At 50.5% G+C, this 70,660-nt stretch overlaps 1 protein-coding gene and 1 long non-coding RNA gene across 4 annotated transcripts; both read right to left on the bottom strand.

Moving 5' to 3' along the window:
* Positions 1–3,948: 3,948 nt before the first annotated feature.
* Positions 3,949–34,358, bottom strand: JAM3 (junctional adhesion molecule 3). The gene is made up of 9 exons (XM_069566496.1): positions 34,229–34,358; positions 8,837–8,902; positions 8,269–8,382; positions 7,235–7,387; positions 6,703–6,905; positions 6,203–6,302; positions 5,031–5,160; positions 4,893–4,947; positions 3,949–4,638 (listed from the first exon to the last, which is right to left on the bottom strand). Exons 1-9 carry the CDS (start codon positions 34,278–34,280, stop codon positions 4,603–4,605), a joined length of 909 nt encoding a protein of 302 aa, XP_069422597.1. The 5' UTR covers positions 34,281–34,358; the 3' UTR covers positions 3,949–4,602.
* A 7,959-nt stretch (positions 34,359–42,317) lies between these two features.
* Positions 42,318–49,317, bottom strand: LOC138426352 (uncharacterized). Of its 3 annotated transcripts, none has more exons than XR_011251561.1 (6): positions 49,044–49,317; positions 47,294–47,436; positions 47,069–47,194; positions 46,711–46,833; positions 45,903–46,223; positions 42,318–43,331 (listed from the first exon to the last, which is right to left on the bottom strand). It is a non-coding gene; the product is annotated as an uncharacterized lncRNA (long non-coding RNA). The 3 variants fall into 3 exon arrangements; XR_011251559.1 differs by having other exon boundaries at positions 42,318–42,928; positions 49,044–49,248; XR_011251560.1 differs by lacking the exon at positions 49,044–49,317 and having other exon boundaries at positions 42,318–43,042.
* Positions 49,318–70,660: the final 21,343 nt, after the last annotated feature.

Consider the following 70,660-nt stretch of genomic DNA (forward strand, 5'->3'; position numbering starts at 1 on the left):
AATAACTAAACTTACTTAACGATTTTTACTTAAGGCCTCCTGAATTCTTTCAGTGAATATGTCAGGTAAAACATCAACTGGTATAACTGCATTCGTGACCACAGGGTATGAAGGCAATGCTTGTGTGGTCACGGATAAACTGCAGTGCATGTCACTCAGCAATCCTGTCTGAGGTCTGGCTTTCGGACTCTCGAACCATGAGCATCAGGGAGTCTGCTCTGCTATCTGACTGAAGGTTAGTGAAGACAGAAAGTCAGTCAGGGTGACGTCAAGATTTCCCCTTTACCAAATGTAGCATTTTTATCTCGGGAGATTCCTACAACTGAATATGACACGAGGGCCCTGCATTTGTATTCCCACTGTTTTTCACTTTTCCCACATCCTCACCATCATCACTATTTAAAAATATTGCTTATCCTTATGCTTATATGTACAACATATACAGCATAAAATTTGCCATTTTAATCGCCTTCACATGTATAACCCCAGTGGCAATCCATTCACGTGTGCAGTCAACACCACCATCCATGTCCACAACTTGTTCATTGTCTCAGACAAATTTGTCCCCAGCAAACGGCAGCTTCTACTTCTCCAGAACCCGGCCCCAGGCAACCTCCAGGCCACTGTCTCTGGATTTGCCTACTCGAGGGACCTAAGTGGGACCCTACAGTGTTCGTTCTTCTATGTCTGACATTTCTTGCGGGGGTGGGGGAGGGCAGGTGCGGTTTTCAAGGTACATCCATGTAACAAGAAGCATCATTCCACTTTTAAGGCTGAAAGATATTCCACTGAACATGTACAATCATCCCTTGGTGATGAACCAATGCCTTGGTGAACCAGGGCATTGGTTCCAGGATACCCCTCAAGAGCAAAATCCATGGGTGCTTAAGTCCCTCATATAAAGTGGCCTAGTGTTTGCATATAACCCACACCACCTCTCAGGTACTTTAACTCGTCTCTAGGTTACTTATAGTGCCTAATATAATGTCAGTGCTATGTAAAAAGTTGCTGAGGCTGTGAGTGCTGGTGCTCAGAAGGTGGTCAGGGGAGCCTTCCAGTCTTGCAGGGGAGCTGGAGGAGGGAGGCCAGGCTCTGGCACTGCTGTGGGATCCGCAGCTGGACACACACCTGCTCATGCTCCACCCGCCCCAGCTTCTCTCCCTGAAGGCCTTTGCCAACCTTCTGCCAACCATTCCCCTCACCAAGGACCATCACATTCAGCTCGGAAATCAGCTACATGGTCTCACCTGGGCCGATGCTCCCCTCACAGGCCAGTCCCTTCTGACCCAGTCCAGAGATCATGCCGCCAGGCTTGTTAGAAGCCCAACTGACTGCCTCTCCTCGGGAGCTGCCACTGTGAGCAGTTCCTTATAGTCAGTACATAGCTTCCTATCTCTGATGTCAAAATCCTGACTATAATATTTTCTGTTATTTGTAAATTTCAAACTTTATAATAAAGATTCTTCAAATGCATAAAGGTTAAGCATGAGTACAGCCTCCCAGTACTTTTAGCACAGGGCTTTTATCAGTAGTCATTTAACAGACAGAATGTCTGAGAAGAATACAACAAAATATTTTCCCTTAGGGAAAAGGGACCCAAGCTTTGTTTCAGGTCTTCATCTCCCCCACAGCAGATGTCTTAGCATAGACTACGGTCCCTGCTTAGAGAAAACCCGTGTGTTTTTACCAGAGCAACGGGAGCACTGCTTTACGTCTAACCTACTGAGGCTGTCCCTGCGGTGGAGGGGGCCTTAGGTCCCTCTGCACCACCAGTCTCCTTAAAACACTGGTGGGTGTGTGCTCTGTCCAAGAATGAGTAGAAAGAAACTAGGCTGGCTCAGGTTTCATGCCAGTTCTGCGGGAGCAAAAGCACAGGGTTTCTGTGTGTGTGTGCCGCACGTGGAGTGGCGGTAGCATGCGAGAGTGGATGCTGTCCTGAGCCCCGGCTTCCCGTGTGTGAGTGGACATGTGTGCACGTCTGCCCAGCACACTCCGCATGTATGCACAGCGGGCTCAGAGGGTGGCCCCTAGGGAACGCCCTCACCTCCGCCCAGCACTTCAAACCCAGGGCATGCCTGACCCAACGCAGGGAGAAGAGAAATGAAGAAGCCGAGCTGCTGCCTTTTTTTTTTTTTTAGAAGCTTTTATAAATGAGGTTTAACAAACACCAACGTACAGGTGTGTTAGTAGCACAAGTCTGTGGCACCGGGCGCAGCTGCAGCCACGCCAAGGCCACAGCGGCAGGTGTGGCCTCCAGGCTCCATGTTTACACCTTAAAATCTCCCGAGGCTCCTTTTCTGTCTGCGTGTCTGCAGTGATGGGCAGCAACCTTCCAGACCCACTCATACCCCTCTCCTCTGTCAGAGCCAGGGCATGGGGCAGCGGGGTAGAGGTTTTAGGGTCCAAGAAGGCCACCCAGTCACCAGAGCTGCCCTCAGGACAGAGGGTGCCTCCCTCTCCAATGAGAGGAGTTGAGAAGGAAGGATCCTCTCGGGTCTGTGCTTTCAAGTCACAAACTCAGAGGAGATGCTACCCCCGCAAGATGAGGGGCTGCCTTCTGCTGCTGCCAGTTCTCACGGCAGAGTGTCCACACCACTTAGAAAAGAAAGGTCAACACAGTCTTGAGTGTTCAATTTAAAAACCCAAAGTATAAAAAATTATGACACTAAACATTTAACCCCACGATGACTATGTTCTTCTACGTGAAAACCATCCGGTGACAGATGAGCAGGCGCAACCTTCTGTGAAGCTCCTGCTCCAAAGGGCTTCACGTCGGGAGTGAATGCAGTGCATGTCTGAGGCTAGGAACGCCTGTTCACAAGGAACAAAGGCCTCTGGATGGTGTTCCTGACGCCCCTTGAAGCAGGCAGCGGGTCGGGTGGACAAAGACTTCATCACCATCAGGAAACTGTCTTGGATCCAGGCTCATGCTTTGCCCACTGTCAGTTGGGCCGTCGCCTGGCTACCCTTCCTGCCATCATCAGAGGCTGGCTTCACGACCCTGAACAACAGCCTGCTGGGAGGTGAGATGGAACCTGCGCTGTCTTCATGGCAGAGGGACAGTGGGGGTCGCTGTCTTGAAACAAATGTAAATGTGGTTGACAGGTTTGATTTCAAAACTGCCTTTGGCCCTGGACCGTCCCATGAACTGCATGAGTAAGTTGTGTGTGTGTGTGAAAGTCGCTCAGTCGTGTCCAGCTTTTTGCGACACCATGGACTATACAGTCCGTGGGATTTACCAGGCCAGAATACTGGAGTGGGTAGCATTTCCCTTCTCCAGGGGATCTTCCCAACCCAGGGATTGAACCCAGGTCTCCCACACTGCAAGCAGATTCTTACCAGCTGAGGCACAAGGGACGCCCGTATGAGTAAGTAGAAGGAATTTAAAGGCCTGACAGCAGGGCTGCTGGGTTTACTGAGCCACGCACAGCCACAGAACTTGGGCCCAGGGAAGCCAGGCTGGGGGGCCACATGGAGGACCCCACTCTTCCAGCCCCCTTGGCGCTATCCTGGGTGGACCTACATGGCAGGTGAACGGCACTGTCAGAGCTGTTCCACCCACGGCCTGTGTCGTGGCATCAGGTGGATGAGGGCAGGAGGGCTGGCCTGGAGACTCAGGAGCCAATACTGCTCTGAACAGGCGTGTGGCTGGCGCACCTGTGTCTTAGGGCCTGGGGTAGGGGTGGGGGTAGGCCCAGGGAAGGTCACCCAGGAGCCCTGCGTCTCTTCTGCACAGACACAAATAGACCATGAGGTTACTCAGCTGGAGTTTTCTCAAAGGTTTCCTAAGCCACCAGTGGTGTTTCCAATTGAACAGGAGCAGTTTGGGCTCCTAGTTTAAGTTGAACTTAAAAAAAACAAAAAAGATACAGTATTTAACAGCATATGACAACTTATTTACAATTTAAATAGAAATTTTCAATAATCAAAATACATCTTTAGCAAAAATTTAGACTGTAAAATTTTATAAAATAAACACCCATAGAAAAGCAGAACATCATGTCAGTACCATTTCAGATTCAGCACAAGATGAAGGCTCTCCAATGCTGCGACCCTCTATAGATGAGCAGGGTTCCCACAGCTAAGAAGATCCCTCCTTCTAACAAGCTGTTTACTGTCCTGATTTGGGCTGCTGTTATAAAATGCTTACCCAAAAAGAATCCTCCGGGTAGACACCAGGACTATCTTGGCAAAGCCTGGGGATGAAGTGGCCCCGGGGCCACCGTGAAGCCCCGTCACTGCAGCCAAGGCTCAGGTCATGACCCTGGCTGCCAGCCTTGGATGCTCATGCTGGCGTGGCCCCACCATGGGACAGGTCACCATGCCTCCTGAGCCCAGGTGGCCCACCTCAAGGCCGGCAGACCCCACGGGGTTGGCTTCGTGAACCCGGCCACTTCCTCGCCTTCTGGTGACTTGCTCATCTCCAGGAAAACTCTTTTATTCATGTAGCTTGTTAAAAAGTAAGAAAGGAGTAGCGGTCAACTTTGGCCAAAACAAAAGCTTTTGTGCGCGTGTCTAGCCCCATCCGGCGCCCCTTGCAGGGCTGCTCCTGGCAGTGTTCCCCATGGAGGTGTCTGCGTGTACACACAGCTGTGCCACCATCTAGATCACAAACGAGGACTTGTGTCTGAAGTCGCCCTGAAAGGCCAACACAGCAGGTTAGAGGGTGGCCAGCAGGTGGGAAAGGAGCCTGACACCACTTCCCTCAATGCTCTCTTGGATGGGAATGGCCACAAGGCCTGCAGACCAAATGCCCCACGAGCACACCACCTGGGGGCATGCTGAGGGGCTCATGTACTGGACATAACTCAAATCTCTCTCCCAGGGACCCGCCCGGTTTTTGGGGGGATGCCATCTTCCCTGCTGGAGTCACCGTCTCCAGGCTTCCTTACCTCCTCATCTGTCCTGATGTAGTTAACTCCATCTGGCTTCCCTGGGTTCTTGTAGCTGAAACAGAGCAGAGGAGCTGGGTGACGCCTGACAGGCCATAGCAATGCTCAGGGCACGCTGTTCACGCAGGACAGGCTCACCTTTCCCCGTTCCGGCTGTGGCTGATGAAGTAGCCACGTCTATAGGCACAGCAGATGCCCCCTGTGATGAGGGCCAGGACGGTCAGCACGACTAGGACCCCCCCGATGATGCCGCCGATGTTGAGGTCATCTGGAGAAGGCGAGGGGTGAGAAGATGCTGCCCCCACCTCCCAACACCGCCCCCGGTCTGGAGCAGCTCTGCCCACAGGCTGTGACACCCACCTGCTGCACCATAGCTGCTGCAGCCACAGAGCATGGCCTGCGCTATGGGGAGTAACAAGCCTCTGGGCACATCCTAGAGCTTTCTTACTGAGAAATGGCTCCCCTACAGAGGGGAACTAGGAGCCAGAGTCCTGAGGAAGAAAAACCCCTAAATTTCTAGGGCTTCTCTTTGTTGAAGATTATTTAGTTTCAAGTGGCCATTAAAAGGGCAACTAGGAGGTAAGAACGTGGCCTTGCAGCCGCCAGCCGTCCCTCAAGGAGACCCTCAGCTGCACTCTCGAGCTGCAGTGTGGGGCCTGAGGCTGCACGCTTTGTGCAGGTAACAGCACAGTGGAAGCCACGCAGGGGTTTATCGACCAGTGCTGTCCAGGCTGGGGCTGCTGCAATTCTCCCTTGTCTGGCACAGGGTTCTTGGACGTGAGCACATGGTTACTTAAAGATGCACTTGAATTCTGACTTCATAACGTCAGTTTCCAAGCTCCCTCTCTCAGGTCAGGAACTCTGGGGCACAGCCCAGGAATCTTCTTCCTGCCCAAGATCAGCTCCCCAAATCTGGCAGCAGCCGGGGAGTCCCCTGGGGACCGGTTCCACAGGTGGGGTGGGCCCTGGACCCTGCCCCCCTCCACTGAGCCCTGACAGCCCAGAGGAAGAATCACCCCAACAGCATAAATTACTGTGGTGAGCCCTAGTTTCCACTTACTGCAAAAAGGTCAGACTGAGTAAATACCTAGAGACCTTACACAACCTTATGTTTCCATGATTCTATCAGTTACCAAAGAAATGGAGTTCAGGATACTTCAGTGAAAGCTGTGGGTTGAGCAGAGAACCCGTGGGTCAGTCCTTCAGAGGGTCCTCCCACCAGACCCGGCAGACTCCAGGGAGCCCGTGCGCCCCGCAAGTGAGCATGACCAGCCCGCCAGCCCCCGGGTCGAGGCTCAGCAGACACTCACACACTTCCATGTCCTGCTCCTCACAGCGGGCCGAGCCCGCGTCGTTGGATGCAATGCAGTAGTACTGGCCCGAGTCTTCCTTGTGGACGGCGCTGAACACCTGCCGGGGGTCGGGAGTGAAGGGAGACCCAGTGCCATCCCACCTGCCCACCAGGGGCTGTCCCCAAACACGACAATGTGGCTCAGTCTTGCCCACGACACGAGCAGCCTGCACACACCAGCAGTGTCGCAACGTCATTGTGTGGCCAGTGAGCGAGGCCCACTGCCTCCCGACTCTGCTCCGGATGGCACTGGGCAGGCTGCCCTGCACTCCCCTTGGCTACTGTCCCCTCAGCTCTGCCTGCCCTCCTGCACCCGCTTACAGGCTTTCCTGTCTATAAAGGGCGGGGGGTGGGGGTGGCTCCTGATATTAGGGTCTGTAGCTCTGGTCTCCTGTCTGCTCACAGGAGCTCTGCCCACAGCACAGACGCCCATACCGCACCTCTTCCCAGAGCTCTTACCAGAGTGCCCGTCTCAGGGTTTAAGATGAAAGAGGAGTTTCGGAAGCGCTGGTTGGCCCTGGAGTCTGTGGGCAGTGGCACGTCGTTGCGGTACCAGCTGTAGTGCGGCCGTGGGAAGCCCTCACCCTCCTGGCAGGACAGGGTGGCTGCCTTGCCCACAGGCACGGCCCTTGGCACCCTGCACACCGGGGCCACCGGCTTCACTGTGAGAGGAAAGTGGGCAGGGATGAGAACCAGCAGCAAGGCCTGCTTTTACCTAAGCCCACTGAGAAAGCTCCTCCACAGCAGGAATCCCAGCCCCCACGAAGACCCCCCCAGCCTTTCCAATGCCTCTGGCTTGTGAGGGGCGAGGCAGAAGCTCCACTTCCCTCCCCGCAATCGATGTGGAGCTCTCAAAAGCCCTCCCTGCCCAGCCCCTATGGGTCCTGCCACACCCACAGGGACGTGGCTCTGGAAGAAAAGGAAGCTGGTCTTTTCCACCAGCAAATGCCGAGTGGACGGCAAGGGGCCTTCGCCCCGTGTGCACCCCCACCTTGCACGGTCAACTCGATGACGATCTCGTCGATCTCCTTGCGGTCGTTCCGGGCAACCACCTCGCAGCGGTAAAGGGCTGAGTCTGTCCTCGTCACGTTCCAGATCTTCAGAGACGTCTTCCCCAGCAGCTCTGCACGGTCGGTCAGGTCTCCTGTGGAGAGGAGAGGCACTGAGGGACTCCCTACAGATGCCTGGCTCCCTCCAAGGCTTCCCCGTTAAAGGAGAAAACTAGTCACCCAGCACTAAAAGACAAGGAGCGTTCCACAGACAGTGCTGCGACCACAGGGTACCCCCGTGCAAGAGCGACCTAGACCCCGACCTCGCAGCCCACACCATACACAACACACACCTTACTGCATGAGCTACAGCTCAAACTCTTAGGAAGAAAGAGATGTGAACAACATGACCTTGGACCAGACAGTGATCTCTCAGATATGACACCAAAAGCACAAGCCCTGCACAATCCCTAACACACACAGTTATATTGTTCCAAATTGGGAAAGGACTACGTCAAGGCTGTATATTGTCACCCTGCTTATTTAACTTATATGCAGAGTGTGTTATGAAGCTCCCTATGCTTCCATGTCATTGTGCCCCACGTGCTCCTGGCCCAGCACCCCCTGCAGAGAGTCAGACACAACTCTGCACCCCTGCCTTGCTCTCCTGCGAGGTGTTATCGGCATCCGGGTATATGCAGTGGTCACTGCTGTCCCCCTGCTGCTGACGTCACTGAACTTGTAAGTCACGGCTCATGAGAGGGTGGTGGCCTCAGACAACATTCACTAGATACCTCGAAGATATGCCTGCACGGGAACTAAGGTCCTCCTGAGGAGGTGATATTTACTGAAGCAGAGAGGCAGCTATAGGGAGGCTCCACCCCTATCCTCACCACTTCTGCATGCTTGAATTCTCCGCAGGAAAACAGACAGAAAACCAATGCCGGCTACAGATGTAGGTCCACGCAGAGCCAAGCCTTGGCCGCAAGTGCACGCCTGGGCCTTCTGTACAAGGAGGAGGACCACAGGACCATACCCTGAATCTTGTTGTCGAAAAACACATAGGTGGTTTGTTCATCCTGGATCTTCTTCCATTCAATCCTGGGGTCATTCGTCTGTGAATCCGTAATGATACAGGATAGTTCCACACCTAATGAGAAAGGGGTTAAAAAAGAGAGAGAGAGAACTCTCTGTGAACGTGGAACAATTTCAGGTTCACCTGTATACCCAGACCCTATGAGCTATGTCTATTTAGGTCTGTCGTATAGATTAAAAATCCAGCTAGTGCCAGACTCTGAGAGAATTTAATTTTAGCCAGAAAAATAATGAAGATGATTAGCAAAGAGAGCGCACATCCCCCTCATCCTGTGCTTCTATGTCAGAATGCTCTTGGCCATGTAAATGCAGACACGCCAGGGACCAGGTGGTGGCCAGCAGGGAGCCCGCCGAGTTGCCGAGAGCCACTGAAGCTGTGCTGCGCTGACACGCATGCACACCGGGGGTGCCGACGGGCCTCTCGGGCACGCACGTCTGTGTGCCTGTCCTGCGTCGGCAGCCAGACCGCCGAGTAAAGCCCCTTTGCCTCAAGCCTCCCTTGTACTTACTTTCAAATTCCTGAACCACTGGGGTTCGGTTGCTGGATTTGAGATTCACAGCCCTGATCATGCAGCCTGAGAGGAGAAAGAAAAGTCAAGTCAGAGACGATGCGGCTCTGAAACGGCAGAGAGCTGGCACCTGAGGCCAGATTTTTCCTTCATGGAGGCTGCAGTCACTAGCCACAGGGGACGGAAGATGTCCTATTCCAAAACCAAGTCTCTTAAGATACGGCAGGGTGACGGCTTTCTCTCAGCCTGACCTTCGCCAGAAGGAACCCAGAGAAAAGAGGAGAATTTCCAGGGTGCGCTCTCTTTCTTTGCCCCAGAATAAAGACGCCAGGGCTTTCAGGACTTTCCTTCTAAGTATGTATTTGTAAGGGACTGCAAGAGAATATCAGGAAGAGCTACACACTGACAAACTGGACAACCTCGAGGAAATGGACAAATTCTTAAATTCGTACAACTTTCTAAGACTGAATCATGAAGAAAGTATCACTAATAAGGAGATTGAAATGGTAACCAAAGCCTCCTCTAACACAAAAGTCCAGGACCAGACAGCTTCCCTGGTAAATACTAACAAACATTCAATGATTTGATACCTGTCCTTCTCAAACTACGCCAAAACGGAAGAGGAGGGAAGATTTCCCAACTGATTTTTCAAGGCCAGTATCACCCCCATACCAAAACCAGACAAAGGTGACACACAAAAAGAATATTACAGGCCACTATCTCTGAGGAACATAGAAGCAAAAAACCTCAGTAAAATATTAGCAAACTGAATATAACAATACACTGAAGAGATCATACACCATGAACAAGTGGGATTTATCCAGGGATGCAAAAATGGTTCTACTCAATATTAGATATGACTGAGCAATTCCTCCACTCCTGGATATTTATCATAAGAAAACAAAACATTAACTATAAAAGATATATGCACACCAAAGTTCACTGCAGCATTATCTACAGTAGCCAAGATATGGAAGCAAACTAAGTGGCCATCAGTGGAAAAACAGATAAAAGGTGTGTGTGGTGGGGTGGGGGTGGGGGTAATGTGTATGTATAAATCCAAGTGGGATGGAATATTACACAGCTATACAAAGGATGAAATCTTGTCATTTGCAACAACATGGATGAAACTTGAGTTGTTATTCCAAGTGAAACGTCAGATGGAGAAAGACAAGTACCGTGTGAGTTCAGTCACTGGTGAGACAGGAAAGCAAGCAAAGGAAATGAGAAAATAAATGAACAAACCAAAGGATAACAGATCAAGGAGAGAGAGGAATGGTTGCAGAGGGGGTGGGGACGGGTGTAGGGGTGAACGGTACAGTGACAGATGGAAACTAAACTTTTGGTGGTGAGCAGCTGTAGTGGAAACAGAAGTATAATGTTTTACACGTGAAGCTTATATAATGTTATAAATCAATGTTACCACAATAAAAATTTTTTTAAAAAATTTTATCTTGCTTGAATTCACTGTTAATCTTTCTATCGTCTCCCAGATCCACATGGGCCTTCCTGTCATTCCTCCCTCTGGCCTGGTACCTTCCCAGTAGGATGGCATAGACATTCTGGGTACAGTTACCAGCCAGGCAAGGGTTCACTTTGCTGGATCTGCTGTTTATCTAACCTGTGGTTCCCAACATTAAAGGCTTTCTCCAGTCCTGAGTGAAATAAAAAAAACAACAACATGGTGATTTTCATGAAGTTTAGTTTTCATGAAGTTTAGCTAATGGATAAAATCAAAATATGCTATTTGCATGGTGATGCCTTTCAAAACTAGCTCCTGACTCTCCATGAGTTTAAACAATGTTGTAATCAGTTATCATGGTCTCAAAATGTTTTAGCCGATTTTCTTGGGTGAAAAGATTAAGTAGGTACACTGACCACCTATGAAGAATCCTTTGGCTACTTGGCCTCTAGGAAAACCTGCCATCCCCAGAGAAGGCCTTCCTATTAACCCTGGGCCTCAGCTGACAACACAGGTCAGAATACATGAAGACCTGTACTCTGAGCTCCAGGTCACAACCATCCATTCAATAAGCCAGAGTGATGGTGGGGCAGGCACGGAGGCGTTTCACTGCACGAGTCACTGCTTGGACACCAGTCTTTGCTCCTTGGCTGGGGCGCCAGCTCAGCAGATGCAGAGTAGGAGCCAGAGGCCCAGGTCAGAGTCTAAGTCCCAGTGTCATCTGGTTAGGAGACTGAGCTCTGGAAGGACAAGGACCCTACCCCTCCAGACAGTGGTCTGAGCTCTGGAAGGACAAGGACCCTACCCCTCCAGACAGTGGTCTGCAAGGGAAACGGGTGCTCTTCCTAAGAGACCAGGGTGGGCGGCAGCGAGGCTGCCAGATGGAGAATGCATGTCAGGGTCAGCAGGGGGAGGAGCAAGGCCTGGACATGCACCAGCAGCAAGTGGGGTCAGGGCTGCTTGTGGCTTGACCATTCTCCTGCTGAGAAGGAGAACTGAACCGCTGGGGTTTTTCTCAGAACAGGACTGACGCCCAGCCTGCTGAGGAAAGAGCCAAGCAGAGGGGTGGGAAGGCCCGGGTGCTGCTGGGGTTTTACCCTGTGGGTTGGCTCCAGCACCTTCTGAACGCACTGCCCCCTCCCAAGTTCCGTCGGGGGCGGGGTGACCATGCGCCCAGCTGGTTCACATCTATGAGCACAAAACCAGAAGCCAGGAGTTTCAATGCACAGTCCCTACTTCACTCCACAAACAGTCTCTTATTTACAGAGAGAGCAGCAACAGCAGGTAAGAGGATCTGGGGCTGAAGGAAGCCTGAGTCAGGCCCTGAAGTCCTGCTCACATTCCTCTGTTCCGCAGGACCTTTCTTAGCCAAGAGGCCAGGGAAACAGCCTTGAGGAAGCCTCTGGAAGGCATGGCAATGGTGTCCCATCTCCAGCGCTCCCTCTTCATTCTGGGAAGCCGGGACACCAAATCTGGGGAGCAGAGGAGTGGGCAGGCAGGGAGGAGGCCTTGCTGGGTCCTGCAGCCTCCTGTCCCCGTCCCCCACCACCCAGATGCCTGCATCGCTCTCCTGGTCTGGAACAATGCCACAACTCTGAGCAGCAAGTACATATTTCTACTTTGTTTTGTGAGACCCCCAGGCCTGGGGGTCTGACGCCAGGCAGGCTGCGCGGGGATTACTTCAGGGCCCCATTTAAAAGCCCACTTCCCACTCCACCTCCTTGGCCCAAGAGCACATACCCCGAATTCTAACTCAGCAGGCTGGGAGGGTCTGGGTCTATGTCTCTCCAAACCCCTCATGTCAAGTCAGGGCCACCCCAAGTGCAGAGCCCGGTCCCCAGAAGCACAGGAATGTTGCTGGGTGTGAGGACTCGGCTTGCTCCCCCTTTGCTTTCTCAAGAATCACTGGCTACCAAGGGCTTCTGGATCCCCAGGCCCAAAGAACTGATAACAATAAAAAACAGTCGTAGAAAAGCAGACTGTGAGCTGGAAGCAGCTGCTGAGGCAAGGCCATCTCGGCCGCAGGCAGCCAACTCCACAGAGCGTGCCCTGCTCTGGACACTTGCCCTGGAGCCCACACCGATGCCTGTGTCCTGATGCAGTCTGAAACAGAGGGAAAATGAAACCCCAAAGGCACCACCCAACCCACATCCATACACATCAGGTGTCGAAGTGCAAACTGGCTGTCTTCTCCTCCTGTGGAAACAAAACCGATCTGAAGAGCAAGACAAGCCTGCTGGCTCCTGGGCCAGGCCAGGCAGGGGCCTTCCTTTTGCCTTCTGAGTGCCTGCAACCATCTTAACTGCAGACAGCTCTCAATGAAAAATCACACTGATCTGAGTTTACATTCATTACTGTAAACCGAGAGGGGAAAGCGACTCTGTTAGAAAATGTTTCCACTAAAGCCGGATGCTTGGCTCACTCGGGACTCGCCTGCCTGCGTGTGTCTGTAAAGAGTTATATTTAGCTGCTGACATTCCGTCCAGTCCAGCGAGCGGGCCTGGGGCCGCGCGGGCGCACAGCGGCTCCACTGCGAGCCGCCTTGCAGGTCCCAGGACTCCGGGCTAAATATAAACAGCAGTGCAGGCCCTCCAGTGAGAAGGCTGCACATCCGCCCTTCGAGACCACGCCTGTGTGCCTGCTGAGCAGGGCCTGTCCCGGGAAGAAGGCCTCGCATCACAGCACGTTTTCAACATTGCTTCAGTTCCTTAAGCAAGTTTTACAGGAATTTAGGAGCAGGAGAAGGTCCATGTCAGTGATATTTTTCAGACACAGTGCAGAGGGTTCTGATGAGAACACAGGCAGCTGAAGCTCTGGTTAAAGCTGGTCTGTTGTTACTCTGGCTCAACTAAATGGTTATCCAAAGAGACCCTTACAAATCAAGTATGAAGAGAACCAACCAAGCATCATGGAGTTCCAAATAAATCCGACTGTGATGGTCCAAGTGTCAACTTGAGAGTGTTTGTGTTTGTGTGTGTGTGTGCTAAGTTGCTCCAGTTGTGTCTGACTCTTTGCGGCCCTATGGACTACAGCCCCCGAGGTTCCTCTGTCCATGGGATTCTCCAAACAAGAATACTGGATGGAGTGGGTTGCCATTCCCTTCTCCAGGGGATCTTCCCGACCCAGGGATAGAACCTGTATTCCTTAAGTCTCCTGCTTTGGGAGGCGGGTTCTTTACCAATAGTGCCACCTGTGATTAGTATTAAATTGTGGACTTTAACTGCACTGTCCTCTGTAATGTGGGTGTGGGGTGGGCAGCGCTCATCCAGTCAGTCAGGAGGCACCAACAAATCAAAAATGCTAGTCTCCCAGGCAGGAGGGCACCCTCAACCCTCCTGGTCTCCAGCCTGCAGGCCTTCCCTGCAGAGTTTCAACTCACCAGCCTCCATAACCACACGAGCCAGTTCTTAGCAGTAAACCTCTGTATGTGTATAGAACATAGATACGTAAAGGAAATGCATTCTGTTCTAGCCACTCACACACACCCTGCTTGCTGCATTTCTCTGGGGGGCCCTGACTCACACCCTGGCCACAGAGCATCTTGTCTTGAATCCCAGATTTGTTAGGAACAGCATGTATACCTCCGTGACTCTGGACAGAGCCTCAGCACTATCACGTCCTGCTCCTGGGCTCCGCTAAGCAGCAAGACGTCAGCAAGGCACTGCTGACGCCAATTCAGATTGCTGTTTCCTTTAACTTATCTCCAGGCCAAAGCCATAGAGGATTCCTGACCACAGCTCCCACTAACCAGGCCAGGTCACAGCAGATGAAAAGTCCATCAAGCAGTAACCTGGACAGTGTCTGAAGAGCTAATGCCCTGGAGGGAGCCCTCCCCTCACCCTCCCTTCTCAGGCAGAGGGGTTCACACAGTCCAGGGAGCTCTTCCAGGGTCACAGTGGGAGGAGTCCCATCATGAAAGGAAGCTGAGGGGGGCAACCTGGTGAAGGGGAGGAGGAATGGCTGGGTCCTGTATGTTCCTCAGCATCAAACCACCCAGTAAACCAGAGCCTGGGGGGTTGGCCTAGAAGGGTAGAGGAAGGGGGGCACAGCCAGGGTGGGGGTGGAGGTGCTGGGGTGGGGAGGGGGAGGGGTCTGTGCACACTGGTTTTAATGCTGCTGGACCTCAGGTGGAAGAACACATTCTAATCTGTAACACGAGTGTATGAAAACCATTTTCTACTGATGACGTCTGAGTCATACACATAATAAACAAATTATTGTGAAGCAATTTAGTTTGCTTTTTCTTATCTTAACAAAGAGTGAAACATTCAATCTACTTATATTTTAAGTTCAGACCAGATTATACATTCAATAAATACAGCCAATGCAAAAAAAAAATAAATATTTTAAATTTTACATTAAAGCTAGTTGTAAGGAGACAGAAACAGGGAAGTATGAGAGAAAAATCTAGAGTTTAGAGACAGAGGCACAGTCAGGACAAAATACATAAACTTTACTATATAAATGTGCATAAAAATAAACATAGAAAAAGGGAAAAAGTGCAAAATTGAAAAAAAAAAAAAGTAGATAGAAGGGGAAATGGAATACAGACCAACAGTCAGCAAGAGAGATTGCTGAAACATCTTCAGGGGTGGCCTCGGTCTGATTTTTTTAACTGGGCTTCACCTGCTCCACTAGGGACAGGAAAATCAGACATGCCTGTCTAGAGAGGAAATTCTTCCCTGGGAAGCCACATCAAAGACACTATCATTCTGGGACAAAAATCAAGTAAACCCATGGTCGTCTTCACTTGTTTTGCTGACAATTTCAACCTAACAAAACAAGGACTCCAGCCCTGGCTGACCTGCAGAGTATTTCATGTCAAAAGCCACTCTGAAGAAACGACTTTAGCATTACGTGTTTTATTTTAGTAGAAAAAAAGAAAAAAATACACTATAAGCACCCATGAAATCACTTATTCTAATAAATAACTTCACTTAAAAAAAAAAGAGGTAAGGGGCTGCCTCATAGACGTAACAGGGTGTGGTGCTGTGATGGCGCATCCGAGGCCAAGTGTTCACCAAAGCCGGCAGAACCGGATACCACGAAGCGTGCGCTTTATACTTCATGAACACTGAACAGTACAGGACAGGTAACAGTAACAGAACAGGTGGCTCCAGTGGTCAAGAATCCACCTTGCAACGCCTGGGACACGGGTTTGATCATGAGATCCCATGTGCCCCGTGCACTGCGTATGGAGAATCCATGCGCTGCAATGCAAGAGCTGTGTGACACAGTGAAGACCCGGCGTGCTGCGACTCAGACCCAATGCCGACAAAAACATATATGCATAAACATATATATATATATCATACAAGATGTCCTGGGAACCAGGATGGAATGCAGACTCTGGCAAATGAAACTAACTGTATTACGAGTACAATAACCTCACTTAAGGGGGAGGGGAAAAAAGGAATTGACAAAAATAACTTTGGAAAATATGTTCTGACTGGATATAACAAGGCTAAGAGAAGAACGCTGCACAAACACTGCACTCTAGTTGATAAAGTTACGTCACAGCAGTATAGGTGAGCAACTCTGAAAATACTTGACACATATAACTGGGTTGAACAAATAAAAACTATAAGGGCCACCATCAATAATGAGAGCCAAATTCCTCACTGTCAGAAAAAAAAAAAGAAAAGAAGTTATGAATATGCAAGGGGGAAGCCAGAAATAGCTCTGTAGTGCTAGATCAGTCAGAGGCACTAATACAAACTAATGTTTATTTCATATACACAAGTACAGAAACAAATACAAACGTGTGCATACATGGGTCACTATAAACACACACACTTCCTGGCCCCGTCTACCAAGAGCCTAAGTCCTGACACCTCCACAACAAAGAACACACTCAGTACTCAGATCCTGATTTCTAAATACCATTCCCCGGTGAAGGGAACTAGAACTCCTTGGACAAACGATAATTCTGAGGCTGGGGTGGGGAAAATATTACAAGATAAGCCGGGAACATCTTGTAGTGCCAGAAAGTGAGGAAGTGTGAAAACAAACAAACAATATCAAAGGACCAGGAGCCAAATTGAAAGAGCTTCCAAAGACTAAAGCTGGAAGATCTGAGCACAAAAAATAAACGACAGACTGTTACAACACGAAGAATAAAATAAATATCCACGAGTCCATATGATATGCATATGCTAATGAATACGCAAATGGATGGGACAGAGAGCACTTTATTTATGGAAGAATCCCAATTAATAATGTAGAATGAATGAGGGAAACAGAAAACCATCTTTGGAAAAACAGAGTAATAGTTGCTTCAGGCAAGATCCATTGATGGGTGCCAAAATTAGTGGGAAAACTTTAAGGAGAAACAGAACATGGGGACAGTTTCAGAATATCTGATCCCCCAAATATTTAATAGCTATTGTGGGGTTTTACATATGAACACAGATTATTTGATATTCTGCCCTGCAGGAGGGGAAGTCTAACACCCCTCTCCTTGAGGTAGGCTGACTGAACCTCGAATGGTGTTAAGGAGAAAGAGTAACTTCACAGGGTAGGAACCCAGAAGCCATCTCCTAAACCCAGAGACCCAGGCAGCATTATCAATGACATGTCATGGTGATACAATCAGAAGGGCGCTGTTCCTCTGTGGCATTTGCCCAGCCACCCCCTTAAAATCTATGACACAAGTCTAATCATTAGAAGACATCAGAAAACTCTGAGGAACAGTCTACGAAATATCCAACTGCTACTCTTTTTCTTTTAATTTTAAAAAGTGATTATAGGTTTTTCTATTACATCCTAGTTTAGGGCTTCCCTGATAGCTCAGCTGGTGAAGAATCTGCCAGCAGTGTAGGAGACTCCAGTTTAATTCCTGGGTTAGGAAGATCCTCTGGAGAAGGGATAGGCTACTCACTCCAGTATTCTTGGGCTTCCCTTGTGCCTCAGCTGGTAAAGATCCGCCTGCAATGTGGGAGACCTGGGTTCGATCCGTGGGTTGGGAAGATCCCCTGGAGAAGGGAAAGGCTACTCACTCCAGTATTCTGGCCTGGAGAGTTCCAAGGACTGTTTAATTCATGGGGTGCAAAGAGTTGGACACAACTGAACGACTTTCACTTTTGTTGATATAGAGTTCTATTATTTTTCTGTTGACCAATCAAGATACAATGGTATTAAGTGAGTAATAGTTATATAATCACAATAAGTAAAAGATGTTTATCAGTTTTCACAATCAATAGCCAGACAAAAAATAAAAGATAATTACAACTGCAAGCCATAATGGGAATATGATTAACAATATAAGATAATTACATACAATCGGGGGAGGGGGCTCAAGCAGAGTGATCTGGTAAGTGGGAAGTGTATAAATGTACATGTTTTCATCTACCCAGCCAGTCTATGTCTTTCGGTTGGTGCATTTAGTCTATCTACATTTAAGGTAATAATCGAAATGTATGATCCCATTACCGTTTTCTTATTTGTTTGGGGTTTATTTTCTGTAGGTCTTCTCCTTCTCTTGTGTTTCCTGCTTAGAGAAGTTACTTTAGCACTTGTTGTAATGTTGGTTTGGTGGTGCTGGATTCTCTTAACTTTTGCTTGTCTGGAAAGCTTCTGACTTCTCCATCAAATCTGAAGGAGAGTCTTGCTGGGTAGAGTATTCTTGGTTGTAGGTTCTTCCCTTTCATCACTTTAAATATATCTCGCCATTCCCTTCTGGCTTGTAGAGTTTCTGTTGAGAAATCAGCTGATAGCCTGATAGGAGTTCCCTTGTATGTTATTTGTCATTTTTTTCTTGCTTTTTAAATATTTTATCTTTTTAAATTTTTGTCAGTTTGATTACCATGTGTCTCAGTGTGTTCCTCCTTGGGTTTATCCTTCTTGGGACTCTTGGTGCTTCCTAGACTTAGCTGATTATTTCCTTTCCCATGTTTGAGAAGTTTTCAGCTATTATCTCTTCAAATATTTTCTCAGGTTCATTCTCTCTTCTCCTTCTGGGACCGTTATAATGTGAATGTTGGTACATTCAATGTTGTTCCAGAGGTCTCTTAGGCTGTTTTTATTTCTTTTCATTCTTTTTTCTACATTCTGTTCTACGGCAGCAATTTACACCATTTTGTCCTCCAGGTAATTTATCTGTTCTTCTGCCTCAGTTATTCCACTATTGATTCCTTCTAGCATATTATTCATCTCAGTTTGTTCTTTAGTTCTTCTAGGTCTTTGGTAAACATTTCTTACACCTTCTCAATCTTTGCCTCCATTCTTTTCCTGAGATCCTGGATCATCTTCACTGTCATTATTCTGAATTCTTTTTCTGGAAGGTTGCCTATCTCCACTTAATTTAGTTGTTTTTCTGGGGCTGTATCTTGTCCCTTCATCTGGGACATAACTTTCTGCCTTTTCATTGTGATTAACTTTCTGTAATATGGTTGTTGTTTTAGTTGCTGTGAGACTGTGCTTCTTCAGTCTGCCCTCTGATGGATGAGGCTAAGAGGCTTGTGTAACCTTCTTGATGGGAGGGACTGGCATGGGAATAACTGAGTCTTGCTCTGCTGGGCAGAGCCTTGCTCAATAAAGCTTTAATCCAATTATCCGCTGATGTGTGGGTTTGCACTCCATCCCTTGTAGTTGTTTGGCCTGAGGCGACCCAGTTCTGGGGTCTGTGATCACTTTTAAAAATCCAGATGCATATCAGAATTACCTTAAAATTTTTTGAAGAATACAAATGCTCAGGTATTGCTTTTTTTCTCCAGAGCTCCAGATTTCTAATGAGCAGTCATGTTTAAAAACAACTAGACTATATGACGATCTTTTACTTTTATCATTTGTTTCACTTCTTCTATTTCATATTCAGTGCTATTTCATTTAGTTTATGCTCTCCAATTTCTCCATCTCTTCATTTTTTTTGATGTTCTCAACTTTTATCAAGTGTACTATAAAAGCTTTTGTATATATATATAAATACATATACATATTTTAGAAAACCTATGAATTTTTGCATAACTAAAAAAATATTTTGATTCTGCTTGTTTGACTTAGTATGAATAGTATGCTAGGTTTCTAATTAAAATATATTCAATAAGCAACAAAGGTTTACTGTATGGCATAGGGAACTACAGTCAATATCTTCAAATAACCTATGATGGAAAATAATTTCAAAAATAATATATGTGTATTTGTATAACTGAATCACCCTGCTGTGCATCTGAAACATTGTAAGTCAATTATACTTCAATAAAATATACATTTTTTTAAAATCACAAATTAAAAGCAAACTGTATACAAAATAAACAACGATGTCCTACTGTATAGCACATAGAATTATATTCAATATTTTATAAGATGCTACAAGGGAAAAGAATCTGAAAAAGAATAGAAATATATAACTGAATCACTGTGCTAACATTATAAACCAACTATATTAATTTTTTAATTATAAACCAACTATATTAATTTTTAAAAAATAGATTACATGGCATATATACACGCTCTTTAAATACATTTGATTTTTGTCAAAAATAATTTGTAAAATGAAAAAATAAAGCAAACTGGAGCTTGGGAAAAAAGTGTTGTTCTCATTCTAGATAAACAATAAAGCAGGAATCTCTGTGTTCTTTTGAGAGAATTCATCTCAGTGGAGAACGATGTCATTTTTTGCTTCTGTAGACCCACAAATTCAGAGAAGGAAATGGCAACCCACTCCAGTATTCTTGCCTGGAGAATCCCATGGATGGAGGGGCCTGGTGAGCTGCTATCCATGGGGTCACACAGAGTCGGACATGACTGAATCGACTTAGCATGCATGCATGCATTGGAGAAGGAAATGGCAACCCACTCTAGTATTCTTGCCTGGAGAATCCCATGGACAGAAGAGCCTGATGGGCTGCCATCTATGGGGTCGCACAGAGTCAGGCACGACTGAAGCGACTTAGCAGCAGCAGCAGCGGACCCATAAACTACCAGGACACCCGGACACCCACACCCCCGATTTCCCTCTGTTGTAACGCAGGTCCAGTGTGCTCCCTGAGCCAAGCCACAGGGCAACAGGGGCCCAGCCCCTCCTCCCTCAAACCTCCTTATCACACGGCTGTGATTTCAGAACCCAAGAGGACAACAGGTCTCTAGAAACAGAAAAATAGCTTGTACGTGACAGGGCCCATTTCATGTGGCAAAATTTAACAGTGGAGAGCAATTTAAAACAAGCTGTACACTCTGGATTAGAAATGATGTGCAGGTTCCAAGTCAAACTACAACCACAATCTAAACAAGAATGCGGTGTATATACATGACATGAAGTACACCTGTTCACACAGATACATAGGCTATGCGCCATCTCACAGACATGCACGCCAACGTCCCCAGGAGCACTCCTACCTGCCGAGTGCTGGGCGGCCCAGGAGGCAGGACTGTGCTGACTCTCCCTCCCCCGACAGAGAGGCCACTGGGGGAGAGGGTCAGCTGTCGCCCCGGACATGTGCTCTCACCCAGGCTTGTGACTTGCTGAATCCCCAAGGGCTATTCTTCATTTTCTCCCTACTTTCCCGGGACCTGCCCCTAGCTAGCGCTCCCACGGTCACCCCAGCTCGCCGTCTCAGGATGTGGGATTCCTGGGGACACAAAGGCCTGTTTACTCACATGACATTCTCCTAAACTCATCCATTCTTCATACTTATTCATCTAAAAAGATGCTTATTTTTAATGTAAACACACGGATTTATATTGGCAGCTTCTTCACTTAAAGATATGCTGGAATTTCCACTGAAACTTTTTATTATTCAAAGTTTGCTAGCGCAGGCATAAGAATGTCCCCAGGCAAAAGAGGTCTAATCTCTACAAACATCGTGGAACCACTTTTTAAATACAAGAAAGTCAGATAATTTCTTCTTCTTTACTCTTGAAACTTAAAACTAGACTTCTGTTTTGTTTTTTTTTTAAGAAAAAATCAGGACACCAATCTGTACTTTAGATGAAATGTCTTTCCTATATAGAAAAAGTAAATGTGAAAACTTGCTGTCTCATCAAAATAAGCCATCAAGGATGCTTCGATATGAGAAAGTTCCTCTAAATTAGGACTGTAGCCTAAAGAACCAGAAGATTAATGAAACTCTAGGACTCACAGGGAACAAAGCCAAGAATGGTACTGTTTACATCTGCACAGCATCTTACAATGTACAGACCACTTGCACACACAGTCTTGGCTGAACTCTGGTAAAAACCCTGAAAAGTGGATATTATCTCTTCCCCACAGATAGAGGGCTCAGATACACTGCTGCTGTTGTTCAGGCACTAAGATATACTAGCAGACAGGCGTAGCTTCAAAACTTGAACATATCAGAGACCAAAGTGGAAACCAGGTCTTCTGACTCAAAATTACTTTAAAATCACAGTTAAGAAACACACAGGATTTCCCTGATGGTCCAGTGGCTAGAACTCCACACTCCCAATGCAGGGGTCCCAGGTTCCACCCCTGATCAGGGAACTAGATCCCACACGCTACAACTGAGAGCTCACAGGCCACAGCTAAAAGAGGTCGTAACAAAGATCCTCCAGCCAGAATGAAGACCCAGCACAGCCATGTAAATAAATAATATTAGAAAGGGAGGAAAGGAACACATGAATGAGGCCATGGTTTCTCATCTGTCCGGGCTATTATACGTTTGAACAGAAATCTCTGTCAGCCCCTTTCTAAAATGGCCAGTGAAACCCCTGCCTCTTTCCCAAACGAAAACTAAGGACAGACGCTCAGCTCCCTGTGCTGCGCCAGTGCAAAGGCCACCCAACGAAAGGAGAACAGCAGAGGGAAGAAGAGGACACTCTTACTTGATTGTTGCTAAGGCAGCTAAGCTCTGCAAATCTGAGGATACTGCTAGGATGAAACTTGGGGTGTGAAAGGGGCCTCTTTGTAATAGTGGAGTCCAAAAGCCTAAGCCTGATGAAGTTCACTTTCAATTTGCCTCTGAATAACTAAGGATCAAACGCACTGCAGTAACACAGTTATGGGCTTCCCCGGTTGCTCAGTGTTAAAGAACCTGCCTGCCACTGCATGGCTACCTCCTCCAGTATTCTTGCCGGGGAAATTCCATGGACAGAGGAACTTGGCGGGCTATAGTCCAAGGAGTCACAAAGAGTAGGACAGGTCTTAGCAACTAAACAACAACATAGTAATAGTGTCATCAGCAGCAGCAACAGTTAGCACTGACAGTAAATCTCTACAACCGAATGCTGAGAGCTTAGCATCTGCCTGACCTCTGCTAAGCACTTATGCAATTACACTAGTAATTGTAATTTTATTATATTAATTGGTGTAATTTTTGTTACCACTCATGCAGACACTTTGATAGGAGCAGTATACATAGTCAGTTCAGTTTAGCTCAGTCGCTCAGTCGTATCCGACTCTCTGCGACCCCATGAATCGCAGCACGCCAGGCCTCCCTGTCCATCACCATCTCCTGGAGTTCACTCAAACTCACATTCATCGAGTTGATGATGCCATCCAACCATCTCATCCTCTGTCGCCCCCTTCTCCTCCTGCCCCCAATCCCTCCCAGCATTAGGGTCTTTTCCAATGAGTCAACTCTTCGCATGAGGTGGCCAGAGTACTGGGGTTTCAGCTTTAGCATCATTCCTTCCAAAGAACACCCAGGACTGATCTCCTTTAGAATGGACTGGTTGGCTCTCCTCGCAGTCCAAGGGACTCTCAAGAGTCTTCTCCAACACCACAGTTCAAAAGCATCAATTCTTCAGCGCTCAGCTTTCTTCACAGTCCAATTTTCACATACATACATGACTACAGGAAAAACCAGAGCCTTGACTAGATGGACCTTTGTTGTTAAAGTAATGTCTCTGCTTTTTAATATGCTATCTAGGTTGGTCATAATTTTCCTTCCAAGGAGTAAGCGTCTTTTAATTTCATAGCTACAATCACCATCTACAGTGATTTTGGAGGCCAAAAAAACAAAGTCTGACACTGTTTCCACTGTTTCCCCATCTATTTCCCATGAAGTGATGGGACCAGATGCCATGATCTTAGTTTTCTGAATGTTGAGCTTTAAGCCAACTTTTTCACTCTCCTCTTTCACTTTCATCAAGAGGCTTTTTAGTTCCTCTTCACTTTCTGCCATAAGGGTGGTGTCATCTGCATATCTGAGGTGACTGATATTTCTCCCAGCAATCTTGATTCCACCTTGTGCTTCATCCAGCCCAGAGTTTCTCATGATGTACTCTGCATAAAAGGTAAATAAGCAGAGTAACAATATACAGCCTTGACGTACTCCTTTTCCTATTTGGGACCAGTCTGTTGTTCCATGTCCAGTTCTGTCTGTTGTTCCATGTCCAGTTCTAACTGTTGCTTCCTGACCTGCATACAGGTTTCTCAAGAGGCAGGTCAGGTGGTCTGGTATTCCCATCTCTTTCAGAATTTTCCACAGTTTATCGTGATCCACACAGTCAAAGGCTTTGGCATAGTCAATAAAGCAGAAATAGATGTTTTTCTGGAACTCTCTTGCTTTTTCCATGATCCAGCGGATGTTGGCAATTTGATCTCTGGTTCCTCTGCCTTCAGTATACACAGTCACTGGGCTGCAAAACAATCCTACAAAGTTATATGTTTTTCTACTATTTTATGGATAAGGATGTTGACTTGGACAGGTCATACAGTAGAGCTGAGATTCAAACTTCATTGTAGCTTATGTTGTTCCTGCTGAACGTGAATTTAGAAAGGAAGAGATTGCTCCAGGCTAGAGAGCTAAGAAAGGCTTTATGGAGAAGTACGCTGAGCTGGATACTAGGAAATGAACAGGACTGAACAGGAAGAGGGTGACCTGCATTGGGGTGGATGGGCTGTGATGATAAAGCAGAAACACAGCATATAAGGTGACTCAGAAGCCGGTGATGAGATGCCTTACAGAGCCCAAGATCATGTTCCAGATTGTATGATTCCCTGATAAAACTGAATTAAGTAAATACACTGTAATGATCAATTTTTCTCTTTATGACATAACCATAATCTTATAAAAGAAAAGGAAAACGCTACGTTTCTCTAGACTCCCAACTCCTCTATGGAAAGGGCAGGTGTGGAGACCCAAGTGCTTCGACTTCATCACCCCAAGCCCAAACCTCGTGAGTTCCCACAAAGGCGGTGTTCCCCACTGGAGCCCAGGGCTACAGAGCCCAGCCCCCACAGACGTGGGGAAGGCAGGAGGACCAGGACAGGGCACCCCAAGTCAAAGCCTCCAAGTGCCAGTAAAGCATCTTCCTCAAGGGTTCATGAGAAGAAGTGTCAAAACTGAGCTGCTCATGAGGACAGAAGCACCAAATCCTAACAGGTTTTATTTACTCTGCGTTACTCTGCACGTAGAAAGCGTTCCTGATGAGAACAGCACAGAAAGCAAAAGCTGTGAGCTGAAGGGAGAACATCACACATACAAACACAGTCCTCCTGGGGAAAGCGACCAGCCTGACGGTGCTGTGAGGGTAGGGGTAGGGGGTTAGCCACATGGCCGCCAGGAAGGTGTGTGTTCTGGCTTCTGTGAAGGCCAGATCCCTCACCCAATGTCATGAGAGGTCCTTTAGGCCTCTTCCCTCATCCCCATTGCTTATGGCAGAGACAGACAGACAAGGACACTGAGGGAAATGGAAGGGCAGGTCCAGCGAGGGTTTCACTCTTTTTCCTATGGCCTCATCCTGCACACCTCCTGGAGCTCTGCTACCATGATGAAGCACTGCAGAAACCACAGACTAAAATGTCCCTGCTGCTGCTGCTGCTAAGTTGCTTCAGTCGTGTCCGACTCCGTGCGACCCCACAGACGGCAGCCCACCAGGCTCCCCCGCCCCTGGGATTCTCCAAGCAAGAACAATGGAGTGGGTTGTCCTTATTCTTCTCCAACGCATGAAAGTGAAAAGTGAAAGTGAAGTCGCTCAGTCGTGTCTAGCTCTTCGCAACCTCATGGACCGCAGCCTACCAGGCTCCTCCGCCCATGGGATTTTCCAGGCAAGAGTACTGGAGTGGGTTGCCATTACAGCCATCTAAATCAAGTCTTCCCTCTGACCTAACCACAGAGTGAGGTAAACTGGCAACGTACGGAGATTATGACCAGATGTTTCACACCAACAGTCACCATCTGTAACACAGCCTAACAGAAAATTTGGGCTGGAACAGAGTTAAGGGGAAGAAGAAACAGCAGAATAATAAAATAACCCTCCTGGATGTATGCTGGTCCCAAACCCTGCAAACAGTCGGCATCGACTCAGAAGACAGGCCCTGTGCCCTTGAGCAGGCCGCTCCACCTGAGGTGACCTTCTGGGGGTTGTAACCCACCCTCCAAGACAGCATATAAAATGTCCATATATGTACATGAAAGTACCATGTGGAGGGAAGGGCCATGAGTTCCATCACCTCCTACAGTGTTCACGACTCTGCAACATAAACGACTCTAAAACAGCACCTGGTAAATTAAAGACACAAACACTTGTTCTTACTCAACCGCTGCTTCAGGGATTCATGGCAAAGGGATTCCACCAGCAGTGGACTTGAAAGCAAGACAGAATTTGGTCAGAGCGAAAACTCCACAATCTGATGCGAGATATCAAACAGTAATCACCAGCCCAACCAAACAGTGGTCCACTGTTTCCTTCCTGGCAAACAAACATAGGAACTCTCAAAACACTAGATCTAGTAAGTACGGTCACAGCAGATTAAAAAAAACAAAACAGAACACCTGAGGTTCTGAGAGTCGAACTGTCCTAACCTCTTGGAGTAGAAGAGGGCTTGAAACCAAGGTTGTGTGCGTGTGCCAAGTCACTTCAGTCATGTCGACTCTTTGCAACACCATGACTGTAGCCTGCCAGACTCCTCTGTCCATGGGATTCTCCAGGTAAGAATACCGGAGTGGGTTGCCATGCCTTCCTCCAGGGAACCTTCCTGACCCAGGGATCAAACTGGTGTCTTTTGAATCCTGCATTGGTTTCCTGGCTCTAAAAGCTTCTAAACTTTCAGAAGAGGAAGACATTTCTATGAACTAGGCTTTCAAAACTTTCACTTACCCTTGTAATTAAACTAATTCAACGAATCTGTGAACACAAATGTGAATGTGTTGGTGGGAGGGGAAGAGGAATGCTGCTTAAATTACTTTCAAGTGACTCGGATTAAAACCAATATAATTAATATTTCCCCAAGGTCCCCAAATGAATCACATGCAAAGCTGGGAAGCGGGTCCAGAATGCCTGACTCCCACACGGGCTCCCTCTTCCACCCAGAAAAGGATCTGGGAGGCAGTGCACAGCATAGCCTGGGGTGGGCTATCCCTCTTGCCTCATCCAGCAAGAATCTGGGAAGCTCCTTCCCTGTGGAGAGGGGAGAGCTCCTCCACCAAACACTTGTCCAGTGTGGAACAGCAGTAATTCTCTAAATTTCAAGTTGCTGGGTCTCGAATCTTTGATGCTCACTGCTCTTCAGACAAACCCACCCATGGACGGCGATGACAGCCGTGCAGCAGGCTGCGTGTGTGTCTACAGGACAGTACAGCCCCATCCTGGCAGCACTGATGCTCAGCAAGGCTCCTTCAACCCCTTCCCCTAAACCTATCAGGACCTCCGTGGGGGCATATGTGCTCCCCCTGCTAAAAAAGCCAGTATTTTAACTTCATCTTATACTTGAAAAATGAAAACAGAAGCATTACTTTCATAATATAAAAGTTTGAGGATGGTGTGTGACTTAAATTTTTCAGGAGGAGGCCAGGGTTCCTATTTACAGCAGTGGTTTAACTACACTCCAGTGAGACCTCATGCAGACAAACTGTAGTTTTTACTGTACCTCTGGGCTCATGGGAAACAAGTAAAATAGCTGTAGGCTGAACCCAGGAAGTAATAGGATGGGTGGGCCGTGACCCTGAGGGTCATCATGGAGACTGCGCAGCTGGGCCAACAGGAAGGCAGAGCTGAGAGCACATTCTCTCACAAAACGCATCACAGAGCTGCATAGATTGCGATCAACCAGACGTCAGTTTACGTTTACAAGGAAAGAGAAACAAGCTGCTACAGTAACGGTCACGAGAAACAACAGCATTAGGTTTAGACTCCAGAGAACTTCAGCTATTTGAAGTCTCACATGTAGAATATAAAACAGCTTTGTGTGAAATGTTTAAAAATAAAAAAGAAATGAAAAAATGAGCAAGCAAAATAAACTAGATTATAGAAAGAACCAGGCAAATTTTTTGAAATGAATATAATGGGTTAAAAAAAAAAAAACCACTTCATACACTGGTTAAACAGATTACAGACATGGTTGGCAAGAGAAACAGTTGTAAAACAAAATTTAATAAATAACCCAGAACAGCAACAAGAAAGAAGAACATGAAATTATGACAGGAAGGTTAACAGTCTTGGAAGATGAAAGACTGAATATATCCAATCAGAGTTCTAAAAGGAAGGAATTAAGAAAATAGAAGCTAGGCAGTGTTTGAACTGACCCTCCCTGAGAATTCTCCAGAAAGATATAAACTCAGAGATACACAACTTATAACAAATTAACAAGGAGAATAATTAAAAAGAAATGCCTCTCAGACACATGTAGTAACACTGCTGGATGCCAAAGAAAAGACGAGACCCCTAAAGCAGGTGGAGCAGCTTCACAACAGGAGCAAAGGAAGCCAGACAGCATCAGCATCGGGGAGCCCAGGCTCCACGTCAAAGCAGCTGTCAACCTAAATTTATGCACCCAATAAATCTATATCTCAGGAACAAAGGTAAAAATACACTTTCAGATATGAACAAGACTGAATTCAAGAGACTTCCCCTAAGGGGAACGGGCATGAACTACTCTGGAAGCTTCCTAACTAACTCTCCCTCTCCAGCGTTCTTGAATGCAGTATCAGGCCAACACACCTAAAAATATTCAATCAGATCACTTCCTGCTCCAAACTGCCATATAAATTTCTAGAACCTACATGACAAGGTCCACATTTTTCAGCCCTGCATTGAAAGCATTTTTTAATCTCACAGTCTAGTTACTCTGCGACACTCTCTTCCATTGGTGATCTGACTCCTTGACTTACCAGCTGTGACAGGGGCCAGGTGACCAACCTGCCCAAGTGTCAGGTTCAGCACTGCAAAGTGAGGCCTATAGGGACTGACCGCTGAGATGGACTAAGATTCCCGTGAGGTGGCGCCGTCAGCAGTGCCTGGCGCAGCCTTCTAATAACTGGCAGCTGTCCTTAGTTATCATTACGATAACTTACTGGTCCCAGAATACAACACATGCATTTCCAACGCCTCTGCTCGTGGCATTTTCTCCACTTTCCTGGCCCCTAACACCTCCACTCCCCCAAATCTGCACTAAGTCAACCAAATTACCCCAAAAGGTGCTGCTTCTTGAAATGTCCCTCTACCAGGTCAGCCCAGAGTTAAGAGCTCTCACTTCCAAAGGGCTGCTCTGTTTGTTAACCATCTAAACCATGTACTGTTCCTGGTCTGGGCAAAAACTTATGTTAGATGTCCCTGTTTTGCTGATGTGAAAATGCGAGATTGTGAAATAATTATGGATTGGCTGATTAAGCTCTAGCACCCTCGTAGAGATGCTCCAGAGGAGAATCAAGGGACCAAATCTTAAAAAAGAAAGAAAAGGCAGTTGTCTTAGATTATGCGGCATTATTTGTAATCCTCCAGACAGCTGCACTTCATTCTAAAAGACGTCAAAAGTTTCCCTTAGAGAAAGACATCCAAGGAGGAAGTCGTGGCAGGCAGGAAGATGTGATAAGGGAGCTTCAGCTCTCGGCTGACTCCAGGAAACATCTTTCGGAGTCAGGTTCCCAAGGAAGTCAACTTGACCTGGTATTCCTATCACCCAAGACAAAGAAAACTGGCCCCCCAGGAGCTGCCTGGCTGGCACAGAGGAGGGGATCCTCTAAACACGGGCTTGTGCTGAACAGGCAGACCAAAGTGGCTACTTGGATGATTTCACTTGTTTGTTCAAAAGCAGGGAGAGGCAGGTATTCTCATCAGTGCTGTCTTCCCACCAAGCACTTGCTGAGGACACCACAGCTGCCACCCCAACCCAGAAGCAGTGACAGCAAGTCTCTCAGATGAGTCACAAAGGATGCCTGATCAAACCAAGCTCCAAGGCTGCCCCTCCTCCTCGCTCTGCAGCTGGCATGAACTCCAGAGCCAGAAGGAGCCACAGTCACAGGCTAACACATTAAACTGTTTTCCCATTTTAAAAGAAAATCCTTACCAACTGTCAAACTTAAAAGTCTACTATGTTATTGGAGGACCCCCCAAATGAAATTTTTTCCATTATATATAAAAAAATTCCTTATAAAATAATCAGCCAGGTAAATAAGGGAAAAGTAGAAAACAATCAGCCATAAGACCTGCCACTGTAAAACAGAACCCCCATCAACATTTTGATTACCTTTCAGTTTTGATTATCTTTTCAGTTCTTCCAAACATCCCCTCCAAGATGTTTTGTGTTGTTGGAATCCTAAGATATATGACTGTGTCACTTAAATGACTTCACAAGCATTTCCCCATGTTTTCCTTCTTAAACTCATATAACCGCATAGAGTGGGTGAGAGAAGATGTTTAAAGTAAACCAAGTCGAGAAATACCATCCTCATTCTTCCACAAAAACTACAGTAGTAAAAATCAAGAATCTCCAAAAGTTTCTGCGGTCACTGGAGATAAGATACATAAAAAAAAAAAGCCTGGATGCATTGGAAGTGTTTAAGAAATGTTAACTGACTTTTAAGTGACAAAGACAATACTTAGTATAGCCATCTCTGGAAAGATACAAAAGAAATTCAATTCAGCCTCTGTTCCCAATGAATTTTTAATAACATTGAGAAGATAAAATGCATTTACACCCAACAACAAAAGTGCAATGTAATTCGGTGGGCAGTCATCCTGGCTTGAGGAGCTTTATTCCTGTCTGCACCCCTAGCACAAAGGACATATTACAGATACACAGTCAATGTCTGTTGTACTAGTACAGACTACAAGCTATGCTGTTTAGAAACAGGAAGGATCACTGCGAGCTGAGTGAAGCTGGACAAAGCAGACAATATGCACATGGCAGAACCTGATGTGGGCAATATTCTGCAGAAAGAACGCTGAATCACAGAAGCCTTGGGATACTCGGAAAATGAAAGATGGTCTAAGAAAAAGAATGGACTTCCTCGTAGCTCAGTCTGTAAAGAATCTGCCTGCTATGCAGGAGACCAGGGTTCAATTCCTGGGTTGGGAAGATCCCCTAAAGAAGGAAATGGCAATCCACTCCAGTATTCTTGCCTGGAGAATCCCATGGAGAGTGGAGCCTGGCAGGCTACAGTCCATGGGGTCGCAAGAGTTGGACATGACTTAGCGACTAAACTGCTACCAATCTATTAACAAGTTTTATGTTTCTACATAACTAGCTTTGAAACCTCAGCTGTTCATATTAACTACTCATAGGAATATAATACATAACACATAGTTCTTGTTTTGTCCCTAAACTGTGTCCAACCCTTTTGCAACCCCTTGGATTGTAGCCTGCTGGAGTCCTCTGTCCATGGGATTTCCCCAGCAAGAATACTGGAGTGGGTTGTCATTTCCTTCTCCAGGGGATCTTCCAGATCGAGGGATTCTTTACCCCCTGAGCCACCAGGGAAGCCCTGCAACACATAGTAATACTCCTTAAAGACAAACACACTAACACAAAGTACAACAGTATTCCTAGACATCAGAAGCAAGGGTTAGTTCTCAGAAGGCTTTCTGTGTGTCAGGACATGTTGGAAAGATGCAGTAAATTAAGGCTTTAGAACTCCATATAGAGAATCACAGTGGATACTGTCCTTGCCAAACTGGGTGTAAAAGAATGTGCTTACCACCAAAACTTTCTTTCAGGAATGCTTTAGAATCCACTGAAGCTATTTGTATATATTGTGAGGATCCAGAAAGTAGATACAAGAGACGTGAAATCTGTGCTCGGCCCTGTCAGCATCACATTCACCACCTGATCACAAACACGTCTTGAGAAGGGTCCAACTTCACGACGAGGGTTATCATTCAGCAGACTCCATACCTCCTGACTTCATCCACACACAAACTTCTCTTTGTTTTACCACACTTGTGCTTGTGAAAAAAATGCAGAGAATTTGTGGGGAAGGAATTTGCTAATGTTACATCTCTAACAGCTGCTGGCTGGATTGTACTAAATCCACAGCCTCTACAGTCACATTATATGGTCATCTCAAAAAGTGGGTGTTAAGACACATCAGGTTTCTTTCAGAAGAAATGATTTAAGCCTACCCTGTGAGGCTGCTTCAGAGAAAGTTTCCCAGAGCTTGGGGTGGCATGTGTGATCTGTCTAGAGGTAACGCTGCAATTACTTATGGTTAAGTATCTCTAATAGCTTCCCACTCAGTTTCCCCAGACTGAAGCACTCAGAACAAATGCCTTCAACAGGCCCTCTGGGAATGAGCAGCTGGTCTGAAGCAGTGCATGCTTCAGGGCAGGTGGTCCTTGTTTTTCTGCACACACACATGCACACACATGTCTGATAACAATTACACCAGATATAATTAATTCAAGAGACTGAAGACAACAGGAAAGAAGAGGTCATTTTCAAATGTTTCAGAAGTCCAAGCAAATGCAAATGGAAAATTTAGAACTTATTTCAAAGATTTCCTGAAATCATGTTTTTCAGATTTTGCTAAACTTTAACAAACTGTCTTACCCCAGGAATACAAACTGTAACTCCTTACCTCTAATGAAGCATCTCTCTAAGACATTAGAAGATTTGGAAACCCAATGGCAAACACCACATAATCACTCAAAAAAGACGTGTGGCATAACATTTGCAAAGAGGAATTGCACCTGTCACCAACTCAACAAAAGAATACTTTATCTACAAACCACACAGCATTGAACATTTAAAAATTTGGTTAAAATGATCCATAATAAGAACTCCACTGTCAAATGGAACAATTTAAGTAACAACAACAATAACAACAAAAAGGTTTAACACAAATGGTTGACGATTTCCAAACTGACACGCGAAGGGTGTCACTCTGAGCAAGTTACTAAATCTCTCTGTACTCAAAATGATACGAACAACCTCTTAGAGTTGTTATCTATTAAATTTTTATAACAGAGCTTGGCAAAGGGTAATAAAAAATGTATTATATCAGGAACCAGATTTTTTTAAATGAGGTCACTCAAAAATAATAGCAACTAAGAAGAGTAATCATAAAAATAAAAGAGATGCAGTTGTGACACCCTGTGAACGAATAATTTTCAAGGTATTACTGTATAGTTACAGCATAAACAAAATAATAGAAAAGAGCTCCCTATTAAAATGACAGCCACATCCCTTCAGAGCATATTAATACATCCTACCACTTCTACTCTTTGTCATTAATCCTACTATGCAAAATCTGATTAGTCCTCCTATGCTCCACAGGTCAATTCCAATCTTTAACATCAAGGAAATCACAAAAGTAGCATTTCTAGGAAACCAAAATGAGAAGTTAGTAAAAATAAGTTTACTGGGATTTCCCTGGTGGTCCAGTGGTTAAAGAGTCCTCACTCCCAATGCAGAGGGTACAGGTTCCATCCCTGGTCTGGGGACTAAGACTCTCCCATGAGGCATGGCTTGGCCAGAAAAAAAAATTGTTTAATTAAAATTAAAAAAAAAAAAAAAACGAAGCTGATGTGAAGGCCTTAGCATCCACTAGTTTTACTAACAAACCACCAACTTGAAACTCATCCCTGAACTAAACTGCCAAACGTTTCTGCAGTAAAAACTGCAAACTTTCATGTGAACAGATCTTTTCAACAATGGCGAGTTGTTCCAGTCTGTGAATAGGACAGTGTCCGTGTGACCAACAAAGCAGGGAGGGGACATTCCTGACACCCTTGTCCCCTGGCTAGCCTTTGATCATTTATCTCTCCCAAATACACGCTTAAGGAAACGGCTTTCAGGCGCAGTATAGGGACATGTATTCCCTGAACTCAGCCCTCACCAGAGAGTCCTGCTCCCCGGCTTCTGCCGGGACCCTCACTGTTCTCACCATCCCTGAGGACCACTCCCCTCACTGAGCCTTCAACACAGCAGCCTTTGTTTTCCTGGTGCGCCCACTCCACCCCCGAACAATCACTTGGGGCCTCTCTGTGTACACTCTGAAAACACCATGGGATGACAATGGCAAGTAAGCAGACAAGAAAGTGACTCGGAGAACTGGGAAGTCCTGCGGATGCCCCAGGCAAGCCGGCGCGGCGCCCGGGACCGGGTCTGAGTGTCCGTCCCCTGCTCCTCGGTGTGCTTTCCGGACACTGCGTTGAGGACTCCGTTGGGACCGCGGTCTCGAGCGCCCAGCGCACGCCCACGGCCCCCAGCGTGTGGTCCCGCCGTTGCGCTGCCCAGGGCCTCCAGCCGGGGCGGGGGTCGGGGGACAGACCAACGCCCGGCTCGGGCGGCCCCCGCGCCACTCCTGGGCGGGCTGCAGGGCTCGGGGTCGGCGGGACAAAGCGGGCTGGGGACCAGTCGGCTTTGTTCGCAGAGGGACGGAGCTCGAGGCCACGGGACCCGACCCGGACCCCGGACCCCGCACCCCGGGACGCCCTACACCCAAACCCCCAGATCAGATCCCTTGGACTCCCGACTCCGGGGCCCCCGGCCCCCGGGACTCCCCTATACTCCCGACCTCCACACCTCCCGACCGCTTCCCCCGACCCGTAGCGTCTATCCCAACCCCAGACCCGCACCCCCAGCCCGGGACCCGCATCCCTGGAAGCCGGCATCTCCAGGACCGCTCCCCGCTCAGCCTGAATGTCGGGACCCCCGTATCCCTGACCCCGGACCTGAGCCGGACCCCCTCAACCCCGAGACCCCTCCCTGACGCCCCCCGAAGCCCTGAGCCCCAGGCCCCCGCGCCACCAGATCCGCTCCCCGCGCCTGGTTCCCTCGGGCCGCGTCTGGCGGAGGCCCGCGGACTCACCCCGCACAAGCAACAGCAGCAGGACCAACGAGGGCCTTCGCCTCAGCGCCATGTCGAGCGCAGCTGAGGGCCCGCGGGCCCGCTCCCCGCGCACGCGCCCTGCCCGCGGTCCTGCGCCCGCCCCGGTCACCATAGCGACCACGGCGGCGAGCCGTCGCCATGGTGCATGGGAAGCCCGAGTCTGGTTGCTATGGAGGCAGGGATGCTCTAGACCGGGCCCCTGGGGTCTCTTTCAAAGAATTTGGTGCGAGGAGGTGACGGAGCGCGTTCAAGAGTGGGCGGGGTTAATTCCCACATTTATAAAACGAATCCGTCACTACAGATCCGGAAAGGAATGCTCCATTAAAATTTGAGAAATGAAGTTCTTCTTATTTCACAAATAAGATTGGAGACCAGTTGTCCTAGAAGTACTTTTGCCTGTGCCTTTTTTGGAAAGAAAAGTTAAAGTGTTAGTCGCTCAGTAGTGTCCACTCTTTGTGACCTTTCCTCCTCTGTCCACGGACTTCTCCAGGCAAAAATGTTGGAGTGAGTAGCCATTCCCCTCTCCAGGGGATCTTTCTTACACAGGGATCGAACCCTGGTCTCCTTCATGCAAGCAGATTCTTTGCTATCTGAGCCCCTTGGGGCCTGAATCTAAATGTGATGAGAGGGGAAAGTGCTGAAATCTATATAAAACACAAGGAAGACATGCATTATATAGTACATAAAAGTGATATATTTCTAAAATAAAAGTTTGTTAGATCAAAAGCATGGCAGTGTATTTATTGATCTGTTAGTTCAATAAGCATGACAGTTTATTGTGCAGAAAAGCAAGATAATTCTTTGCTCTTATTTCTGAATACTGAGAAATGGTAAGGTTAGGGAGAAAAAACAGAGAAGAATTTTATAAGGACAAGCACACAAGATGAAGAGAAGGATTACAGGTACTGGAAATTGGACCCAAGGATGTAGATGTTGAGTGTCATTTAATACTGTGGGAAATGATTGAAATAACTTATTTTACATCCAACATAGTACATCTCTAGTGCTCCAGGAAACAACAAACTCAAAACAAAATTCTTAGTATGGTTATTAGTAAAATAATGCAGAGTTTCCAACAACTAATATTTTTTAAATGTTTAACTTAGGAACGTCACTTTTCACACAGTCATCCTAGTTTTTAAAGTATTAATATTTTAGTTTTTACAAAGTAGAACAATGTGTCTATAAGTATGCACATACATATATAATTTACATATATACTAAATTATGGATGTCAAGAAACATGAAATAGATTGAAGTTGTTGTCAAGAATATGCTTCAACTGCCATCACTATGTGATTTTCTTTATAAGTCTTTGTTCACACTTTTGTTAAATGTGAATTAATTATATTCCTTCAAATCCCATAAAGACAGAATAAAAATTTAAAAATAACTCAATCACCTGTTATGATTCTATTGTCTTTCCTTTCCTAAATCTTCTTTCTGCTCCAGATCACCGTGTTCTAAAATCACAAGTAAAAATATGTAAAAATTATTTTATAGTGGCAGCCTCTGTCCCATAAATAAACTCAACAGAGAAATTTAAAAGAGTAAAATTCTACTTAGGCCCCTGACTTTTTTTCCTTCTGCTCTTTCTCTGTTCTACCATTCCCTTTAGTGCTAATTATACACTCAGGCATATTTGCCATTTTGGTGACCTAGGAACTATGACAAAATATCTGATTGTGAAAACAGCAGTTTTCAGAATCAATGCTTCTTCTCTACTGCTGAATTTCCTATGTTTGCACTGTGAGATTGTTCTGTCTGTTAAACAGTCTTAGGGAAATCTTTTGAAACTCAGAACAAGATCACAGAGAAAGGCTCAATGAATATTCTACATGGAGCAGAGATTCCTATGAGAGTGAATGCAGGTCCTCATTGTAAAACATTGATTTTCCTCTACAGATGGTGTCTGCATGTCGGGACCAGTGGCTGAGACAGAATCCTGAAATGGAGACTAACTAGTGACATGGTAGGGTGCACTTGGCTGTCAAATGATCTCCTCTGATGACTTCACTGTTCTTGGGAGAGTTCTGACCCTGTGCAGAAGGGTGTCAGAGCTCTGGAGCATTCAGTGAATAGGGCTGTGGAGTCCATGCTTCTATCACCACATTATCCAAGTGACTATGCTTGTTTCTAATGGTGGCTTACTAAGGAGAGACACAGGTCTTAAAAGAGCTCAGGGAGGGGCTTCTCTGGTGGTCCAGTGGTTAAGAATCTACCTGACAATATACCTGAACACAGGTTTGATCACTGGTCCAGGAATACCCCACATGCCATGAGGCAACTAGACCCATGTACCACAACTACTGAATCTGTGCACCCTATAGCCTGTGCTCTGCAACAAGAGAAGTCACTGCAATGAGAAGCCTGTGCAATGCAACTAGAGAAAGCCTTCACACAGCAGCAAAGGCCTGCTGCTGCTGCTGCTGTGTCGCTTCAGTCGTGTCCGACTCTGTGCGATCCCATAGATGGCAGTCCACCAGGCTCCCCCGTCCCTGGGATTCTCCAGGCAAGAACACTGGAGTGGGTTGCCATTTCCTTCTCCAATGCATGAAAGTGAAAAGTGAAAGTGAAGTCACTCAGTCGTGTCCGACTCTTAGAGACCCCATGGACTGCAGCCCACCAGGCTCCTCCGTCCATGGGATTCTCCAGGCAAGAGTGCTGGAGTGGGGTGCCATTGCCTTCTCTGCAGCAAAGGCCTAACGCAGCCCAAAATAAAAACAAATAAATAACTTTTTAAAAAAAGAACTCAGGGAATGAAATATACTTGTGCTAAATTTGAACAACAGCCTTTGCAATACTTTTCAAACCAACACAAAGTGCAAATCAAGTAGTAAATGGGGAGTGGAATTTTCCTTCAAGACTTGAGACCAAGCAGGATGCTATGGGGTTTCCTCAGGTACCAAAGCCTTTCCATGTCCCCGGTTTCTTGTCAGTCGTGTTGACTGGGAAAAAAAAAAAAAGCACAACTTTAAAGTTCAGAGTTAGGTTTCATTTGGTGGACTTGCTCAGGACTTAAGCCTGGGAGGCAGCCTCTGATGACTCTGAGGGACCTTTTCAAAGAGGGCAGGGAGGAGCCAGGGCAGATATTTTTGGCAGGCCATTTCTATAACAAAGACTAGATAGTCAGAACATCATGAGATTACTGTTAATTAAAGAAAAGCCAGATACCTCAAGTTAATGAATTTTGGGCTTTTCTACATATGGGAAGAGTCCCGACTTACTGAAATCATTCCTTTGATATGTCTCTTAACTATCTAGGGCCAGTATCCTGTTTTTCTCCCTTCTGAATCCCCTCAGAGTGGGGGAGGCTGCATGGGCTAAAGGCTTGATGGCTGAAACGTCCTTTGTTTACTGATATGGCAGAGAAATTCTTCATCCAAAGCAGGAAAAAGGCCTTCTAGACCTTCCCTGAATTCCAAAGGGCATGTTCAAACAGTTCCTAACTAGGAGAGAGGATGTAGAAACAGAGGAGGAGGAGTCAAGAAACAATAGTACCTCGATAAAGCAGGGTCCTGGTTCCTCCTTATGGGTAGTGCACAACATACCTTTGAGTCCTTCAGCAAGAACCAGTGTCCTTGCCCAGGTAGAGGATGGTAATTTCAGGCTGAGCACAAGGTTCCTGGGCATCACCCTGTTATCTCCCCACCAACCAAACAGAAGGAAGTCATACACACTGCAGCGCTCACTCTGAACTTTGCCTTTAAAAACTCTTCCTGCAAAATGATTGGGCAGCATAGGGTTTTTTAGAGCATGAACCCCTTGTTTCCTTGTGTGTCCCTGCAATAAACCTTTCTCTGTTCCAAACTTCAATGTTCCAGTTGGATTGGTCTCATTGTGAGTCAAGCATGTGAACTTAGGTTAAAAATCAGATTCACCTTCAAACAGACTGAAGAGATGCTGGAAGCAGCATGTCCAAGGGAGGAACATGGGCTCTGACATCTGATGGACAGTGATTCAAAACCTTGGATTTTGTAAACTTGGGAAAGTTGCTTCTCTAAGTCATGGATTCCTTGTCTATAAAATAGGGATAACAATATCCACCTCAAATGGTCACTTTGAAGGTCATGTGAGAAAAGATTTTGAGCATACTAGGTGCTCATGTATGGACAGATAAGAGAGTTGGACCATAAAGGCTGAGCACCAAAGAATTGATGCTTTTGAATTGTGGTGCTGGAGAAGACCCTTGAGAATCTCTTGGACTGGAGGGAAATCAAGCCAGTCAATCCTAAAGAAAATCAACCCTGAATATGCATTGGAAGTACTGATGCCGAAGCTGAAGCTCCAATTCTTTGACCACTTGATGCAAAGAAATAACTCATTAGAAAAGACCGTGAAGCCTGGAAAGATTGAAGGCAGGAGAAGGGGATGACAGAGGGTGAGATGGTTGGATGGTATCACCAACTTGATGGACGTGAGTTTGAGCAAACTCCAGGAGTTGGTGATGGACAGGGAAGCCTGACATGCTACAGTCCGTGGGGTCACAAAGAGTCGGACACGACTGAGCGACTGAACTAAACTGAATCAGATGTCAACGTCATCCACCTAGATCCAACCTGTCAGGGATCTGAGTGCATGTGGGCAGCATACAGTTAACTTCTCCCACCTGGCTACAGTTCCAGTAGCTATAAAACACCTTCCCCTTGAGAAGGAAATAGGACCTGACCTAAGGCTGCACTATTGTTCCTTGACTTCTCCTCCCTCCTCCCTGCAGCTCTTCCCTTTTCTATTAGCAACTGTTTGAACCTGCCCACTAGAAATGAGGGAAGCTTCCTGGAAGCTGATTGAAGCTATTTTCTGCAAACAAGAGAATGGAGGACACAGAAAGGCTTTTGTGCCCCAGAGCCCCACAGTGTCCAGCTTGGTTCCAGTGTGACTGAATTCTGAAAAAGTAACAGTAACTGGCTCCAGGTCCCCTCTCTTCAAGCCCTACCCTCTTGCAATATTTCCAATTCTGTTTTCTCACATTTTATCTTAAGTATCATCTTCTCTTTCTCTTCAATGTCTTTCCTTAGTTTTATTTGAGTAGGAGGACACCTCCCCATAATCTGAGCAAACAGTATATAGACTGAAAAAAAAAAAAAAAAGCATACAACCTAAAAATTGCAAATTGTGGTGGTTTTTTTTTTTTTTTTCCCCAGGAGGGTTGGATTTACTGAGGATACAACCAGGGAAACAGCCTCTCATAGTCTAAGGGACTGCTTCAGAGAGCTAAGGGGAGTCAGGATGTATAAAAGTTTTTACTGAAAACATCACATGTAATCAAATGTTAAGAGACGAGTGCTAATCTCACACATACACATATACACACACAAACCGGACATCTCAAATTAATGACTGGTGCTTTTCTATTTGTGGGATGATCCAAGAGTCTGGGCTCATTGAAATCATTCCTTTGATAATGCATCTTAAATATCTAGGGCCTGAGAACTGTTTTCCTCTCTCCTCTCAGGGCTCACTGCCGGTGGGCTGCACTGGCTGATGGCTTGCTGGTGGGCAAGTTCTCTGTTTATTGAAATGACAGGCAACATTTTTTTTGTCAGCAAGTAGCAGACATTTCCTCTAACAACGTAAGCAGATAGGGTAGGTGGTCCCTGGAGAAAGAAATCCAGGCATTGTTGTTGTTATTGTTCAGTTACTGTCGTGTCCAACTCTGCAAGTCCATGAACGGCAGCACGCGGGGCTCCCCCGTCCTTCACTATCTTCCAGAGTTTGCTCAAACTCATGTTCATTGAGACGGTGATGCCATCCAGCCATCTGATCCTCTGTCGCCCCCTTCTCCTCTAGACATAAAAGCAGCTGTGTTTGGCTTGAGCCTTTCTGTGATCTAATCTTGGCCACAGCGCCTGCCCTTGAACAGGTCTCAGTCATCAATGCTCTTAAGGGAAGAGACAGAATGCAGAAACAAAGGAGAAGGAGCCAAGAAACAACAGCGCAGGGGACTTCCCCAGTGGTCCAGTGGCTAAAACTTCACCCTCCAATACACGAGGAGTGGGTTCAATCCCTGGTTAGAGAACTAGGTCCCACATGCCTCGCAACCAAACACCAAAACATAAAATACAAACAATATTGTAACAAATTCAAGAAAAACTTTTAAAATGGTCCACATAAAAAAAAAAAAATTCTTAAAAAAATTCTACAAAAAGCAAAACAAACAAAAACTCAACAGTGTAGTGACAAAACAGAGTCCCAGTCCCTCTTCAAGGGAAATACGTAACCATCTCACACAGTTCCTGCAGAACTCAGGCACCCACCAGGGAGAAGGACAGAGTGATGATGCGAATCTCGGGGCTGCCATCAACTCAAGCTTGGACTCTGCTGACTTTTGCCCCAATTCTATGCTGAGTTCACCTCTGCTCAAGCCCCTTCATGAAGATGCATGTAACCTTCAGTGCAAAACTTCCCCAATTTTGCTCTTTGGGGAGGAGCTGCTTGGGGAAGGATCCCTCATGTTCTCCTTACTTCCTGAAAGTAATACATTCTTCCTCCTCCCACTCTCTGGCTTGATTGTATCTTTTGGTTCCACACCCACCTAGAGGCAAACACAGTTTTGGGGGCTAACAATCAGACATGGTGCTTGTGTTGGATTAGGAAGCAAAGTTGTACACCTTGATTTATTTGCACATTCCTCTCCACTGCAGTGGTTCACTTGAAGAAGGTCATATGAATATCCAACTTTGGGCTTAAAGGGGCTTCCTAGAAAGAAAATTTGTAACAGGCTATTTAGCAGGTCTTTCATGTCTCACCCAAAGGAGTCTGAGTGTCAGAAGCCAGAGTGTGTCAGCATGGGGTGTGTGTTTAAGCAAAGGAATCACATGTGCCGTGGGTGAGAGAGGAAGCCTCTCCCCTCTGCCTGGGGTCAGCATCACCCAGGGCCTCTTTGTTCACTGGCGCACAGGGAGCCTTGACACCACCACCACCAAGGACAAACTGTGACATGCCCACATGAAACCTGACATGGGATTGGCTTCTCCCAGGATGAGGGCCTTAAGGATGATGGATGCCAGCTCCCGGTCAGGGCTCAGGATGTCAGCCACAGCGCCTGCTCTGGGTGAGTGGAGAAGCAGGGCTTGGGTGAGAAGAGGGATGGTGGGGGCGGGGAGGCTGATAAACAACGCTCCCCATCACCTCCCAGAAGGACACCTGCCAAGAAATAAAACAGATCAGCTCTCTTTCTCTCCCCCTGGCCTCAAGAATATTTCCACTCTCCTGGGGAAAGCAAGAAACTTTTCCCAAACTATGTTTCGAGACTGGAGACGTGTGATCTGAGTTAGGGCCACACCAGGGTGAGAAGACCAGGGCAGACGGGACCTGTTACCTGGACGCTCCCTCCAAGATACCTGTCCTGCTGCTGTGTTTACAGACTGGAGGTATTTTTATCCCAACCCTCCCAATGAGAGCTAGTTTTCTCTTCACTTGAGTTGTATTCCCAGTGTTCACTTCCTGGAGGCACTGGAGAGACCAGGGCCTCGCCATTGCTGCCGGGCACCTATGGGCCTCGCGCTCCCTCCCGGGCACACCCCTACCTACTTAGAGGTTTGGGAAAGGGGACTCAGCTCCCCCTGCCCTGTCATTCTCTTTATCTTGGAGTCTTTGTCCACAGGTTGGAGAAGGAAATGGCAACCCACTCCAGTATTCTTGCCTAGAGAATCCTATGGACAGAACAGCCTGGTGGTCTGCTGTCCATAGGGTTGCACAGAGTTGGACATGACTGAAGCGACTTAGCAGCAGCAGTAGCTGTCCACAGGTGACAAATTCCAGGGGTCCATCTGTCTCCTGCCTCAGTTGGGTGCAAGGTTGTGGATTGTTGTTGTTTAGTTCCTATGTGGTATGCAGACCCCATGGACTGCAGCCCACCACACTCCTCTGTCCATGGGATTCTCCAGGCAAGAATACTGGAGTGGGTTGCTAGTCCCTCCTCCAAGGGATCTTCCAGACCCAGGGATCGAACCTGCGTCTCCTGCACTGCAGGTGGGTTCTTGACCACTGAGCCACCTGGGAATCCCTTTTAAGGTTTTGAATATTCACACAATTAAATTTATTTATTGTGCCACTTACAACATCAATATTCTTATTTTTTTTTAATTTAGCTATTAATATCTGGGAAAGTTTGGTTAAATATCACGCAGTGATTATGGATTTCTCATCATTTTGTTTCTGTGTTTCTGTCTCCTGCCTCGGCTGCCTTGGCAGCCTCTTCCCCTCAAGTCCCTGTAGCCCGAGCTGCTCTCCCAGGTAGGCCTGCTGAACGTTCTCCACCAAACACACACAGTGCTCTCTGTGAGTGAAACCACGGCAAACCACCTCCATGCCACGGCCTCCAGCTGGAGGGCCACGGGTCAGTGCTGGCCTTGTGTCGTGTCTTCTGAGGGCCTGTGGCATGCTGCTTGCTTGATGGCCACGTTAAGAGTGTTGAGGCACATCGATGTAACAATCATAACATATGCTACAGAATCACCTGTAAAGATTTTTCAGAATAAAATAATACCCGTGTGTTTGGAATGATTGAAGAACTCTTCCTGGAGATGTGAAAAGACCTGCATAACCTTTGATGATCACCTTCCATCATTTAAGTATCCATCCAGTCCAGCAAACGTCACTCTCATACTGTGTTTGTCCCCAGAACTGAGCGAAGGACCGGAGATAATTCAGGCACAGTTTCCTTCTTCCAGGAGTCTGTAGTCCCATAGGAGAGACAGAAGGAAAAATAATTGTGCCTTAGGCGTCTAGCAACTCACATAATGAGCCAGTGTGGATCTCCACTGCTCCGCTGCATCACAGAGGGAGATTCTGAATAAAATATAACGTGAAAATTAACCTGTACATTGAGCTTGAAATAAAGAAATCCTCAAGCGACAGAAAAAGGAAGGAATTTAAAGCCAAAATAGGAAGTCTGCAAACTGGAGCCAAAGCACAGTGAACAGGAGGAGGGTTTGCGAAGCCAGGGGAGTAGCTCATGACCCACGAGGACGGGGACAGGCCTAGGACCGTCTGAAGCAGGACTCTGGACCTGGAATTCTGGCTCTGACGGGGGAGATGGCTAGGAAAAATCTCCATCCATCATTGTCTGCTATAGGCTCTGGAAAAGGAAAAAAAAAAAGTTTCCCGTGAAAAACTCAAATTTCCAGGTGTGGGGTGTGAACTTTCACTCTCTCTCAGGGTGTGGGAATCCCCAAGCCCCCAAATTAATGTAAAAATTGTTCTCACACTGGGGCAACCTGTGGGCAGTCAGTTGAAGCAAACCCACAACTGTTCCTGGTGTGTCCTGAGAGCACAAAGGCCCCCATGAAGGGAACAACCCCACAAAGATGCAAACCATAATTTGCAAGTCCTGGGAGGAGACGGCCCGCCTCATACAGAAGCAGCATGTGACCAGCAGAGGAATCAGCCTTGAACCCTGAGATAATGAAATAATCCAAAAGGGACAATAAAATAAGTTGCCTTACAAAGTGCACAGAGATAAGAGGGCTAGAAAACACAGAGAAACACAAGGGCGCTGGAAAGATGAGGGAGACAAGAAAGAGCTACATAGGGAGTTAGTAGGGGCTTCCGAGGTGGCTCAGTGGTGAAGACTCCACCTGCAATGCAGAAGAACTAAGAAACCTGGGTTCGATCCCTGGGTTGGGAAGATCCCCTGAAGGAGGGAATGGCTACCCACTCCAGCAGTCTTGCCTGGACAGAGGAGCCTGGGGCTACTGTCCATGGGGTTGCAAAGAGTCAGACACAACTGAAGCGACTTAGCACGTATGCACTTGCAGAATTAGTAGGAATGAAACCTTTAGGAGGAAAAAAAAAAAAAAAGAACTCCATGGAATTGACTGGGGACTTCCCTGGTGGTCCAATGGCTAAGACTCTGCACTCTCAATGCAAGAGGCCTGGGTTCCATCCTTGATCTGGGAACTAGGTCCCACTTGCCAGAGCTGAGAGTTCACACGCCATAGCTAAATATCCCACATGCCGAACCGAAGACCCAGGGCAGCCAAATAAATAAAATATAATTTTAAAAAATTGTCTGAAAGAAAATTAACGAAGTGAGTGAGAGATCTTAGATTATGCAGGATCAGACACAGAGAGGTAAAGACATGAAAATTTGAAAAAGATGTTGACTTGTAACAGAGGATAAAAACTGCAGAGGAATAAAATAAGAACAAGGAAAAAGCAGTAAGTGAGGAGACAATGACTCAGAAAGGCCCAGAATGGATGAAAGACACAGATCCTTAGTTTGAGGAGGCATCCTGCCTGAGTGCCCAGGAGAGAGAAATGTCTCCTTCCGTTTAGTCGCCCAGCCTGACAGGCCATCTCTAGACATAACATGGTGAAGTATCAGAACCTTAAACCAGAAGAAACACTGGTTAGTTACACCGAAAAGACAGGACATCTACAAGGGAACAACAGCAGTAAGAGAGGCTGGAACAAAAGAAAATAACTGTTCCAAAGAGCTGAGGAAATGAGAGAACAGTCCAGGACTGCATCGCCCGCTAAACGAGGGCTCAGGAATAAGGGTAAAAACAGGTGACAGCTGATCAGCTGTTTCTGTGTTGAAAGAAATACTCGAGCATGATCTAAAAGAAAAGGAGGAAACGATCCAGAAGGAAGCCATGGGGTGAAAGAAGCAAAGAGGAGCAAAAATGTTGGTGAGGAGGTAGGCAATCTGCAGGTAAGCACTGGCTCTAAAAACAGATGATAATAATAGTAACCTACGCATGAGTTTTTAAAAATAAACTTAAAATACTAGGCACTAGTAACATTAAAACCTATGGTTAGAAGAAACTTAGAGCATAGGGAGGACAGCAAATGTTTAAATTTAGACTTTTGGAATTAAGAGCGTGGAGTTGGAACATTCAAGGTGTTCCTTAAAAGAAAAGAAGTGCATGGCTTCCAGATCAGTTGAGCAGGTGAAGGGGTCCCTGCAAAGAACCTCGGGTGCCAGGCAGAGAGCTTCCTAATGCATCTGGAAGGAGATGAGGTTAGGAAGGCTTTCTAACAGGGGAGCGAGTCCTACCTTTACCCCCACCACCACCACCCTGGGCAGAATTAACCACTTACTCCTGTGTTCCAAAGCATGTATCTCTGGGCAGGGGATTCTCTAGGAAAGAATACTGGAGTGAGTTGCCATTTCCTCCTCTAGGTAATCTCTCTGACCCAGGGATTGAAACTGAGTCTCCTGTGTCTCTTGCATTGCAGGCAGATTCTTTACCCACTGAGCCATCGGGAAGCTCTAAATAGTGTCTATTATAGCTTACTATTATTTACATAGGTGTGAACGGTATGCAATTGTCTTTCTTCTCGACTGTGAACCCCGAAGGGGAAGAAACATTTCAGTCTGATGCCAGGCGCTTTCTGTGAGTAGTAGGGGGTGCCGGCTCTGTCCTCCTCCTCTTCGGTTCCTCCCTCCAGTGGTGGCTGCCTGGAGCCCCCAGGCCACTCTCCACCTGCTCAGGGAACCCAGTGCCTGGGAGTCAGCCCGTCCCAGTGGGGAAGGGCTTCTGTTGCAGGAGGATGAAGCCGCAGCCGCTAAGGCTGGGGTGGGGCTTTGCCTGAAAGGCACACTTTCCCTCCCTTCCCTGACGGCTCACCACCCTCTGACTATCCCGGGGAGCACATTCCTCCACACAAATCTTCATCACCCCAGGGTCTGATTCCTACTCACCTGGGACGAGGCTGGGGTCCTCAGTTATCCTGGCTTTGCCCCAGCCAAGGTCAGAAGTTCAAATCTTTCCAGCTCTTTTCTTTTGTCCCCTCCCCACCTTCCTCTTCCCATCCCCCTCCTCTTTCCCTTCCTCTAGGAGCAGATGAGCCACCATCTTCCAGGGCTGTTCTGGGCTGGACTGGGCTGGGTGCAAGAACCCCAGAGTCATCCACTGAGTGGTCAGTCCTGGGTTAAATCCTCTCAGTTCCCTGGGTTTGTTTTCCTAGTTCTTTCATGAGAATAACTTGGGTCTTCGGTCTCTCAGAGGTGTTCTGTGATGATCTATATAAAACAACAGACAGGAATGAATTTTGGAAGAAGGAAAGGCAAAGGGCACAGGTACAGAGGATGGGTATTCTGTGCAGGGAGGTAGAGAAAGTTTCCAGCCTCCTCCTCCTCCTCCCCTTGGCTGGAAGCCCTGGTGTGTGAATGCCGGGGCCTGGCTGAGGAGGGCCGCCGGTCCCTCTGCAGGGCTGGGAGCACTAATAGCAAGCGGGAGGATTAGCCATATGCCACTTAATTCCTGTTAATCAGGATTGAGAAGAGCTTGTGCTTGTAAGTAACAGCTGAGCCGCCATAGCGGCACTCAGGCTCCCCGCCCCCACATTCTCAAAACCCTCCTCCTCCTCCCCCACCCCCGCCCCGCCCTGGATTGGTCCTCCTCGGGCCCCTCTCGGCTTCCATCCCCTCCCTCCTCATCTGAGATTTCAACATCGTCTTTGTTCCCAAGTTCTCCGACAGGCTTCTTGTCCCCAGCCGCTGCTCCCACCTCTGTGGTTTGGTCCTTTCCTCCTCTTGCGGGTCCTTCCCTTTTTTGAACACCCACAGCTTCAGCTCCACGTTAGTGTAACTTTTGTTCTTGCATCAACAAACTCCCTGACCATTGGCTGACCTGCGAAGGCAAAGTTCAAAGGCAACCGTTCCTGGCTCCTGTTGGCACAGGCGCGTCTCCCTCATCCCTGACCTCACAGAAGATTCCAAACTCTGACTCCCTCTCCTTAGGGCTGAGGACAGCCCGTCCTGTTTCTGCTCCACGTCCAGGTCCAGCTCCCTGTGCTGAGCTCTGAGCCAGCCTGTGTGAGATGGAAACAAATCTCCCACCCAAGGTCAAACGGTGTGCAGCTCACCTTGGGTGGGGGTCAGCATCGCCCTGTGTCTGCTGTCTCAGGGTGTGTGTGTGAGTGCGCGTGTCCACGTGTGTGTTCACGTGCACACACACTGGCACGCATCTGCCGTCCCACGAAGAGTGATGCCTGTAAGATAATGTGCACGAACTCTGTGTGAGAAGCGTGGGGCGGTGATGTGTGTGTGGGGGGTGGGGGGGAGGACTCGGGGCTGGCAGGAGGACGGACCTGTGTGCACAGATGTGTGTCTGAGCTGTGTTTTGCAGAAAGCTGTTGAGAGGGGGTCTGGAAAATGACATTTATAGAAATGCATATTTAACCACAGAAACAAACTGAGGTGGGTGAAGCGTGGACTTTGGGAAGGCTGGGTTCTGGATGAAAAAACAAGAGAAGGAAGCTTATTAGACACATCCAAACCCTTACAGGATAGCCCCTTCAAATGTCCGATTCTGGGGCAGCAGCAGATATCCAGGGTTTGGCGTTTGTTTCCAAGAAGCTTATCAGGCTAAGAAAAAAGGCATCTTTGACCTTGCCCCACCCCCACTCTCAAACTGCAAGGACACACACATATCCCTCCTCCAGCACACCGCACCACCCCACACACTGTTCTCCCACTGAGCAAGATCCAGTCGCGTGGTCCTAGATGGCTGACAAAGGAGAGGAGCGGGCTGAGAGCAGCCCTGGTCTGGTTCTCTCCGGCCAACCCGCCGTGGCGGCCTCGGGACAGCCGCCCCGCCGCCGCCCCGACAGCAGGTGTCGGCCGCTAGTGGGCCAGCCGGGCGCCAGGCTCATGGCGCCACCTCGTGGCCGCTCTCACCATCACAGCCCTAACTCCAGAGTGGGGGCTTCCAACCCAGGCGTTTATTCTGGCCCCACTGTTCAGAGGGAGTTCTGGGGACCCACGTGCACGCGGCACAGAACCAGACAGGGTTAACCCTGAAACCCACGGGTCCGCAATCTGGATGGGTTAAGGAAGAGGCTCTGGGCCAGCTGGGAGAATTCCAGGTATTTCAGGCTGGACTGCGCTGGGCTGGTCCTTCACCCAGGCCTCGAGATAACTTTTGTCCCCTCTTTAAAAGAGCATTTCCATACCCATCTAAAAATGCAGGACTAAGAGCAGGGCAGCCTGCATTGACAGCCTGGGGTCTACCAGCCAGGAGCGGGGAGCCCCCCTCTGGCAGGGGAGAGGGAAGTGGGCCATGGGGAGGGGCCCAAAGCCTGGGAGGGGGCACCTCCCAGCCTAGGGCCTGCAGAAGGAGTGCTGAAGTTGAACTCAAATTGCTTTTCCACTAATTCGGTGACACCAAAAGAATTCCTTAGCCCCTCTGGGCCTCGCCTTAAATTTCTGAACCACCTGTTACAAGGCCCCCCTCGATTTGTGTTCAAGCCACGCCCACCACCATCAGGTCCTCTCCCATACTGGCAGTCACACAGGTCTATTCTTGTCCCCCAGACATCACTGGCTCTTAAACGTTGCTGGTGTCATTAGGTTGGCTTGCAGTGTGCCCCCCTCATCTGTACCTCTAAATTCCATCCACCCCCACCACGAACCCAAATTCCACTCCTTCCCTGGAGCTTTTCCTGGTCTTCCCACCTGCACATCCCTCCTTTCGTCCTCTCCTGGACCTGCCCTGGGCCTCATTGACCTTTCCCTTGGGTGATGCCTCACACATGCCTCCTTTCAGCTTACGTCCCCCGCCAGGTGACCAGCTCCAGTGGTGGCCATGATGCTGACTTGTCTTCATGAAGCCCGCCTGGCCCTATTCTGGCCACACTATGTGCTGAGCAGACCCTTAGTGAATGAAACGGGATGTCCCTCTTTTGTCTATGTCAGCTTAGATGTCATTTCTCCCAGTAAGTTTCCATGAACCCACCCCCACCCCCATCCCATCCCATGTCTGCTGCTTCTTGGAACCTGCCTTCCGCCCCTACCTCCCTATTTAGTGTTTGCCCGCAGCTGCCTCCTGGCCTGTCTCACCAATGTGGTGATGGGCTTCTTGAGCAAAGACTGGTCTTCAGGTCACCGTTGCCCGGACTGTTCATGGCACATGGCAGGAGCCTGGTGACGACTGGTGATGGAACAGATGGATCCAGCTGGGGATGGGTGGTGGTTGTTGCTAAGTCGCTGAGTCGTGTCCGGCTCTTCTGTGACCCCATGGGCTGCAGCGTGGATGGGTAACTCTCTATAAACAAGGAGGGCGGGGAAGGGGAAGGGTGGTCTTGAAGACCCCTTTACAAGCCAATATGAACTTCTTGGAAGGAGAGTTGCCCCAGCTACTTGAGAAACCACACAGCCAACTTGGTGGCGTTCGGAGGTGGCCGTCCCTTGAATGGACGTTGTTGGCTTCCGTGGGCATCTGGCCTCCTACTCCACGGGGAATTTCGTGTTCCCTGGGCTCAGCCTGGCCCAGAACTTGGCAAGATCTCTGGGGCGTTCGTTTTGTCACCAGCCCCGGTGGGAGGGTGGACGGGTGGGTGGGAACCGTTTTGGGAAAGAGTGTTGGGGAGTGTTTGTGTGTGTGATGAGTCAGGGCCAGGGAGCTAGTGAGGAGCCCTAATCTCTGCCCCCTCTCTGTGGGGGGAGTTCTCACCCCTTGGAGGGGGTGGAGGGCCACCAACTGTCTTTGGAAAGTTTTCTTAGTCATAGCTTCTACCAAGTCAGCTGGCACTTATGTAATGGGGCCTCTGTTCTACAGACAACGGAGTCCGATGGGCCGGAATGGATGCTGCCCACCTTCCCCCCAGTGGCTCCAGTCCCTCCTACCTGCTGGCCAGGCAGTGGCACCCTGAGGAAATAGCACTGGGACATCTGTTCCCACTGGAAAGGGCTCTAGGTTTCTTCACAGGCCCCATGGGGAGGCCTTCCTTTCCTTCCTGTTAGTCCTGCACCAGGCGGGGCTGGGGGGAGGAAGGGCCTCCCGCCCGTGCCCTCTGACCCTGTGTCTGCCCAGGCCCCAGGTGAGGTCACAGCCGGCTCCCAGGTCCCTGGCTGCTGTCTTACCGCCTCAGTCTCCAGGCTGAGGGATACAGATTTGAGTTTCCTGTCTCTGACACCAGAGCCTATTTGGTTATCACAACACAGTGATAAGGGGCCCAGATAAGGCCTGAAGCGATTGTGTAAACAGAGTGGGGAGGGTTGGGTGCTGGTGGCTTGGCCAGGGCGGGACGCGTGCCCTGGGAGAAAGCAGTGCTCCGGGACCCTGGGGGTGCTGGGGGAGTCAAGTGCCTTGCCCTGGCTTCTGTGGGGGCAGCTGGGGGCCCCGGGAGGGCCCAGGGTTGCTGTCCTTTGCTCCTTACTGGAGGAAAGTGGTCTTTCTTGTGCCTCAGGTGCGGGGGTTGGATGCTCTGGAAAAGGTGGGCAAGTGAGGAGGGGTGTTTTTTGGAGGCGACTCCCCAGGAGAGGAAGGGACAGGGGACAGGGGATGGGTAGCTGAGGATGACTGTTCCAACTGTGAGAGCGGCCACTCTTGCCCTGTGGCCTGTGCGGGGGCCGGATTTGCTGTGGACAAGAGACTTGGGGGTGGGGAGAGCTGGGGAGGAAAGCTGGGGGTGGCAGGGAGCATGATGGGGGAGAGCTGGGGAGGAAAGCTGGGGGAGGCAGGGAGTATGATGGGGGAGAGCTGGTTGGGGGTTTGCAGGAGCCTCCTTGCTATCTTGGGCCCCTTCCTCCATGCGAGGAAATTTCATGGGGGCCAGAGCCCGCTTTGAGCTCAGGCGGCAAAGCCAGAAGGAAGGACCTCGAGGAGCCCTGAGATGAGCAGGACCCGCTGAGAAAGAGCTAGGTGGGGATCCGAAAGGCAGGCTGTGAGAAGGACGAGAGTTCCTATGCTGCTCTGAGCCAGGCCGGCAGACCCAGGTGGAGAGGGACACGCCCCAGAGGAGAAGACACCATCCTCTCTTCTGCCTGGGTGCCTAGTGGTGAGAGACACACAACAGACCTTTCTGGGTCCTTTTGAGCAAAAGCTGGGGAGACCCGGGAGGGGAGGCAGGGATAGGAGAGGTGGAGAAGGAGGAGGAAGGACAGAAGTGCCCACCAAACAGCAGGGCCAGGATCCGTTCCACCATCATACAGAGTCCCCAGGCCCTCCTGCCTTCTCTGCGGCTCAGGGACATAATCCAACAGGCTAGATAGGGTTTGGGGGAAGCAGGCAGGAGCCAGGACCCTGGCCCTCAGTGCTCATGCGGGCATCCCTGGCTGAAAGCCGTTGTGCGGTCTGTCTCCTCCAGCAAGTCTTCCTTCCTGGGATGCAGCTGTCCCTGCCCTCCTTCTGGACCTCAGAGAATCTCCACTGCCCTGCAAAGAGCGGGGGGCAAGGGGGGTGTGAGCGGGGCAGGGTGCACAGAGCAGAGGTTCCATCTGCACGTTAGAAGCTGAGCCTGGCTGAACCCCTGGCTCTCCCTGTCACCCCGGCCCTGATGTGTGTCCCCTTCTTCAGAGGCGGGGCTCACCTGGGGGTGTGGGCGAGGCCCCTGGGATAACGGTGCTGGAACATCTGGTTCTGAGGCTTCCCACGGAGTCAGTTCTGGTTTTCAGGCACCACCACGACCTCACACGTCTGATCCCGTTTGTCCAAGACAGAGACAGCGTGTTCCAGCGATGCTGGCCTCCTCCTCCCTGTACTGTGAACAGCCTCTGCTCAGCCCCATTTTCTTGCCCATAAATGTCCTCCCACCTCCTGCACAACAAGCATGCGGCACCCGCACGGCCTCATGGAATGCCGCCTCCTCCCCAAAGCCTTCCCTGAGGTTCTAACCCACTCACATCTCTTCTTCCTCTGACTTCCGGTGCTTCCAGCCAGTGCCTGGAAATTTTAACTTCGAAATCATAGACTGGTAGGATTTGTGAGCTGGAAGAACCCTGACAAATGACCCCTGTCTGTTGTTCTTCATCAGGATGGTGGAGAAGTAACAAGACATTGACAAGCAACCTCTGGCTCTCCCCACGGGCATCACGAATTAACTACAGCCTCAGAATCCTTCTCAACACAGCGTTCCAGGCAGAAGTGCTACCGCCATCCTTAACCCGGACAGTCAGGGGTCATTTCATCTGCAGCGCGGATGAGGAAACTGTTTCAGGCCCCAGGTGCATGGGCTGGAGCTCTGGTCTGGTCCTTACCCAGTGCTCCTTGGACCAACTGGGCCTCTGTTGGTCTCCTGCTTGTCCTCTGCCCTCCGGATGAAGTGACATCTTAAACTGCTCTGGCATCTGGTCAGGACTCCACCTGTTCACCTGCTGATGGGGAGGCCACCTGGGGTTTCTTCTCATGTCCTGTAACTTGTCTTCAGAGCCTGTGCAAAGGGGCAGGGAAATGGGTTAAAGGAGGCTCAGTCTGCGTGCTGATCAAGCCCACCCAGGCTCCGTGTCCGCCCTCTAGCAGGCATGGGCTCCGGTCCCTGAGAAACTGCAGAGGGCACTGGCCTCCGGGCCCAGAGCTGTCCTCCTCTTCTGTCTGTAGAGGGGCTCTGTCTCCATCCATTCAAGGGGCTATAGCGAGAAGGGGAAGAAATCAGATGCCCGCTTCTCGGACACCGGGGTGTCGAGGGGAAGGGGTCTCTATCCTGGGGACACCGCTGATGTCCAGGTTGCTGGAGGGACTTTCGCCCCAACTAGGACTCCTGGAGGCTAAATAGTCTTTCCCTGCCCAGTCCTACAAACTAGAAGCTTCAGCACCCCCTGACTCCACCAGACCCTCCCTCCCAGCCCCGGCCTCCCCACCACCCCAGGCTACCCTTACAGCACCTTGCTGATCTGCAGGTCCGCAGGCCCCTAACTGAGCTCTGTGATCATGATACAACTTTCCTGGAATTTTCTCTCTAGAACTTAGATTTCCTTATGTCATCCTCTGCTTCAGCTCATCATCACCTCATTGTCTTCAAGAGGAAGGTGAGCTCCTGGCCCGGGGTTCCCAGCCTCTGTAGAATTTGCCTCTCAAATTGTATGCTCGCTGCACAGGGGCGTCCTGTGCTCTGTACAGTGTTAGCAACACTCCTATCTCAATCAGCTAGAGGCCAGTCTCCCCCTCCCCTGCAGGTTTCACCAACCAAAATTTGTCTGGACGCTGCAAGACGTCCCCTGGGGCACAATCGATTGAGAACCATCTTCGCCAACAGATCAGGCTGGTAATAATGACTAATAAGTGTGTGCTTCACCCTTCCCCAGAATTAATTTTCAGAACCTCTCTGTGGGGCGGCCCTATTAACATCCCCATTTTATAGATGCGTAGAAGGCACCCGCTTGGAAGGGATTCAGATCTTTCAAGAAAGGCGAAGATTTTCCCTTCTGTGTGGGGTGAGAAGAGAGGAAGATAATCCAAAACATCTCCTCCTGGAGGCCAGGCTGCTGAGCCAAAATTAAGGCAGGATTTGAACCCAGGCCGCCTGCTGGAAGGGCTTCACCAGAAGCGACCCTAGCCTCTGTGCAGGGTGGGGAGAGGGGTTTCCCAAGGCAGAGCAATCAGGAGCCCCCTACCCCTCCTCTCCCTCTCTTGGCTGGCTCGGCCAGGCCCACAAGACTGGGCACAAGCTGACCCAGGACATCCGGACCACTGTTAGGTTGGGGAGGGGGCTCTACGGTGGTGGGTGGGCTGGGCTGCGTGCGTCTCTGGAGAAGCCCAGCTTTTTCTCCCTATTGACAGGACAGAGGAAAGGCAGAGGAAGGCCTTCCTGAGAAGACATCAGTGTTTGGGGTGAGGCTGTCTGGGCAGAGAAGAGAGAAGATGCGAGGACCAGGGCCACTCCCAAGACAGGGGCCCAGGACTGTGCCTGTGGCCACATATTCATGTGAATGTGCCCACTGGTGGGTGTGAGGGGCTGCGGCCTGGGAGGGGGCAGAGGTCAAGGTGAAAATGCAGAGTTACACCCCAACCCCATCAGACTTCCTGCGGTGGAGCGGAAGGGGGTGGTGGTACACGGGGGTGGACAGTCAGGGACCTCTCTGGCCTGCGCACACTTGTTCCTATGCATGCACCAGAGCTGGGTGGCCGCTGTGCACCCACAGACTCCCATGGGCACTGTCTCTGCACCCCCAGGGGTGCCCTCTAGGCCCAGTCTTCTCACACGAGCACACACAGCCTTCACTGCCCCCAAATTCCTCCACTTCTGAAAAAGACAAGGGGAGAAAAGGGCCAGGATACAAGAAGAGGTAAAAATAGCTGAAAATAGGCTCTTTGGATCAGAAAGCTCCCTTTTTCAGTGAGTCACCAGTTTTCCAGACTGAGCACACACACACGCACACACGTACACACACATTCCACACAAAACACAAGCACGCAATCCCGCCTTTAAGTCGTGCAGGAATCCTTGCACAGACCCTCAGCCTCATGTTCTGTCCTCAGAGGTAAAATCACCCTGGGGGGGGTTTCCTGTGGGGTTCGGGGAGCTTGGCAGGCAAAGCCCCACCCCGACCCCTGCCCCTCGTCATGTGTGCAGCTTCTTTTGACTCCCCTGCATTTGCTAGTCCTCCCTACAATGAGGCGCCCTGAACGGGTGGTCAGGCAGGAGCCTCCGAAGCTGGAGCGGGCAGACGGCCCCCCACCCAGGTCCCCGGAACTGGCTCACTGGGTGGAGGAGCCGGCTGGGACCGGGCAGGGTCTGCAAGCGGCTCTGGTAACCAATCGCATTAGTGGCTCTGCTGGGGGCCCGTGGCATGGCCTCCACAAGACGAGGCGAGCCGACCTAGTGGACACAGGGCTGGGCGTGTGTGGCCTCCTGCTGACGAGAGGTTTCCCCCGCGCAGCTGCTGTTGTCAGCTGGGCAGGACGGCGCTCCTTCCTGGGTTCCTCCAGGCTCCTCAGGTGCAGACAGCGGCCCGGATGGACAGCAGGCCCATCTTCCAGACTCACTGCCTCTGTCACTGTTTCTCTCCCCCTGCCCACCCCCACCTGCCTTCCCTTCCTCTCTCTCTCTCCCCTGAAGTCCTTCCCTCCCACTCTGTCCACTTCCTCCCCCTGTGTGTGAAGCCTGAAGCAGCTTCGTTCCAGGCATTGAAAGGAATCCGGTCCACAGGCATGACCCCTCCTCCCTCTGAGCTTCTGGGGTCCCAGCGCCCCAGGACTTGGCTAGGCATCATGACTCTGGGCCTTTTCAGGTGGCGGCCAGAGAGGATTTACCTGAAAATTCGGAGCAAATCTGAGGAAACAGCTCTGAGCCTCGTGACGTGCACTGTGTCCAGGATGAGCCCGTAGAGGTCAGGGCTGGGCCCCCAACGCTGGTCTCCTGGGGGCAGCTCTGGGGTCCTGTGTCCTCCTCCCCAGACCTTGGTGCCCTACCTGGCTCGGACCTCGCTCTGCTTGGGTGGGATCTGCATTTGGGCTGCTGGCTCTGTGGGTTTGGTGAGCTTTGTCTCCGGGCCTTTGTTTCTTTGACTGTCAAAGAAAACACCACCACTGCCACCTGCATCATCAGGTCCTTTTATGTCTCTGGCGCTTCAAACAGTGACGCAGGCACCTGGCAAGCACGTAAATGCCAGGTCAGCTGGCTGGGCCTTTCCACACCTCCTTCCCCTCAAGAAGCATGGCCCAAGGAACCCAGCTCCTCCCTTCAGGAGTTTCTGGGGCATCAGAGTCAAGATGCCGGAACTGAGTTTCCTGTCTCCCCTGAGGGGGCTCCCATCTCTCCCTGGGGGGTCTCCCATCTCCCCTTATGGGGGGCTCCCATTCACCTTTGGGGGTCTCCTTCTCCCCTTGAGGAGTCTCCCCTTGAGGGGGGTCTCCCATCTACTTTGGGGGTCTCCTGTCTCCCCCTGAGGGGCCTACCATCCCCTCTTGGGGAGATCTGTCTTCCCTTGGGAACCTCTCATCTCCCCTTGGGTGGGTCTCCCATCTCCCCCTGGGGTGGTTTCCCATCTCTTCTTGGGGGGGGGGTCTCCCATCTCCCCTGGGGGTCTCCTATCTGCCCTTGGGGAGCCTCCCCTTGGGAGGGTCTCCCATCCCTTCTTGGAGGGTCTCCCATCTCCCCTTACTGGGGTCTCCCATCCCCCTTTGGGGGGTCTGTCTCCCCTTGAGTCTCCCCTGGGGGGGCCTCCCATCTCTCCTGGGTTGTACTGCTTTGGGCAGCATGATTCTTGCCCACTTCTGTCCCCTCCTGCCTGTACGTCTCCTTCACAGCTCTGGCCCAGCCTGAGCTGGACACGGCCAGACTGGAGGCTATTTTTAGCCCCAGACAGAAACAGCAGCTGTGCAGCCAGGGTGCAGAGCTTGGCTCTCCATTGGAGGGTCCAGACCCCAGGCAAGCCTGAGGAAGGTGGATACAGGGGGCCTGGGACCCCAGCTCTGTCCTCCCTCCTTGGAACGCAGCTCACGCCTTACCCCCCACCATGAACTGCTCTCTGGCCCCCTCCTCCAGTGTCTTAATCCCCAGGGGGCTTAGCGGCTGAGCTGCAGAGGCTGCAAAGTGGGACAGGGAAGATAGAGAGGCTAGGGGCTGCAGCCAGTGTCCTGAGGCTGGGCAGGGCATGCTGGTCCTCGCACTCGGAAGTCTTCTCTCTACAGCTGAGCACTAAGATGCCTGAGGTCTGGGCTCTGAGATGCTCTGGGCATAGCTGCCCTGCTGCAGGAAGCTCTCCCCTCCTGTCGGCAGGAGCAAGCCCCTCCCCACCCCCCGCCCCGCCAAAGATCTTGGGCAGTAGAGGTATGCCTCACAAAATGTGTCAGGAGGTCTGCATTTGCCTTGATCTCCCCAAGGTGATTGGTACTTCACAGGAGACAAAATGGGTCCTGAAAAATCAGCACTGAATCATAAAATAATTCTTGCAATTCCTGAGTCACAGCCTCCGTATGACTGTGATTCTTGTCATGGTTGCAGTTCAGGTAGTGGTGGGCAGATCAAGACATTAATCACATTTCATCTACTCAGGTCCCCACCCAGTCTCTGAGGATCCCTTCCAGAGTGAACAAGAGGCCCAGAAACTTACCCTGGAGGAACTTAGATCCTGCAGCTTTGAAGTTCTTTCACATTGAAAAAGAAATACACGCATAAACCCAGGGAACAGGAGCCCAACCCCTCTCTGTCTGTAAATGCTGCAAAGACGCTTAGCAACTGGTTGCGAAGATCTGATTTCTCTGGAGTCCGAATTCCTGATGCTTTTAGCCAACGACTCTCAACCTTTCATGTCCTGCAGCTCTTTGTAAATCGATTAAAGCTCTGAGCTTCTCTCCAGAAAAATGTCCAGAGCACAGACACTCAGATGTCTGCCTACGATCTGAAGGGCTCACAAAGCCCAGGAAGCTGACGCAAGGACCTTGTGCTCACAGGGCCCCGTTTGAAGAGCGGGAGGCAGCTGCGTGGCAGGCGCTGATGGCTCCACCGCAGCGTTTCCCAGCGAGAGGCATGCGGCTGAATTTTAATCACAGTGCAGATTAGGGCCCAGATTGTCTAGCCTTCAGAAACATTTCTAAGTTCTACCAACTTAGAAAATCCACCAGGGTTTTCTATAGTTAGTAGTTAAGAATCTGCCTGCCAATGCAGAGGGCACAGGTTCAGTTCCTGGTCTGGGAAGATCCCACATGCTGCAGGGCAACCAAGCCTGTGTGCCACAACTACTGAAGCCCGCACGTCCTAGAACCTGTCTGCAGCAAGAGAAGCCACGGCAGTGAGAAGCTCATGCACTGCAACTAGAGAGTAGCTCCCGCTTGTCACAGCTAGAGAAAGCCCATGTGCAGCATCAGAGACCCAGTACAGCCAAAAGTAAACAAATTAACAGAAAAGAAAACCCATTTGTAAAAATATCTAACACCTTATGTATCTTGGTGGTGGCCTAATGAATTCTATGACCTTGGCCAAACCCCACTTTCTTTGGGGTCTCAGATTTCTCATTTGTGGAATGAGAGGGCTGGGCTGTGAAATGGAGCTGAGAGTCCTTCCAGCTCAGATATGTCTAGAATATCTGTTGTGGCCCCTACAGGTCCATCCTTCACAGAGGGGATGGGGAGGAAGGGCCCCCAGGTGGGGAGCTGGGACCTGGGCCAGAACCTAAGCCCTGGGGAGGAGACTTGGGTGGCTGGTGGGAACTGTGCTCTTGGCCACCCGACCCCCTCAGGGCCCCCCTCCTCCTGCGTGAGTCACTCTTCTACCCCTGCCCTGCTGCTGGTATTAGGATTTATCGCCCGTCCCCTCTGCTCTGGGCCTGAGGCGGAGGCCACCTGTTCTGACAGTTCCCTGGGGCCGATCCCATGCATCCCCAACTGATGAGGGGGAGTGGTCTTCTCCGTGGTAATGGGGCAGCCTCCTGGGCAGCCAGTGCCCTGCAGGGAGGAGGTTCTAGCCTTCAGCCTGGGGCACTTGCTGGGGAAGTCAGGAGGGCAGGGCAATCCAACTGCTCCAATGCCCTGAGGGGGTGCAGCTCTGGGCTGCCCCAGGCACAGGCAGGTCCTGGCACCACCCTGACCTTTGAATTCCTGGCCCAGTGGAGCTCAGGTGCTGAATGACAAGATCTGCAAACTCCAGTCCCTCCTTTTGAATCCACGCCACCTTTTCCTTCCTCTTCCCTAGCCTCCTCAGCACTCCTGCCTGGAATTTAAATGTCATCAGCTCTGACCAACCCATTCAGGTCCTCTGCTCAGGTCTTCTGCAGAGAGTGGGGGTGCTGCTCAGGGCTCAGGTTCACTTACCTTTTCATCTTTTCATCCTGGGAGGAAGACCCCCTGAGGTCCCTGGGATCCGAGAACAGAGGTGCCTGACTCAGCATCTTAGTGGCAGTGCCAGGAAGTGCCCTGGCCCAGCTGAGCTACATTCCTTTACACACTTGCTGCCCAGCACTCACAAACAGGTATATGTGTGCACACCAGTGCATAGGCGTTAATAGAGGACGCTTACGTGAACCATCTGCACAACTTCCTTCTCACCAAATACTGGCCCTGTTCACATCACGCAGGGAGAAGTCCCTCCCTCCACGTGACATGCATCTTCCAGACCCAAGTTTGCTGCAGGTAGAGGATGAGGTGCACCCTGCACAGTGACCTCCAGCTCTCATGCTCACCCTTCCGAGCTCACCTTGAAAACATGCCATGACATGTGTGCTCACACCATTCCCACCCCCAGTCCCCTCCGTCCTAGGCCTCAGGCAGGGTAACAATCCACCCACTACCGCCCCCTCCTTCCTCAAGCAGCATCCCTGGGTCACAGGTCTTCCTTAGCATCTTCCTGCTGAGTCTCTTCCTGTGGAGCTGAGGATGGGAAAAAGTGAATATGGGGAAGGGGGCTGGGAGCCTGGGCTCTCTGCTCAGCCCAGCTCATAATAAGTTCCATGGCTCATTTATCTCTGGGCAACCTCATGTGCCTTGTGAGGCCATCAATAAACAGACTCTTAAGTCTAGCCTCACTTTTCTCATCCATAAAGTGGATTAAAACATCGCTTTATCTCCATCAATCATGACAATGTTACGGGAACCAAACCTGATGCGCGAGGAAGCAGCCTGGCAAGTGTGACACGCGTGACCCATGGGTGGTCCCACAAGTGAAGTCCAGTCCAAGATCCGGCCAAGCATTTTCCCAACGTGAGTAGGTCCCAGAGCCCGTCTTGCCCAGGGCCCCTGGTCCAGGGCTCAGTGAACAAAGCAGAAATTTCATTTCTAGTCATCCTTCCTTCCTGCTGGTTTCACTCTCGTCTTCACTCTTGTCTGCCACAGACAGGTCCTGGCTATGGAGCCAAGGGCTTAGAAGGGCCAGGAGGGCCCGGCATGGAGCCCAGCATCTGTCCTGGCACGTGGGTTGCTGTGGTCCTGGCTCCCAGGCTCCTGAGAGCTTGTGCCTGGGAAAGCTCCTCTCATCCCCTGGGCCCTGGGGCCGTGCCAAGCAGCTGAGTCCACAACAAGAGGCCCTGTGGCATGAGGAGTCCTGCACACTGGGCTGGGCTGCTATTGCCTCTGTGCCACTCTAGCTCCGTGGCCCCGAGGCAGCCCCCGACAGCACCTCGACCTCTGAGCCTGGTGTGGGAAGGCCAGATTCTGCCCAGACTGCCTCGGGGCCCTGAGCCATGGTGGCTGGTAGAGGCGGGGGTAGTGAGAGGAGGTGGGCAGGGTGCTGGGGCTGATGTCAGCTTTGAGAGAAGGCCAGCAACTGGCCTTGAGCAGGTTTTTGTTCCCAGGAGCACGTGAATGGCGATGGGGGCCACCCTGTGCGGGTGCTGTCTGGCCCTGGGGCTCAGAATAGTCCCGGATTCAGCTCAGAGTCTTAATTCCTTTAGCTTGGCGCTGCAATCCCAGGGTAGTGCTTGGCTTGCTGTTGGCCTCCCGCAGCACTATTTAGAGAAGAAATTCCACTGGGACACCTGGTACTTTGCAGAGCAGAAGAACATTTCTGGACTTGTTGTGGGGAGAGGCAGGCTGAGGCTGGGGTGCCAGGAAACAGGCTCTCCTAGGTGGATGCAGATGTGATGGACAAGGGCCCCAGGTAAGCCTTCTGCTGGGGTGGGTAAGTGGGACCCTCCTGCCTGCCTTTTTCTGCAGGGAGGCTGGCCTGGAGGCCTGGCTGGAGCTGGGCAGACAGGGCCCAAAGCTGAGCTGGTCTGGGGGTGGAGCCTGTCGAGTCGCAGAGCTCCAGCCTGGCTCCGCCCCTCCCTTCCCAGGGCTCAAAGGGATGACATCACCAGGCTGAGGGCTCTGGCCTGGATGGGCTGGGCTCGTGGAAGCTGGCTCCACAGGGCTCCAGGACTTCCTGGGGGTGGCCAGGCCTGCTTCTCTGCTACTCATCTGAATCCCCCCCTCAGCCCCAGGATCTCTGCTTTGGGGTCCTAGAGCTGGCAACTTGCTTTTCAGATGTCCAAGTCTGGGGCTCGGGTCTTCCTCCAGAGACCATGCCTGGGGCAGGTGGTCAGGTGCTCCTCCCTGACCCGGCCTGCACGGGCTGCTCCATGGTTCTGAGGGGGAGTCGACCCCTGGTTCCAGCCGGGCAGCAGTCAACTGCGGCAAACCTACCGTCCCCTTGCTGCAGGTCCATGCCACTCTCTCCCCGCAACCCCCCACCAACTGGGTGCTGGTGGTGCCTGCTTGTGGAGCATATGCTTGGCTGGCTGCTGCGTGTCTGCTGTTTATCCGTCTCTTCCCACTTAACTTCTGTTCCCGCCTGGCCCATCTGGCTCCCTGGTACCTGTCTTTCTCGCGGGCGCCTCCATGCGACACTGCACTCCTGCCCCGCAGTCCTCCTCCACCACTTTCCTCCTGGAGCCTGGCTCTCATCCAGTCTGGGCCACCACCGGAGCTCTTGACCTTGGATCTAGGGGCAGTGAGGGGTGTTGGAGTCCCTGCAGTGTTCTGGCCGCCCTTGGGGAGGGAGGTTGAAGTGGGTGGTAGAGGGTAGCATGTGAGGGGCCTGGGACTTGGGGGGGTGTCTGGGGCTGGAGGGAATCCTGCTTCACTGGGTCCTTCTGAGCTTCCTTCCCATCAGGGGGCTTTGCTGGGGTAGGGCCACAGAGACACTGCCCTCTGCCTGCAGCAGCTGTAAGAGAGTGACCTGTGAGTAGCCGCAGAGAGAATGAGGTCAGGGAGGCCCCAGGGTTCTCCTGACCAAGAACCTGGAGTGCACCCTGTTCTCCCTGCAGAGGGGGACTGTGGCAATCTGGTGGTCTGGGCAAGAGGCCAGAGAGAAGCTGCAGGATGCTTCCAGTGGGCACGAGGGGGGCGGGTTAGGGTTGGCCTCCCCTCCACCAGCAGATCTGTCCTGCTCCAGCCAATGGCCCAATCACTGCCCCCTCCCCCGACCTCCCACCTGCTTGCACACCCCAGCACACATGGCATCTCCGGGTGAGACGCAGTGGCTTCTGGCTTCCCCAGGACTCACACATGAGGGGCTGGTGGAGGCTGGAGGAGGACGGAAAGGAAGATCAGGGCGGGGACTGGGGCTGCTCCTGCTGGTGGAGGCCGCACTGGGCCCGAGTCAACAAGGATCTTCCACATGCTCCCTGGAAGCGACTGCTTCCCTCGGAAGCCGCAGGGCTTGGCGGCCAGGCCTCGCCGCGTGCCGCTCCATCTGCCCGCTCCGCCGGCTCCTGGCCCGCTCCCTTGGCCTCTAATCTTTTTCCTTCCTCCTGAGCCTCCTTTCTCCTGCCTCGCTTCCCATCTCTGTCCGGCCAGGTCCGTCCGTGCCGCGGTCCCAGGCCTTCCTCCCCTGGGCCTTCATCCATCCAGCTTCCTCTTGTGCCTCTGCTGTTTCTCGTGTTCAGCTTCTCTCTCTCATACATATTCAGCGGCTCCGTGAAAATCCACCTGGATCATTCTCGGTGCTAGAAGCCTAGATCCGCTTCAGGAATAAAGAATAAAACTTCTCACTCTGTGAATCTCCGTCCCTATCTCCGGACACTGGCTGGGATCAGCCACCTGGCCAGTGTTGGTGAAGCCGCACAATTTTCCACCCAGGTGCACTCACTCTCTCACCCTCTTCCGACCTGGGACCAGCAGGACAATGAGGTCCAGAGACACAGAGTCCGGTGCCTCAGGGGCAGCCCCCCTGCCCTGAAGGGATTTGACGATTTTAGTCCTGGAAATGTATGCTCCAAGCGTCTGAACCTTTGTGATTTACAATCCGTTCACACTTGCCCTGTTATCCCCTTCCAACTCCTGTAGGAGGTTCAAAAATGAAGGACGTTTCTGGCACCAGCAGTGCTGGACAAACAGCTGGCATCAGATGGGCTCAGGTTCCAGCCCTTGGCCGTGGCAGGTGAACAGAAAGATCCAGACAGCCGTGAGGGACTGGTGGTTAAGGGAGGAGGGGGTGTGACACTGAACCACGCCCCACCCTCCCGGGGAGGGGGGGAGGCTGAGCAGGAGGAGGAGGGGGAGGCAGACCCAGCCAGGCCACTGCGCAGGAGGCGGGGAGGGGTTCGCAGTCCCCAGCCCCATTGTTCCTGGCTCCTTTCTCTGTCTTTTCTTTTATCATCTGGCCTAGTGATTCCTTTTCTGTTTGATTCTTCTGCCCCTGCCCGTCTTTCCCCGCATCCTTGGGGTCTGCCACTAACCTCTGCTCCCTTTCTCTTCCATCCTCCCTATTCCTCACCTCTCTTTGCCCCCTGGCTGCCTCCACATCAGCTCCCCAACATCTGTCTCTCAGCAACAGTGTCATCAGTGTAGCCTCAAAGTGGCTGGACAGCCCAGGGGCTGGTAGATCACATCCCTTCCCTAGAGTTCCTGACTCCGGTCTAAACTCCCAGGCCGAGCCCCGCGTACCCTTTGTTTCTGAACCCTTGGGGGCTGTCCACCCAACCCCTACATGACATGCACCCAGCCACGTGGACTCACCTCGAGGCCCGTGGTGGGGCCTTGGGCAGACAGAACTCCTCTTCTCTGGGGACGGCTCCTGAGACCTGCCCCCCTCCGGATCCTCCCCCAGTCTCAATTAGCCAAAGACGGTGGTTACGCCTCAGACTCCTACCTCTGCCCCCTTGTGTAACTTTTCCTCCACAAGCATGTGATTCTTCAGTTTTCAGTGTGACTGTTAGGCCAGTGTCCTAACTTCCCTTCAAGTTTCTTTCATTTCTGTCTGGAAAAGAAGAACAAATCTAACAAACCCTTCAAAACCCACACTGTATGCCACCAAAGAGATTCCATCAGGTAGGGGGGTCACCTGCACCCCTGGTTCCTTTTATCAGCACCCCTTCCATGCTGACCCCCAGCTGCTTTGGGAGGTAGAGTCAGAGCTGGGGCTCGGTGGCTCTGGGCTGCCTGTTCTGGGGCTACAGGTGATGTCAGTTTTAGGAGAACCATGAGCTGGGGCCCCTCCGACACCCCGGGGCGGTTTCCAAGGCAGCAGCTGGTGCCATGAGAGCTGAGTCCAGTTGAGTGGTCTGGGGCACTCATACGCCCCTCTGAGCTCAGGTCCTTGTCTGTGAGGAAGGAGCAGTAAAATCCTGCGGTATGGCTTTGTTGAAAAGATTAAATGCAGAAGCAGGAGTGCAAACGCTAGGTATGTGTACAGAGTTCCAGAGAAGCGGGTGTGGAGCATCGAGGCGTCAGGGTTGCCGGGGAGACCAGCAGCAGGCAGCCCCAGGCCTCAGAGAGGCTCAGTGAGGACCACGGATGCCCCGGGGCCTCGGGAGAGGCTGGCAACCTCACTGCCTCTGCCACCTCCATCTGCATCCTGTTGTCTGCCTGGACAGGCATGGCCAGCATGTCATGGTCTTCAAACCCTTTGCCCTCGGCGCCAGAGATGTGGGAACTAGGTCAACCCACTCAAGTTCGGAGGTGAGGCCCCGGCAGGAGAGCAGCCTGATTTCCTGCCTTGATGAGACGGCAGGAGGCAGGTACGGAAAACATGATCTGGCTATAAAATTAACGTGGGTAAGGGACGCAGCAGAGGCACCGAGAAACCCTTAATCCTTCCGAGGTCTGTGCCGTGTTTGTGTGGAACCGCAAGTCCTTAGGACAGCACGTTGTCTTGGGTTCCATGGCTTCACCGAGCCTTGCAGACACATCCACTTAGCAGGGGTTACTTGACCGGGTGGTCTTCCCTGGTGGTTCAGCGGTAAAGAATCTGCCTGCAATGCAGGAGATATGGGTTTGATCCCTGGGTTGGGAAGATCCCCTAGGAGGAGGGCACAGCAACCCACTCCAGTATTCTTGCCTAAAAAATCCCATGGACAGAGGAGCCCAGTGGGCTATAGTTCATAGGGTCACAAACAGTCAGACATGATTGAAGCAACTGAGTGCTCATACACGCACTTGATGGGGTGATTGGGAAAGAGCAGGAACAAAGAGAGGGAAATAAAGGTGGGGAGAGTCAAGCTGTTTTTATAACTTATTGTGTGGAAGGGCCCGGCTCCTGGCTTTTGTGCTGATTGGGGCACAGTTTAAATTCGACTTCCCCTCCAAAGAAACCACAGCACCAACAAAATGACTGCCTCACACATTCTGTATGTTGGCAGGTCTGGGTAGGACAGAGACCCCTGGCTGCTGGAGGTAAAGGTATCGCCAGGTTGGAATGCGGGGAGGAGCTGCAGGGCTCACAGGACAGTGCAGAGGGTTAGGAAAGGCAAGATGGTCCAGTGGCTACAGGAAGGGAAGCCCAGGCCCAGACGCTCAAGATCACCCAGGCTGTTGGTGGCAGAAGTGGGCAGAGCACAGAGGTCTTCTGACCCCCTATCTTGAGTTTCCCAGGACTGCAAACTGCCCCCTAAAAAATGATTCCAAAAGGAGTCGGGTGCCAGAGACGGCTGAGCTTGGTTATATGGAGGGTGTCCACCAAAGAGAGAGGGGAAGCTGAGGGCACCCCATGAGCCCGGCATGGCCTGCAGACATGAGGGCTTCCCCAGGAGGCAGAGAAGTGGGGGGAATTTGGGGAGGCACGGGCTGCAGCTTTGGGGCACCCTGTCCCCAGGCTTCCCTGATGACCCTCCTTTGTGCTCAGGCCTGGTGAGGATCCCAGGCTGCCCCCCTGCTGGGGTCAGAGGAGGGGACAGAGCCAAAGAGCCTCGCTCTGGCTTCTGCTGGTTGGCTGTGACTCCTGGTCTCCTGCCTGGATGGAGCCGGAGGGTAAGAAGAACAGGAAGAGAAACAAAAGCAGCTGGAGCATGCAGGATGCCCGTCTGCTGTGTGGTGGAGGGGCCTGAGGAGGAAGAAGGCCATGTGGGCCTCCAGCTAAGAGGCTCCATTAGGGTTCCCTGGCATCCACAGGCCCGAGGAACAGCCAGTGCCGTGGGAGGTCAGAAACCGACAGATTTGGAGCCAGTTGAATCTGGGCTGAAGACCTGCTGCTCTGCATCAAATTCCCAACCTTCATGAGCTCTGAGTGTCACTCCACAATATAGGCAACCCTGCCAACCTTAAACGGAGAAGGCAATGGCACCCCACTCCAGTACTCTTGCCTGGAAAATCCCATGGATGGAGGAGCCTGGTAGGCTGCAGTCCATGGGGTTGCTAAGAGTCGGACACGACTGAGTGACTTCACTTTCACTTTTCACTTTCATGCATTGGAGAGGGAAATGGCAACCCACTCCAGTATTCTTGCTTGGAGAATCCCAGGGACGGGGGAGCCTGGTGGGCTGCCGTCTCTGGGGTCGCACAGAGTCGTACTCGACTGAAGCGACTTAGCAGCAACAATGAAGCTCCAGCCCAGCTCCTAGCACAGAAGCCAGCATGATGGCCATGGTCCTGGGTTCCTGGGGTGCCGGCTGGCTGGCTCCTGCCATCCACCTGCCCCTGGAGTTCACACACTCAGACCAAGAGGAAAACGAGCAAAGGATGCAGGTTCTCCCGCAGTGACAGAAGCCAGTGGCTGAGCCCAAAGTCCAAACTGGGTCTGGACTTCCCCAACCTGCCCTACTTAATCGATGGGTTCACAAGTTTGGCCCGAGCAACGTCATCCTTCACAGGGACAACATGAGGGAGACAGAGGGGGAGAAGATACCGTGCATGTGTTGGAGAACCAGGTTATGGATGTCTGCATGGAGGATCTGCTACAGATCTGACTTTGAGAAACTGGAGCCCGGTTACTTGAAGGAGATCTCTGAGAAGGTGAGGTTCTTCTCAGACTTTCTGGGGAAGAGGCCTTGGCTTGCAGGGACCAAGCTCACCTAGGTGGACTCCCTGGATTATGACATCCTTGACAGGCACCGCCATGTTTGAGCCCAAGTGCCTGGATGAATCCCAAACTTGGAAGATTGCCTTTTCCATGTTGAGGGCCTGAGGATCTCTGCCCCTGAAGCCCAGTCGCTTCTGCCCAGGCCCTCTGTTTCTGGAGACTGCCGTGTGGGGCAGCAGGTGGGACCTCCTAACCAGATGGAGTGAGGAGCCAGTGCCCTCAAGAGCAACCGTACCTCCCTGCCTCCAAAACCACCTGTCCTTTCCTTTCTCCTTCTGGCCACTGTAGATGCCTTCACAGCCCCCTTGTCTCCCTCCCAACTCCCTTCCCATCCTTCCTTTAAAGCTTCAGTTCCCGTTTTTCTTCAACAAATTTCCTCCCCCGCCCCCATGTTTTCCCTCCTGCACTAAAGCTCAACCAGACGGACCCTCCTTTCCGCGGTTGCTTCTGCCCTGAGGAGTCCACCAGACCCCTGGCCCAGAGAGCTCTGCCCTGAAGACCTGACTTGGCCTGTGGGGGCCCGGCTTCCCTGTGTGGTTCCTGCGTGCCCTGTCTGGTCTCCAGTAAAGACTTAATCATACCAACAACAACTAAAGACTCAATAGTACATGTGCTAGAATCTTTGAACATAGCAGGCGCTTCTCATGGCTCGCTCCCTTCCTCCCACAAACCCAGCCGGCTCAACCACCTTGCTTGGCCCTCCAAGGTTCTGAGAGCAGAGAAGGTGACGTCCTCTAGACGCTTGGGTTGTCCTGGCAGCGGGGGGTCCACTGATCCCAGGCCAGGGTCTTCTTCCTATGGAGCTTCCCAGAATCACTGCCAGGCACCGCCAGGCTCCAGAGCCCTGGAGAAAGACTCTCGGATGCCTGTCTTTAGACATAGATACAAAAAGATCAGCACAGTAGATCCCAGGATTCAAGAGAGATGGAACTGCTGGTCTAAAGCCATACATCATCAATGCACAGTGAGGGGGGGACTTTGCCCACGTGGGCTCTGAACCCCAGAGGCGGCTCAGAGGGGTTGCCCTTGTCTGGAGAGCCCTCGGATCCTCTGCCATTCTTCAGGCACATCAGTAAGAGATGCATTTGCAGGCAGACAAATGCCAGTTCAAATCTCAGCTGTATTGCTTTCCAGCTGCATGACAACGGACTTGATCTCTCTAAGGTCTGCTCCCTTGTGTGAAAAGGAGGATGCCAGTTCATTCGGAAGGCTGCCTGGAAGAACAGCTTGAGAGAGGCACACCGTTTAACCACCGCCCAGTGGAGGTGACTGGACGGTGCTTCAGACCAGTGACCGGTGGTCCTGACACTGCACTGTTCTGTTCCTTTCTGTTCTGTCCTGAACTTCTTCTGTTTCTTTGCTTCACTTGAATCAGATCCAGTGCCATCAAGTCCTGGCCTCTGACCCCTCCCATCAGCCTGGTCCCCACATCTTCAGAATAGCCCTGCTGGAAGTGACCCATCCCACCTGACACTGGCTCGCCTGGGATCGGTAGGTAGGTCTCCCTCCCAGGACGATTCCTTGAGCCAGGAGCCAGCGCTCCCCAGCAGGAGGGCCAGGGCCCCAGGAAGAGGAATGGTTCTGGTTTGGGCCTCCACTTGGGAGCTGGTTCAGGCCCCTCACTGGCCACTCAGCCTCCCGAGGAGCCTGCCGTGAGGGACGTGTGACTAGCCCTAGACCCTCAGTGCCCTGGTCCACTCCTGGCAGACCCGTCCATACCTCAATTAGCCACTTACGGGGGAGATAGAGCAAGGGGAGCTGGAGAAATCTGTCCAGACCCTGATGAATAGTTTCCCAAGCCTGCTGTTGCCATGGCAGCCAGCTGGGAACACCGTTTCCAGGGCCCGAGGCGCTCAGACCTGCACGGGGTGCTGCCCTGCTGGGCTGCTGCCCACTCGCCTACCCCCACCCGGCCTCCTGGCTCCTTAGCAACTGCTGTCACCATTGCCATCGCAACCACGGCTGCAGCTTCTGCACTGGCGGCCGGAGTGGGGGAGGGGGCAGTGTCCAGGGATGTTCTGGGGGGAGGCGGGGAGTATATGCCTGGCAAAGTCGAGGTACTTATGAGGTAGGAAGGGAACACCTGGGCCACTTTGCCTCAGTGGCCACAGGCTCCTTCCTGATGATAGACTCCTAAGGATGTGTTTGTGTATCTCAGTGTATGTGGGTTTTTCTGGAGAAAGAGTTTAGAGTTTTTATACAACTCTCAAAGAAGACCAAGGTCCCCAATGACTAAGAACCACAATCATGGACACTTTTGCTTTCAGAGTCAGAATCATCTCAGGGACTGGTTGATCCATAGGCTTGGGAGATAAGCACAGGGGAAGGGGGAGGCAGGAGGCATGCTACTCAGGGACCCTTCAGGGGTGCCCCCTAGGGTCCTTTGGGAACAGGGGCTGGGGTCTCCTTCCTGACCACCTTAGATGTTCTGTCCTTTTCATCTGCCCTGGCTTGCAGCTCTGCCCCGGAGTCAGCCATGCAAACCATCTGTGCTTGCTGTGCCCAGTCCTCGAGCCCCGTGTCCTACACACCCTCTACAGGGTCCCAGCAACCTGCACACTGACCAGTGGGGATGTTCTCTCACCACTGCCATTTAGAGATGAGAACTTTGAAACAACAGATAAAGTAAGCCATCTGCCAAGTCGATGCAGTGGGTTTCTCTGTCTCCGAGGAGCAGGAGCAGGGGCACCGTATTTTCTCAGGGGACACTGTGCAATCGCCACTGTTTGCTATGTGCAGATCAAAGGAAGTGACCTCAGGACATCCTTGTAGACTGACCTCTGCTACAGAGAATTGCCCATGGCCACAGCTCAGGTACCCCTGGGTACCCCGGGTGGTACCCTTGGGTGGGCAGATGGCACAGTGTCTCTGGATAGCAGGTGCCTGGGTCAGCAGTCTAGGTGAGGGAGCTTGAAGATTCCACAGAAGGAGCAGGAAAGACAGGCTGCCCCACACTTCACTGGCATGTGGGGGGCGGGCAGGTGTTCACGAGGGGCCCGAGAGGGAGGTGAGAGGCTTGGAACACCCCCAGACCACGTGGGCTGTTGGCATCCCAGCAGAGGGTGACAGGGATGCAGTGGCTGTGTTCGTCACTGCTGTGCAGAAACACAAGGTACCAAGTGGGAGTTGGGGGCTCCGTCATCTGCAGGCTTCTGTGGGAGCAATCTCTCAGCCCCTCTTCTTGCCCCAGAGGCGTGGTGCCGAGAGCAGATGGTGAGGGGGAGGAGGGTGGGTCCCAATTCCTGAGTCACTTGTCTGCCGGGCTTCCTTTTGGGGGCGCTGGCAAGTACAGCACGCTCCATCATCGCGGACAAACTGGCGGCCGGATGGCAGGGAGGCGAAGGTCAGACAAAGGAGGTGACGCCGGGAGTGCCTCACACCCAGTTGGGAGCCATAATCGGAGGTGATTAAGCTGTGGAGGAGAAAGCCGGGGAGTCATCGCTGACTCAGGGATGAGGCTGCTGCTCTGTTCTCGCCTCACCTGCCCGTTCACTCGCAGGCTGGAGCGGGGAGGCTGGTTGAAAAGGTGAGTGATTCAGAGGCACTTAAAAAAGCAGCGCTTCTTAAGCTGACGAACTTCTGAGACTGAATCAAAGACTTTTTTTTTTCTTTAATTTTCCAATGTGAGGAGGTTGGAGTCTTTTCTGAGAACGAGGGGCAGAGCCCAGGGTGGACACAGCTGGGGGCCTGGACAGGGGAAGCAGTCATGTGCCCCCCAGCTCTGGGTGGGGGTGTGTGTGAGAGAGGCTACAGGCTGGCTAGTTAAGGGGCTGGGATGTGAGCCCAGTTTGGACTCACTAGCTCTGGGCAGTGATCAACCCCCCCTCAACTCCACGGCAACCCCAGGTCTGTTTGCCCATCCATAAGAAGAGACTAGAATTCCTGGGTACCAGACTGGGAGGGGAGGGGGCAGGGCAGCACCGGCGTAGCCCTAAACGACAAAGCAGTAACTTCTCTTCAGTTTCTCTCTCCTATTCCAAAGAGAAGTAAGACATCCTGATTTACATCACATGCTGTGGTCACAACTGAACAGTAAGATGGGTAACTCAGTGATGCAAATTACCTTCAAACACAATAAACATTTACTGAAAG

Source organism: Ovis canadensis, chromosome 21 (assembly GCF_042477335.2).
Source record: "Ovis canadensis isolate MfBH-ARS-UI-01 breed Bighorn chromosome 21, ARS-UI_OviCan_v2, whole genome shotgun sequence".
Lineage (NCBI taxonomy): Eukaryota > Metazoa > Chordata > Mammalia > Artiodactyla > Bovidae > Ovis > Ovis canadensis.

Coding starts and splice junctions, on each gene's coding strand:
- JAM3 (XM_069566496.1), bottom strand. CDS start 34,280: ATGGCGCTGAGGCGAAGGCCCTCGTTGGTCCTGCTGCTGTTGCTTGTG. Junction 8,903..34,228: donor GCTGCTGTTGCTTGTGCGGG/GTGAGTCCGCGG, acceptor TTCTCCTCTCAG/GCTGCATGATCAGGGCTGTG. Junction 6,906..7,234: donor CATCGAGTTGACCGTGCAAG/GTGGGGGTGCAC, acceptor TTCCTCTCACAG/TGAAGCCGGTGGCCCCGGTG.